Raw genomic sequence first — 72,089 nt, 5'->3', positions numbered from 1 at the left:
TGTGGGTGTCATTTTATTCAAATGTTGTTTCAAACACCAATAGTGCATGCACCTTTCATGGTGGTTGTTTGCTTTGCATACCTATTTCAAACTATCCTAACACAAAACAACTTGATGTTGTCACATTTCATGCAAGTATGTTATGGACCCTGAAAATAGTAGACTTCCAGATGTTGTTTGTCATTGAAAACTCTAGTTTCAGAAGTTTGTTTTCATTGATATTTTGAAACCCTAGGGTCGATATCACTTTTGTATTAAATGAAATTATGAAATTCAATAATTTTACTTGTGGTTGTTTGATCCAATGGCTCATCGGGACAATAGATGGTTCAACTGTCTTAGCTTTACCAAGATGGGTTAAATTCTAGTGTAATGTCGCTTCTCCTTTTTCACAAGAGTCACTATCTTTCCTTTTGCAAGCATTCTAACAAAGAGTCCACATAAGGTCTGCATATACTTGACCCGAATGTTGTAAGATGGGCATTTCTATGATAAAGTGTTCTTGTAGTTTAAGGGGTCCAGTCTGAAAGAGATATTCAAAGAGGCAAAAATTCACAAGACCGCTGGCTTATTGATCAAAATCCACAACAAAAGGGCTGACAGGGAAAAGAATTTGAAAACTGCTAATACTGCTACTCTAGGTCTTGTGTGTGTGAAAGGTGGATTGTATTTGTATCTAGAATACACAACACTTCAATAAGTCATTAGATGCTTGGTTAGTAACTCAATCAACAATGAACAATAAACCATCACAAAGCGACCTATTGCCTTCTAGTAGATGTGAGTTTAGTCTTGCTCTTAGATTTTTATATGCAATACCAGTGACTAAAGAACACCTAAACGAAGGATTTAATCTATATGAGTACGAAATTGAGCTAAATGAATGCAAGATTAAGCTAGATAAATGCAAGATATGTAAGATTAATGAATATTAGGCTAACATGATTAAGCTATGAATAAATATTAAGCTAAATGATATAACAAAGATGCAATAACTAATATGCAAATATTCTCAATACAAAATCTTAATGAACCTAGAGAAAAAACAACATAATAACAATATATTGTCCAAGATTCTTGATTAGGAGATGAGAGCCTGAATTTATAGAAAATTTAGAAAGAAACCGATGGTCGAGATCAAATGATGATGAGCGCTCAACATTTTCCAAGGAGAAGTACAATCTAAGTGACTTGATGTGATTGGCTACTTTTCTCAATTTTAAAGGAAATTGAACTAAAATTAAGATAAAATCAGAAAAAGCTGATTTATTCTCTATTTTATCCAATTTTGAGATTTAATTGTTTTAATTGCTTTTTTGAGATTTTTTCAATTTTTGATTTGATTTTCAAGATTATCTCCATTTGATTTCTTTTCTCAAATTTTAATTCTTTTTTTCCAATTAATTCCTTTTTCGATGATTTAATGGCAAATTGATTTATTTAATTAAATATACTAGGATATTTAATAAAATAAATAGGATGTTTGTTTAAAAATGATTTACTTGAAATGATTTAATTATTTAATTAATTCAAAGTGATTAATTTGCCATGTGACATTGATGATTTAAGAAATTAATTGTGTGCTCAAGATTAATTCTAATTGCATTTGGTTAGGACCTTAGTGATATTGTCGAGATTAGGTGCCCATGGTTTAGATGACCATTTCTAGGGTATTACATTTGCCCCTCTTTGAATTAATGTGTGAGCAACATGTTGGTTCAAAGAATAGTTGATGTTAAATAGAAATCAGTTCTGAACTTGATGGATCAAAAACCGATGAAGAGCGAGATGTTCAGCTTGATTTGAAGCGATGAAAGTGAATAGATTGATTAAAGTGATACCGATCCTAAACTTGATTGAACAAGAATCGACAAAGAGCGAGATATCGTTCTTGAAGTTGATTGATCAAGAAACGAGCATTGATCTAGAACTTGATTGAACTAGATTGAGCAAGAGACGCAACCGATTCTGAACAAGAACCGACTGAGTGAAGTGAGATAAAACTGATTTTGAACTTGATTGAACAAGAACCGATTAGCAAGAGAAAATTTCCAACTTGATTTGATGTGATTAAAATTGAACATCGATTGGAAGATTGATTCAGATAAGGACAAAGATTGATATGCCCCTAGAGATTGCTCTATTCGACATCGAACAATCTCAACTTGATATGACGTGATTTAGTTAAGATGCCCCTAGTAACAAGGTTTAATTAATTTTTTTTGTTTGAAAATATTTTTGCTTGACTTTAGATGAAGATTTGAAAAATTTCTCGACTTTTGATGATGATAATTACTGAAAAGATGATGAGGTCTTGAGTATGCCCCCTCGAGAGCGAAATCGAAAGATAGCAAGGGTACAATGGTTTTAAGCAATTTTTGGCGATGATAATTATTTGAGCATGAAGATTGATGTTGAAGAATCAAAATCAGAGTTGATTTGAGAATGAAATTGAGATTTAGAATTGAATTGAGTGCAAAATGATTGGAAAATTGACTTAAGGATGAAAGTGCTAAGTGGTCAACATTGTGAAATATTGACTAGAGAAGTGATGTCATATTTTGATTTTGATCCCGAAAATGGACTCATGACAATTGATTTAGCTTAGGATATAAGTTTTACGTCCATCGGAGCAAGTTTAAAAATTAGGGTTTGGGCTATATAAGGGGTTCAATGTATCATTGTCAATTTTATACGATTCTTGCTCCGATGAGACATTGTATTTGACAGTTGATATCATTTGTACTCTTGGACACTGAGACTATGATGAGATTTACAAGCTCTTGATTTGATTTCATCGTACTTGTGTTGATTGATTATGAGATGTCTTTCTGTATGATTTATTCTATATGTATGCATATCTTTTCAATATGGATGTATGCAATGGAGATGTGTATGGATGCTTTTTTTTTATTTCTTTTCATATGCAAATAAATGATGAAAATGAGTAACTAGTAATGCAAATGTTTATTTTTCTTCATGCAATAATATGAATGCAAATAAGTAATAATGAAATGTATGGATCTATATTAGATGCTTATGCATGTAGCTAACATCTCAATACACAAGTACTCGATCGAAGAAATGATGATGAAAAAGAGACCACTTAGCTGAGAAATCATGATGCTTCAAACTCTCATTCAGAAGATAAAGAGATCATTGGTATCATGCTAAAATCACTCGAAATGCATAAAATTTAGAATGAATGCAACCTAAGCCTAGTCACTAGATTTGGAATGCTTAATTTTCATCACTGAACGTTTACAAACATATCAGGAAAAATAGAGTTCCTTCCTTTCATATGCACTATTAATTATATTGTCCGCAATGACCCTTTTATCATTCATATCCTTGGAAAAATTACACATGCATCTAGATTGCACATTAAATAAACTCCCTCAAAGAGGCAAAGAAATAACTCCAACCTCCTTGTTGCATACAAATGAGTGGAGTCAAGGTATGTGTGGTGATTTCACCTTGATGTGAAGGCACTTATCATAGACACCCAATTGATTAGATGTTTCCAGATCATCAAATCATTCCTACAAGTAGAAAACAAAGAAAAATATTATACCCTCAATCCTTGCTCCTCTTAGTCAAGATAGACTTACTCAAGTTACTCAGAGGGAATAATAATCGAAAACCAATTTCAAAGACAACACACACAGAAAATTTCAATCATATCTCAAACTGTTTAGTGATTGTTTTCAGTAATCTTGTTTTGCTTGTATACTCAGTGATAAAATTCTTCAGTAGTTTGGAGACATATGACTAAATTAGATTGGATGACCTAGTACTACCAACAAAAAGATGACTTGGTTGATACTTCTTAGGACATGCAAATTGATCAGTAGATTACCCTAAGACTAGGACATTTATTGGTTTCAAGCCATTAGAGTTCCAAAAGAACAAGATATCACAAAAGCGACTAAAAGATATGTACAAGAGAAAGCAAAGATGCAGTAAAGTGGGAATGAATAGGAAATGCAAAATTTGTGTTGATAGATAGAGCGCTTGAGTACAGAGGCACTTGTTTACCAGGTTTTCACCTGCTTGGCAAAGATCCCTTCTCTTTTTTTTTTTTTCTTTTTTTTAAAAACTTTTTTTGTTTCTAAGGACTTTTTCAGGACATTTTATGATTTTTAGGAGTTTGTTCAGGACATTTTATGTTGTACAGGTTGTTGGAACAGATAATATTAAGTGAAGAATTTCTTCAACTGGATGGTCTTGATTGGTTCACGAAGCCGTTCTCCTTCTGTTGTTAAGAGTTGATAGGCACCGGAGCCAAAGACTGCAGTAATGATGTAGGGACCCAACCAATTGGGTTCAAAATTCCCTTTGTTGTCTCAAAATTGTTGATTTTTAGGATTTTCTCTCAAAACAAGTTCACCAACCTGAAAGTCTCTTTGTCAAACTTTCTTGTTATAACCTCTAGACATTCTCTTTTGGTGTGCTCTTAGATGATCAAACGCCACTTGTCGACATTCATCTAGAAACTCAAGTTCTTGCAATCTAGATATTTTATAGTCTTCATCAGTAACAAGACCTTGCAAAGAAACTCTCAAAGACGGTATTTCCACTGCAATAGGAAAGACTGCTTCGGACCCATACACCAAAGAAAAAGGTGTAGCCCCAGTAGGTGTTCTGATACTTGTTCTATAAGCCCATAGTGCAGGATTGAGATGCCAATCCTTTCCAGATTTGTTTACTATTCCATGTAAGATAGTTAGCAGGTTTTTGTTAGATGCTTCAGCTTGTCCATTACCTTGAGGGTAGTATATGGATGACCAGTGCTGTTTGATTTTGAATTTTTCATAGAGCTCATCTAGATCTTTGTTTCTGAACTATCCTCCCTTGTCAGTCATAATGGAAGAAGGTATCCCATATCTGCAGATGATATAGTTAAGGATGAACAGAGCTAATTATTACCGGTTGCTTTGATTAGCAAAACCGCTTCTACCCACTTAGTGAAGTACTCAGTGGCAATTATAATAAACTTGTGTCCGTTAGATGATGTAGGATAAATTTGGCCAATGAGGTCCAATGCCCATTGTTGAAAAAGCCAATGTGTGATGAAATGTATGAGATCCCTTACTAGAGCATGTATGAGGTTCCTATGTAGCTGACACTTCTCACAAGTTTTAGCAAAATTTATAGCATCTTTTTCCATATCTGGCTAGTAGTAGCCAACCTGTAGCAGTTTTCAAGCTAAAGTTAGACCGTTTGAATGAGATCCACAAATACCTTCATGGACTTCAGATAACGCGCGTTGGGACTCTTTGGTTTCTAGACACCTACAAAAAGTACTATCCAAACCTTTCCTAAATAGATCGTTAGCGATGATGACATATCATGAAGCATTTCGGATTAGGTTTCTTCTCTCATTACAGGTAAGATTAGCAGGGATAATTTGGTCACACAAGTAAGAGTAAATGTGGCTATATAGAGAGATGAATCACATCCAATAATAGAACAGACCATCTGGGACTCAGGAGAATCATAAGCAAGATAATGTAACTCTTCCACCAGGAATTCATAGCGGAAGTTAGGTTCTTGGAGCTGTGGTATAGACACCAAGGTAGCCATAGCATCTACTGCTGAAATGATACAAAGGTAAAGCATTTCTTGAGATCATCAACCATTCTCTTATAGGGCATCGGTTTCTCATGCCGAGTCTGATAGATATCATTGATTTGGTTGATAATTAGTTGAGAGTCTCCATAGATGTGTAACTCAACAACATTCCATTCGATAGCTAGATTGATCCCATTTACCAAAGCTTCATATTTTGCAATATTGTTTGTGCAAGGAAAGAGAATCTTGTAAGCCTTTGGGATTGAATATCTTTGAGGAGTGATAAAAAGTATTCCAACACCAGAACCATGTTGAGTGAAAGACCCATCAAAGAACATTTTCCAGGCTCGCTAAGTAAGGTGCATGATGGATTCATCCAGAAATCCTATGTGTAAAGGTTGATTGTCTTTAAGTAGAGCATCAACAAGTTGATCTGCAATGACTTGTCCTTTGATATCTTTACGTTCTATATATTCAATGTCAAATTTTGTAAGAACCATGACCCATTTAGCCAATCTTCTTGTAAGTGTTTCTTTACTGAGAAGGTATTTGAGTGGACCAATCTTAGTGACCAACTTGATAGCATGTGCTAGCATGTAGTGCCTTAATTTCTATGATGTAGAGACTAATGCCGAACAATATTTTTCTATGATAGAATAGTTCATCTCATAGGACACTAAGGTTTTGTTGATATACTATATAGCTCTTTCCTTTTTATTTTCATCTTATTGTGCCAAAAGTGCCCCTAGTGATGTATTTGTACCTGATATGTAGAGAATCAATGGGTTACCTTGAATTGGTGAAATCAATATAGGTGGGTTTGAAAGATAGTCCTTGATTTATTTTAGATGTTTTTCTCAATCTTCATCCCAGTTGTATTTGACTCCTTTTCATAATGCCTTTGTGAATAGTTGAGCTTTATCTGCTAGGTGAAAAATAAAGCACCTTATTGATTGGAGGCATCCTTGTAAACTTCTCATTTGATTGATATTCTTTGGAGGTGGCATTTCCATGATAGCCTTAACTTTTTTTGGATCCACTTCAATTCCTTTCACTGAAACAATATATCCTAGGAGCTTAACAGATGTAACTTCAAATGCACACTTCATAGGATTTAATATGAGTTTGAATTTTTCCATTCTATGTAATATTGGACCTAGTTCTGATAGATGTGTTGATCTTTTCATAGATTTAACTAGAGTATCATCAACCTAATCCTCCATGTTTTTGTGCATCATATCATGAAAAATTGTTGTTACAACTCTTTGATAAGTAGCGCCTGGATTCTTTAAACCAAAGGGCATTACATTCCAATAGAAGGTTCCCCATGCATAGGTGAATGCTCTTTTCTCTTGATCCTCAGGTACAATTTTGATATGATTGTACCCAGAAAAACCATCCATTAGAGAGTACATTTCATAGCCAACAGTCATGTCCATGATCATGTCTATGTTCGGTAGTGGAAAATCATCTTTTGGACAAGCTTTGATTAAATCTCTGAAATTAGTGCAAACACAGATTGATTTGTCAGGTTTAGAAACAGGTACAATATTAGATATCCATTCGGCATAATCAATTGCTCTGATGGATCCAACTTTTAGTAATTTTTCTAGCTCAGCCTTAACAAGTAATGCAACATGAGGATGCATTTTTTGGAGTTTTTTCTTAATAAGTTTGACTCTGGTAGTGATAGAAAGATGATGCATTATGAGGTTAGGATCCAGACCTGGCATATCAGCATATGTCCATGCAAAATTGATCTTCTTTTCTGTGAAGAAATCAACAAATTCTTTTAGTTCTTCGGTTGACAAGGATTGAGCTACATGTATGGTGTGCTGAGCTTCTTCTATTCTAATGTTTACTGCCTATGTAGGTTCAATTAGCACCGATGATTGCTCTTGAAAGTGATCAAACAAAATGTCAAGTATCTCACCTTCAGGTGCCTCAAAGAGGTTTTCATTGTTAGGTACGCCCTTTATTTTTACTATTTTTTATTCTGACACTGCCATAGTGTGGTTTTCGCCGTTAAAACTCTTATTTTTCTTTTTGTGATTTTTGCGACTAAGATACTTGACATTGGCTACTGTCATGTTCTCACTTTGTTCACTGGTGGAAGAGTCCATTGGTTCAACTGCAATAAGATAGCAAGCTAATGTATAGTCATTCGCAAAGGTAGGTATATTCAAAGGTTGGTATTGAAGAGTACAGTCAATTAGTTCAGGATGTACTAGGGATAAAGTTTTAACAAGTTCAAGGGAGTTCACGGTATTATCATCATAACTTCAGACCGATAAGTTGAGTTCCAAAAGACTATCTTGCGTAAGTGTCTCGAGACCAGGAAGAGTTACAACATGATTATTGAAGTGTACGTTAATATTTAGGGGACCTAACCCAATAAACCTACCACTAGCATTGTACTCTACTTCAGACTAGACTACATATCATGGTTTGACAATAATAGGGTCAGCAAGCAGAGTTTCAACATTCATGACAGAGTAGTCATAGTTTGGTGTCAAATAGGTATTGTCATAAATAGAGCTTATGTCAGAGTGATTAGAGTCATAAGATGAGGTTTTAGACTCTTCTTCAAGTGATTTAAAAAAAGTATGTATAATATCAATATCTACATCTTTGATGCTGCAAGTTCCTTCGTGATTTGGTTCGATAATCACTTGTATTTGGCATACCTGTTGACATAACCTTGATGACTTTGTTAGTCTTTGTCATCTTTTCCATTCAGCTTCCTCTGGACTAATTATCAGGTCTTGTTTTGTAGCTTCCAATTTTTCTTTTGTAGTTCCATACCTGATTGGATCTATCTCGTTAGAGGGAGATATAGTAGGTGAAGAATTTTCCTGTGTTCTTTCTTCTTTCTGCTATTGTTCATTGTCTTCTTGTGTTTTTCGTCTGATTTCCTCTATTTCCTTTTGCAGCTTCAAGTGTATTATATCTTATGCTTCATCTATGATATCACTAGATTCTTCAAGAGTTTCTATAGTAGATGTATCTGAGAGATGATCTGGACCCCATTCATACTCATTCAAGTCAGTTTCTAAATTATCTATTTTCTTTCTACCTATGTATGTGACCGTAATGTTCAGTAGTGCAAACAATTCTTTAATTATTTCTACCTCTTCTCTCATATCCTCTGAGACTTCTAATTCTTGTATTGTTATTGCTGATACAATTGGAACTTGATTACTAGATACTTCTTCTCTCTTGATTGCCAATTATTCTTGTTCATTTTCACACTCTTCCTAAGTTTGTTGAGTATTTACTTCCTATGATGTTGAAGGTAATATCTTTTTCCTCCACTTAGACTGATGATGAGAAGTATGTTTCTGATCTGATGATTCTCCTAGACTTAGTTTGTAACTAGATAGGTTCAACAATACCTTCTTGATGCTTGCCTAGAGGACCGGTACCTAAATATCCCATGCATTGAATCATTTTATAGCCTGGACCATATTGTTTAGGGGAAATCTCACAGTGTTGTACTTCTTTGTTTTCACTTTCTTCTTTGAAAAGCCATTTGAGAACATCCTCTTCCTCCATTTCATTTGCAAGGGAAGTAGAGGACTGTACAAAAATACCATCATAAATGACATTTGGAGTTAAATTTTGTGGCTTCATAGCCTCTGATGGTCTTCCAGATTGTCTTGGCAATGGAGGAAGAGACATTAGTGAAAGTACAGGTTCTATCTTGTATCCATCCATGCCAGTGTGTGTTAGATTCAATGACGGTCCCAAAAACACTGAGAGGTGGGGGGTGAATCAATGTCTAACCGGTTGAATGAATATTTAAACTTATTTATAACTTGGCAACCCAAAACAGTGTACCGATAAACAAGAATTAATGTTGTAAACACAAATAATAGAGACAACATAGAAACACACCATAACACAAGATATTTTAATGAGGAAACCCGATGTGGGAAAAATCTCGGTGGGATTTGTGACCCACAATATTTACTCACTGGCCAATGAATAAATACTACTTACAATAGGGGCTTGCACATTCAGGGAGGCCAACAGCCTAGATCTCACTGCTCAATGAATAGTCTCACTGACTACAAAATGGATAATTAAATCCAATACAATATACTACTCAAAACAACATCTCTAATGCCAGGTTTAGTACCGGTTTAAGCTCAGATAGATACCTTAACCAAAAACCTTCACTACCACTAAACAATTATCTTCTACCATACATCTCTATATTCCTCTATATCAAAATGATCTATAAGATCTCATACATATATGAGTCTTTTACAATATACCAAGTTGGTTTACAAAAGATAATTATATTACAATAAACAAAAGTTCATCCCATGTCGGCCTGAGTGTCGGTATACTTCATTTCTGGTGTAAATAGGATCCTGATGTAAGCACCTACCGGTGCATGTAGAAATCTATTTCCGGTTGGTTGCCAGTTGGTTGCCATCAATGACAACATCAACTATTCTCATATGAGTGTAGAATGCCAACACTATCCCCCTTTGGCATTGATGGCAACACTCATGAGAAAAATCAAAACTGTTATCCAAAAATTGAAATCCAAAAAGATGTACTCCCCCTGAGCAAGTGATCTCCTTTGTACATGCATTTTTCTCTCTACTACTCCCCCTTTGACATCAATGACAAAGAATGTCATAAATAATTAAAAGATTACAAAAATGCTACCTCAAGGTCTGTAACTGGTTGGTTACTATCTGAAAAATGTCTACCAAAACTAGATTCAAACTCTGCATAAATTTGTTGTTGTCAGTTAGAGTTGCCTCAGTCTGCTGGATCATATCGGTGAGATAGTGCATTTGTTGCTCCAGTGATCATTGTCCAGTAATTGTTCCCTTATTCATTTCATCTCTTTGAGTAATCAGACTATCTAACCTCAGACCAAGTTTATTCTTTAGTTCTTGGGCTTTGGACCTTATTCTTGCCTTTTTTTTCTCAAGTTTTTCCAACTTCTCAAAAACTGTCATTTCTTGCTCAAAAATTGAGATAAGTTCATATGAACCAATCATATTATCCTCTATGTCATCAATTTCTTTTTGTGTCTTTTTAATCTCCTCATCAATGTCCTCTGTCAAATTTTGAGGTTTACATGCTTCTCTATATAACTTCTTATACTCCAAAATTGTAGAATTAAGTACCAGTAAAAGTGTGTCCAAGTGATCAGTACATTTCTTTATAGTGTTCTCAAAGAATGCATTTTTCTCTTTGTCAACTCTCTCCTTAATGGTATCCTCATTCACTTTTCTAGAGTTATTAAATTATCAACAATGAATTTGGACAATGTGTCCAATTTACCTAAATAATCATTAATGTGCTCTATCTTACAATTAGGTACAATCATCTTCAGGATAGGTAAAGTGTTATCGATTGCCTTAAATGCTAAGGCATTGCAATTTGTAATCCTCTTGATGGAATCCAATAGAACCTCTGTTATGTTAGTAGGTCTAAATTCACCTGTAGATGTGCTCGGTTATGCTATGGGTTTCTTCTCAATAGATGTTTGACCAATTACCTTCACTATATCCTCTTTATTTCCATCAGATGCATCCACTTTACTTACATTTTCTTCCTATGGATCTGTCTATGTATGTGCCTCTTCCTTTGATTGTTTCTCAGTTTGATTAAGCCTAGACTCAACATGAACCTCTACCTCAGATTGGTTCTCAGTCTGTACAACTATCGGTTTCTCTGATTCTGGTTGCCTTATGTTAGTTATCTTGTCCTCTATAGGTTTTTTAGTCTTTGGTTGCTCTGCTTGAGTCAGTATCTTAGTGTTCTGAGAATCAATAGTTTGTGCCAGTATCTCAGTCTCCTGAGAGTCTACAGTGTGTGCGGGTATCTCAGAGACCTTGCTATCTTTGACATCATCTACCTTAACCTCTGCAGTTTCTTTGTCCACAACAATGTTTATATCTTGAGTATCTACACTCATGGTAAAGAGTATCTCAGACTCTGGGTTAGTATCATCATGAGTTATACCTTCAGTTTCCATATCTAGTGGATTATCTGTATGTACCGGTGATGTTGAATTTAATGGAGGGGTGTCCTGAGCCGGTGGAGGGATGTTATCGGTTACTTTTATAGAAGGTACACCACCTACTTTACCTTTTCCCTTATCTTTCTGATATACCTTGAATGTCTTTTCCACTTTCAGTTTGTTTCTTTCCTCTCGATTTTCCTTCTCAACAAAAAATATGTCCCATTTATCTACAGTCTCATCTGCAATTTCCTTAACCCTTCCAGCCATCAGGCTTACTTGCCCGTGTCCACTGACAAATACTGACCAGTTAGCTTTAGATATAATCTCATCTATCTCTTCCTTAGAATTTACCGGATGTGCAACCAAGAGTGCTTCAACTTTCAACTTCTTATCCAGTTCCATCATAGATAGCCTTTTAGCTTCTAATCTCAAGTATAAATTGTTAGGTAAATCATCAATTACTTCTATCAAAACTTTCTTGTATATATCCAAATGTAGGATAATGCTTTCTTCAATAGTTTGTTTGTCAGAATTCTTTAAAGAATTATACCATTTATTTATATTTACAAGATTACCTTACTGTGTAATCTCATTCAGTAGATCATCCAGTGTAGGGGTAACCGATGTCTGTTTCTTCTTTGGTGTAAGCTTCTTCTGTGGTTCCCTAACTGTCTGTTGCTTTTTCCTTAGTGTCCTTGTTTTCTTAGGAGGAGGAGAAGGTACCGGTGAGCTTTTCATTTTCCTTTCCACTCTCTTAAACTCAACAACCTTGCCATTGTCAGTATTAGAAGATGTTACAACCAGTGAAACATGTGCTTCTAGTTGCAGTCCTTTAAGCTCATTAGCTGATATACCACTAATGTTCATCACATTTTCCTTAATTTCACTAGCCTTCTTAGAGGCATCTCTGATAAACTTGTCTCTTTTCTTCCTTTCTTTCTACATAGATACATTACTTGCAATAGTTTCTGCATTACCAAATATTCCTTCATATGGCTCCCTAGGTGCATCAAGTAGGGATTTTGTATATGTTTCCAGAATAGGTAGTTCTACCTCATAACCCATCTCAGTAACCCAAACAGTTCTAGGGCTTACTGCTTCCATCCAAGTCTCATCTTGCTTAATGAAAAAATAGATTTGCTTGTCATACTTATCAACTATGCTCTGTCGTAATCTCTCTCTTGCTCTCATCTTAGTTTGAAATGTTTTGAAGTAATTTGCAATGTTCGTATCACAGTCAGTGCCCATACCGGTGAAAGCTTCTTGTATTTGTTTTCCTACTAAGATGTCATAACCAAAATCCTTGTGACTTATGCCAGGCATCTCTTTGGTAAAGTATTATAGCATTAAGCATACTAGTAGGTTCCCAAAATGGAAAGTACCTTTCTTATCTCCCTTAATCTTCTTCAAATTGTCAATTAGTTCATCTTTAAGCCATTCACAGACATCTATCTTAGCATTATTGTTCACCATCTCATATGCACTGTGAATACAAAGGCTAGAAACCGAATTTAGTCTATTTGCATTTGTTGCTTTATATCCAAGTTTCATACTAATATATCTCACATTTGTATCCTTGACATCATTGACTCTAAGTGACCTGCTATCAGATGTGTCTCCGGTTAACTCCATAACTCCCTTTTAAGGTATTTTCTTGGTTTTATTAGGCCTACTACCGGTTGAGGGTCAACCAGTAACTGCCTTAATTGCCTCCTTGGTTATCTTGCAAATTGACTCTAACCACATGAACTCTCCATGGACTCTGCTCAATACAAGTCTTACAACTTCCTTTGGAAATTCGAGAATGTTCAGTATGTTGGCATTCTACACTCCTAGGACAATAGTTGATGTTGTCATTGATGGCAACCATCTGGCAACCAACTGGCATTCATCTGGAAAGCCACCGATAGTTATCGGCACCGACATAGACTTCTACATACACTAGCAGACACTTCATCGACAATGGCTACAATGCATACTGGCACTCCAACTGACAGGGAATAAACTTTTGTTTATCGTAATTTATTGTAATGATCTTTTGTAAAGCCGACATGGTACATTGTAAAAGACTCATATATGTATGAGATCTTGTAAGTCATTTTGATATAAGGCATAGTGCGAAAAATGTATGTATGTAAGAAATAAGGAAAAGGAAGGATGTTGTATGCGAATACATAAGGCAAATTTTGTATAAAGTTTTGGTTATAAACTGAGCTTAAACCAGTACTGAACCTGACATAGTTGATGCTGATTTGAAGTAGTACATTGTATTGGATTTGTTAATCCATTTTTGTAGTCAGTGTGACTCTTATTGAGTAGTGAGCTATAGGCAGTTGGCCTTCCTGCATGTACAGGCCCCTCATTGTAAGTAATATTTATTCATTGGCCGGTGAGTGAATATTTTGGGTCACAAATCTCACTGAGGTTTTTCCCACACCGGGTTTCCTCATTAAATATCTTGTGTTATGGTGTGTTCTCTATGTTGTCTTTGTTATTCTTATTTGCTGCATTAATTCTTATTTACCGGTACACTATTTTGGGATGCAAAGTTCTTAATATGTTTAAATATTCCGCTAACTGGCCAGACACTGATTCACCGCCCCCCACCTCCCCCCCCTCTCCGTGTCTTTGGGACTATCATTGATTCTAACAATTGGTATCAGAGCCTAGTCCTCTATTTTCAAAATCCTAACAGCTTGAGGAAGATTTTGACATTGGTACAGATGGAGAACTTAAGAAAACAATTGGAAGGAGCTCTTGTAGATTATGATGCAGAGAAATTGAAAAATATCAAACTTGATGATGATCTAAGGACTGCATAGGAATTCATTCAAGGACTTCAGGAGAACTTTACTATAGCAAGAAATAAAAGAAAAGAACTTCATGAGAAGATGCAGAAAGATGATGATGAAAAAGAAACTCTTAATGAACTTGTAAACAAGTTGAGAATAGAGAACAATAATATGAAGAATGAAATGCAAGATATGACTATGAGGTTATGCAAAGATATTGAAGACAAGAATAAGAATGAAGAAGACTTGACTAGGAGACTTAATGATGCTGGAAATGAAAAACTAAGACCTAGTCATGAAAATGATATGCTAAAGACAGATCTGATTCACATGTAACATGATATAACTGAGCTTATGAGACAAAAGGGAATTCTAGAAAATGAGCTGGATACTGCAAATAAACACAAAGAAAAATTCAAGAAAAGTTCAGAGGAACTTGATGACATGCTGAAAAATCAGAAACCTAATAGAGATACTAATGGACTTGGATTTGAAGTTGGAGAAAGTTCTGGTACTGCAAACAATCATGATCACAATAAACCGGTAAGACAACCTAGTGCTTATAAATTTAATGGGAAATGCTTTAACTGTAACAAGTACGGTCATAGAGCAAATCAGTGTAGATTCAAAACAATCGGAATATTAATGCGCCCACCAGTCAATGTTCCAAATGCAACAAAGTTGGTCATAATTTAGAAAATTGCAGAATGAATGTACGATGCTATGTTTGTGGAAGATTTGGGCACTTATCTAATCAATGCAGAACACAAACCGGCGTAGGATATGGAAAGGCTATTCAGAAGAATAATGTAACTTGTTATGCTTGTAACAAGATTGGACATATTGCAAAATTTTGTAGAAGCAAGTCTTCAGCGGCAAACAATAAAAGATCCAGTTTGAAAGGCAAAGAAAAGGTTGATGAGGTAAAGCAAGAATTTTCAAAACAATGGATTAGAAAGAGAGATCAGAAAGTTGATGAAACTATCTCTACACCGGTAGAATAGAGTAATACTCCATTGGTAGGAGATTCTTCAGCCACCTGAGAAGTAACCCTTTTGGGGGTAGTGCAGTAAGTTGAAAATCATGCAGAGTACCCTCAGTTGATGGTGAGAAGATAGATTTCTTCCTTACCAACATATGTGTTAAGTTTTCACTTAAACAACGACCATTTAATGTGGTTGGTGAGAGAAATTTCATTATAAATCAGCTGATTTCCCTCTTTTTTGACACACCGAGCATTCAAATTATCTGAGAGCGCGAAAACTAAGTGAAGGCACTCAAGGCAAAGGTGCGAAGTGATTTCTCCAAACATTTAGAAAAATTTTCAGGCAGCTAAAAGGTATTTTTCAATGGCCTCTTCTTCTGCTCCCGAATTTATTCAAAACCCTACTATTGTGGAAAATGTGAAATGCCCTAGGCCTGTGTTTAAGATAATTCCCGAAGTTGCAAAGCAAGATGACTCTATAGGGGCATTCTCAAAATTCCTAAAGGTGTAGCATTTGCAGAAGACCCTAGGATTTATATACATTGAAACATTGATGAATTAGGTTTTGAGGAATTGATGAAAATGTTTGAAAAGGTTATTTGTGATGAACATGGTGTTGTTAAAACCGAACATAAAATTGTGGAAACTCTAGGTTTTGTTGAGATACTGAATATCCCTGAATTTTCGGAGGAAGTAGTCAAGATTGTATTGAGTAGAGCACATGGATAATTCTTATGGCTAGATTCTATCTGCAAAATTACTCGACAAGCAATTAGGGCAGTCACTGGTTTACCCTAAATCGACAAAAGACCTAATAAAACAAAGAAGAATCCCAACAACACAGTGATAAGCTTAACCAGAGCAACATCTAACAGTAGATCACTGAGAGAAAATTATATTAAGGACATCAATGTGAGATTTGTAAGTATGGTGCTAGGATACAAGACCACACATGCTAACAGACTAAATTCAATTTCTAGTCTCTATATACACAGTGCTTATGAGATGGTAAACAACAATGCAATGATTGATGTATGTGAATGGCTGAAAGATGAGCTTATTGACAATTTGAAAAAGATCAAAGGAGACAAGAAAGGTACATTTCGCTTTGGAAACCTCTTGGTATGTTTAATGTTTTACTTTGCTAAAGAGATCCCCGATATAGGACCCAAAGACTTTGGTTATGATATACCGGTAGGAAAACAACAACATAATAGATTACTTCAAAAATTTCCAAGCTAAGATGAGAGCTAGAGAAAGGCCACCACAAAGTACAGTAGACAAATATGACAAAGAGATTTGTTTTCTTATCAAAAGAGATGAGACCTGGATGGAGGTTGTACTACCTCAAACTATATGGGTCACCGAGATGGGTTATGAAGTAGATCTTAGTATTCTACAAACATATGCCAAAGCTTTACTGGATGCACCGAGAGAACCATCAGAAAAAGTTTTTGGTAGTGCTGAAACCATTGAGAGTAAAGTAAAAATATTGAAGCAAAGAAAGAAAAGAGACACTTGCATAAGAAATGCTTCTAAGAAAGTAAAGGAAATCAAAGAAAATGTCATGAACTTTACTGGCATATCGGCTAGTGAGCTTGAAGGACTTCAATTGGAGGCACATATTTCACTGATTGACACATCTTCTGGAATTGACAGTGATAAGGCAGCTGAATTTAAAAGAGTTGAAAGGAGGAAGAGAAAACCTTCACCGATACCTTCTTCTTCACCTAAGAGAACAAGGACCTTGAGGAAGAAAAAGTAAGCAATAAGGGAACCGACCAAGAAACTAACTCCTAAGAAGAAATAGAAACCGGTTACTCCTTCATTAGATGATTTGTTAAATGAAATAACTGATGATGGCAATTTGGCTAATGTGCACAAATTGTATAATACATTTAATGATTCTGAAAGGGAAACCATTGAGAACAGTATTATTTTACACTTGGACATATACAAAAAAGTGTTGATTGAAGTTGTGGATGATTTACCTAATGAACTCTATAGAAGATTGGAAGCAAAAAGGATAGCAGTGATGGAATTAGACAAGAAAATGAAAATTGAAAAACTTCTAGTTGTACATCCCTTTTAATTCAAAAGAGGAAATTGATAATTTAATTTCTGAGGCTAACAGATCCATTTTTGCCAATGGACACTGGTAAGTAAGCTTAATGGTAGGAAGAGTGAAAGAGATTGTAGATGAGACTACAAATAATTGGGATATATTTTTTTGTGAAGAAGTAAAAACAAGAGGAAATGAACCGACCTAAAAAGACATTCAAAGTGTATCAGAAGGACAAGGACAAGGGCAAAGGAAAGATTGGTGGAATTCAAAACATAAAGATTACTGACAATATACTGCCACCACCTTTGGTTACTGAACCGATACATTCAGATGATCCACCGGTTATTGACACTGAAGGTATCACACATGATGACACAAATCCTGAATCTGAGATACTTTTTACCATGAATGTGGATACTCAGGAAGTAAATATTGTTGTAGATAAGGATAATTTAGAGGTTAAGACAGATAATATTGACAGTGGCAACATGGCTGAGAAACCAGTAGAAACTATTGAAGTTGAGATTCCAACCCAAACAGAGCAACCGTCAGGAACTAAGAAACCTATTGAAGGTACAGATGCTGGCATAGGGCCACCAGAGACACAGATACCAACAATTGAAATTTTAGGAAAACCTACTGAGGAAGAGGTACATACTGAATCAGAGAAATTGACAATCACTGAGACATCAAAACAATCTGAGAAACCTTTGCAGGTTGAAATACAAACTCAGACTGATCCACCAAAGGAAAATGTAAGTAAAATGGTTGCAAATGTTGGAAGCACAAAGGTAATAAAGGTAATTGGTCAGACATCTGGCACTTCTACAAGTGAATTCAGACCTACAAATGTTATTGAGGTACTTTTGGACTCAATCAAGAAGATAACAAACTGCAATGCATTGGCCTACAAGGAAATTGATAACACCTTACCAGTTTTGAAATTGATTGCACCAAATTGTAACATAGACCATATCAAGGATTCTATAGTAAAATTGGACACATTGTCCAAATTTATTTTTGATAATGTAATAACCATGGACAAGGTGAATGAGGAAACATTCCGAGAGAAAGTTAAAAAAGAGAAGAGCAAATTCTTTGAGGACACCATAAAGAAGTGTATAGAACACTTGGATACATTATTACCAACACTTAACTCTACAATTTTGGAGTACAAGGAGCTTTACAGCGAAACATGCAAACTTCACCTTTTGACAGAGGAATTAGAAAAGGAGATCAGTAGAACACAAAAATAAATCGATGACATAGTTGATAACATAATTGGTTCATCTGGACCTATATCAGTTATTGAGTAAGAAATAGTAGGTTTTGAGGAGAAATTAGAAAAACTTGAGAAATAGAAGGCAAGGATTAAGTCAAATGCCTGGGAACTTAAAAATAAACTTGGTACTAAGTTGGACAATCTTATCTCTCTAAGAAATGAAATCTCTAAGGCATTACTTCAAGGAGAACGATCACTAGAAGAACACATGCACTATCTCACTGACACGATCCAACAGACAGAGGCAACCTTGACCGGCAACAAAAGATTCATGCAGAGTCTAAATTTGGTTTTGGCAGACATCTTTCAAATTGTAACCAACCGATTACAGACTTTGAGGTGAAATTTTTGCATTTGTTTGACTATTTTTGACAACCTTTGTCATTGATGTCAAAGGGGGAGTAGTGGAGAGAAAAATGCTTATTCAAAGTAGATCATTTGCTCAGGGGGAGCACATCTTTTTGGAAACTTTTTGGACTTCAGTTTTTAAAAGCAGTTTTTGGATTTTTCTCATGAGTGTTGCCATCAATGCCAAAGGGGGAGATTGTTGGCATTCTACACTCTTATGAGAATAGTTGATGTTGTCATTGATGGCAACCATCTAGCAACCAATTGGCATTCATCTGGCAAGCCACTGACAGTTACCAACACCGACATAGACTTCTCCATACATTGGGAGACACTTCACTGACAATGGCTACAATGCATATCGACACTCTAGCCAATAGGGAATAAACTTTTGTTTATTGTATTTTATTGTAATTATCTTTTGTAAAGTCGACATGGTACATTGTAAAAGACACATATATGTATGAGATCTTGTAAGTCATTTTGATATAAGGCATAGTGCGAAAAATGTATGTATGTAAGAAATAAGGAAAAGGAAGGATGTTGTATGTGAATACATAAGGCGAATTTTGTATAAGGTTTTGGTTATAAACTAAGCTTAAACTGGTACTGAACCTGGCATAGTTGATGCTGATTTGAAGCAATACATTGTATTGGATTTGTTAATCTACTTTTGTAGTCAGTGTGACTCTTATTGAGCAGTGAGCTCTAGGAAGTTGGCCTTCCTGCATGTGTAGGCCCCTCATTGTAAGTCATATTTATTCATTGGCCAGTGAGTGAATATTGTGGGTCAAAAATCCACCGAGGTTTTTCCCACACCGGGTTTCCTCATTAAATATCTTGTGTTATGGTGTGTTCTCTATGGTGTCTCTATTATTATTATTTGTTGCATTAATTCTTATTTACCAGTACACTATTTTGGGATGCAAAGTTCTTAATAAGTTTAAATATTCTGCTAACCGGTCAGACACTGATTCACCCCCCCTCTTAGTGTCTTTGGGACTGCCATTGATTCTAAGTATTTCTACAAAACCTAAGTCTTTCGCAATCCTATGTTCAGGTTTAATCAAGCCTTTTTCATCGGTAATAACCTCGTTAAACATTTTCTTCAAATCCTCAGTCCCTAGGTTTTCTATGTTGCAATGTATGTAGATTCTAGGGTCTTTTGCAAATGCTACACCCTTTGGAATTTTTGAAAAAGCTCTGACAAAATCATCCTGCTTTGCAATTTTGGGGATAATCTTAAACATGGGTCTAGGGCATTTGATGTTTTCAACAATGATAGGTTTTGCAATAAACTCGAGAACAAAAGATGAGGTTGCCATTTTGATAAATACCTCTTAACTAAAGTTCTCTAAATGCCTGAAAATCACTTCGCAACTTCGTCTTAGGATGCCCTTGCTCAGTTTCATGCTCTCTGATTGTTTGAATTCTTCGTGAGTCGAAATGAGGGTTTTCCAGTGCTTTATAGCCAAAAAGGTTCTTCAAAAACCACATTAAATGCTCACCGGTTAAGTGAAAACTTAACACATCTACCGGTAAAGAAGAAATGTATCTTCTCACCATCAATCGAGGGTAGAATGAATGATTTTCAATTTGCTGCAATACCCCCTAAGGATTATTCCTTAGTTAGATGAAGAATCTCCTACTGGTGGAGGGTTACTCTATTCTGCCAGTGTAGAGATAGATTCATAAACTTTCAGATCTGCCTTCTTAATCCATTGTTTTGAAAAATCTTGCTTTATTTCATTTACCTTTTCTTTTTCCTTCACACTAGATCCTTTATTGTTCGCCAGTATAGTCTTGCTTCTACAAATTTTTGCAATATGTCCAATCTTGTTACATGCATAACAAGTTACATTATTCCTCTGAATAGCCTTTCCATATCCTTGACCGGTTTGTGATCTGCATTGATTAAATAAATGCCCAAATCTACCACAAACATAGCATTTCACATTCATTCTGCAATTTTTTGAATTATGACCAACTTTGTTGCATTTGGAACATTGACCGTTGGGTGGGTTTGTATTTTGATTATTTCTAAATCTACACTCATTTTCTCTATGACCATATTTGTTGCAATTGAAACATTTCCCATTAAATTTATAAGCATTAGGTTGTCTTACCAATTTGTTATAATCTTGATTATTTGCAGTACTAGAACTTTCTCCAATTTTAAATCAAAGTCCAATTGTATCTCCATCAGGTTTCTGTCTTTTTAGCATGTCATCAAGGCTTTTTGAACTTTTCTTGAATTTGTCTTTGTGTTCATTTTCTATGATCAACTCATTTTCCAGAATTCCAACTTGTCTCACAAGCTCATCTTTATCATGTTGCATGTGAATCAGATTTGTCTTTAGCATATCAATTTCATGACCGAGTCTCAAATTTTTGTTTCCTGCATCATTAAGTCTCCTAGTCAAGTCTTCTTCATTCTTCTTCCTATCTTCAATATCCTTACATAACCTCATAGTCATATCTTGCATTTCATTCTTCACATTACTGTTTTCTTATCTTAACTTATTCATAATGTCTCTAAGAGTTTCCTTTTCATCATCATCATTTTGCATTTTCTCATGAAGTTCCTTTCTCTTATTTTGTGTTATAACCAGGTTCTCCTGAAGTCCTTTATTGAATCCCTTAGCAGTCCTTAGATCATCTTCAAGTTTGATATTCTTCAATTCTTTTGCATCAAAATCTTCAAAATCTCCTTCCAACTATTTTCTTAAGTTATCCATCTGTACCGGTTTCAGAATCTTCCTCAACCTGTTAGGATTTTGCAAATAGAGAACCAGGCTCTAATACCAATTGTTAGATTCAATGATAGTCCCAAAGACACTGAGAGGGGGGGTGAGTCAGTGTCTCACCAGTGGAATGAATATTTAAACTCATTTATAACTTTGCAACACAAAACACTGTACCGGTAAACAAGAATTAATGTAGTAAACATAAATAATAGAGATAACATAGAAACACACCATAACACAAGATATTTTAATGAGGAAACCCAGTGTGGGAAAAACCTCGATGGGATTTGTGACCCACAATATTTACTCATTGGCCAATGAATAAATACTACTTACAATAGGGGCTTGCACATTCAGGGAGGCCAACAGCCTAGATCTCACTGCTCAATGAAGAGTCTCACTGACTACAAAATGGATAATTAAATCCAATACAATGTATTGCTCAAAACAACATCTCTAATGCCAAGTTCAGTACAGGTTTAAGCTCAGATAGATACCTTAACCAAAAACCTTCGCTGCCACTAAATAATTATCTTCTACCATACATCTCTATATTCCTCTATATCAAAATGATCTATAAGATCTCATACATATATGAGACTTTTACAATATACCAAGTCGGCTTACAAAAGATAATTATATTACAATAAACAAAAGTTCATCCCATGTCGGCCTGAGTGCCGATATACTTCATTTTCGGTGTAAAATGGATGCTGATGTAAGTGCCTGCCGGTGCCGGTGTTTGCTAGTGCATGTAGAAACCTAATGCTAGTTGGTTTCCAGTTGGTTGCCATCAATGACAACATCAACTATTCTCATATGAGTGTAGAATGCCAATAGTGTGTGATTTTCAATTTCTTTTCTAAATCTTTCATCAAAGTTTCTAAACTTTCAGCTGTAGAGGCTACTTTGTTATGAGGAACAAAGGTATCAGTGCACTGTTTTAATGCATTACAGTTGTAACTTGTATCAACAGGAATACTGACTTCAACTCCATTATAAGGAAATTTCAAGCATTGATGATAGGTAGATGGTACTGCTCGCATTTCATGAATTCATGGCCTGCCCAACAAGATGTTGTATGAAAGAGGGAGGTCAAGCACTTGGAAAATAACATCTCTCTCCAAAGGTCCTACCCTGATTGGTAATAGTATAGGACCTTTAGAGGTTCTTTCTTCTTCATCATAAGCTTTGATTGTTATTTTCTTTGTTGGATCAATGACATTTTTAGAAAATCCTAGCCGCGTCAGTAGATTGTAGGTACAAATATTCAACTGAGCACCTCTATCTATAAAAACATGTTTGAATTGGTGTTTAGGGATCATAGCTTCGATGTGTAATGGTTGGTTATGCAGGCGATTCAGTGAGTTGTCATCTTCTTCAGAGAAGGTAAGGTAATGAGGCGAAGTCAGATGACCCACCATATATTGAAACTGATCTACATTTAAATATTTTGGGACATTAGTAGTGAGAAAATCTTTGTCCAGGATCTCTCTATGAGCAGAAGAGATCTTAAGTAGTTCAAAAATGGAGATTTGAGCGGTAGTACGTTTCAATTGTTCAACAATGCTATAACCAGGAGAAGATGATGAAACCAATTGTTTAGATTTAGCCATGATCGTATCTGGTCATCTGTTTGAAGAAGTTGACATGTTTGATGTTGTTTGATTAGGAGTTGAGGAACTAGCTCCTTGGAGAGTAACCTTGTTTTGAGCGCAGGTCACAACATTTGCAGTTTGTGCTTTATTTTGTTTATCTTTGATTATGGTCACGTTGCAATACTCAGATTGGAAATATTCAATCATGTTGATCATATTGTCATTGTTAGCGTAGGTGTAATTGACTTTGGCACCTCCCTTGGATTTTGAGGAATCACCTTGTTCATAAGCAGGTAAGGGATCTTTAAAAGCTTTGTGATCAACATTAGTCGTGTGATTTCCAACAACAATTTTTCCAGCTTCGATGAGGTCTTGAATCTCATTTTTGAGCTTCATGCAGTTGTTTGTTGTATGACCCTTGTTTTGATGATATTCATAGTATTCATTTTCCCTCCACCATTTGGGTTTAACTTCTAGATCATACGGTCTAGAGTTGTCTGACAATATTATTAGATCATTTGCCAATAAAGTCTTAAGAGCTGATTCATACGATTCCTCTAAAGGAGTGAAATCACGTTTAGGCTTTGAAAGCCAAGGTTTCTCTTTAAACCACTCTTTTGATTTCTTCGAAGGGTTTTCTACCGCAGTTTCAATTGCTTTGAGTGCTTGTGTGCCACTAGCCAGATTAAATATTGTGGGTTTTGATTTTGTTTTAACAGTGTCTACCACTCCATCATTAACAATGTTTCTGTTGTTATCTTTGTCATTTTTCTAGTATTTATTCTTTTCTTTGGAACTAGAATGTTGTTGTGTTTCTTTCCAAAGTGATATATCTCCTTTCTTTATAAGCACATCTTCCATTCAGAGGGCACTATCTACCATTTTGTTGAATGAAGTGTATACTTGCATTTGGATATTGTATTTCAATTCAGGGATCAAGTTATTGACAAAGATATCCATCTTCTCAGAATCTGGAATAGGTTGTGAACATCTAAAGAACATCTTTCTCCAACATTAAAGAAAAGTGAGAAAAGGCTCTCCTATTTTCTGTTTGGTATTGCAAAGCTCAATCATAGTGACTGGATGACAAATGTTATAGGAGTATTGTTGGAGAAATGATTCAAATAATTCCTCAAAAGTTTTAATTCCCATAGGTAGGCTTGAAAACCATTCCATAGCTTGTCCTCCTAAACTCCTCAGGAAAAGGCACATGAGATAACATTTGTTCGTACATTAACTTGATACATAAAGCACAAAATTCTTTGACATGGTCTCGAGTATCTGTATTACCATCATATTTGTCAAACTTAGGGATCTCCACTCTTGAAGGTGTATACACCTAAAAATGGTCTGAAGATAATTAATTGAATAAGCAATTATCTCAATTAATCTCCCTCCCCAATTTAATTGAATTCATCAACAATTTAATTAAATCCCCCTTTTTCATCTACTTATTAATAAATCTAAGGATTTATTAAATAGGTTCATCTCAATAATCCTCCTTGATTAATTAATTCAAATTAATTAATTTCCACCCATCAAAATCATTTCTTCTAAATCCAATAATTAATTAAAACAAATCAAATCAATGAGTTGTTGAAATTAGTTAGCCATTTTCCTATTAAATGAATTTCTAAATTCAAATTCTCCTAACTTTAACCACCTAACCTAACCATTCCTAAACCTAACCCATTCTACCTACCCTCATGTTCCCCTTCATCTAACATCTTCTAGAACCAATTTGTGACACTTGTCACTAACTGTTCCCTTTCATCTAACCTCTTCTAGAAGCCTTTTGACACTTGTCACCATAGAGATGACAGATGTTCCCTTTAATCCAACCCCCTTTGCCAATCTCCTCCAATTTAACCATTGATATCTTCAGATCAATCTTGACTGTTGAATCCACCACATCACCCCTGACCTTGGAAAATCCTATAAATAGACCCCATTTTGGAGTTCAAAGGGTCCCAGTTCTGATAATTGGTCCCAAATTTGATTCATCTTATGCATTGTTATTATAGGCATCTAGCTTATAGTTTATCATTCTTAGCAATGTTATCATGCTCAAATTTAGCTTAAATCTTAGTTTATTTTCTAGATCAATCATGAATTCATATAGCTTAATCATGCTATCATGCTAGATCATGCATCTTCATCATTTAAATCCTCCATTTAAGTGTAGTCAAGTCACTAGAGTTTGCATACCAAGATCTGAGAGAAAAATTCAAACTCGCATTTACTAGGAGGTGATAGATCGCTTAGCATTGGTTTTATCTTTCATTGCTGTAATCCACTAACCATGCTTATAATGATTTATTGAGTGCATTGTGTTTGCAGGTACAGGTACACTTCACAGAGCACGATAGAAGGAAATGGAGGCATGTAAAGGTTTTTGTCAAATGGAAATGGGCATATTGTGTCCAGAGAATATTGCTTTGATGATTTATCCTTGTTTTTCATTTTAGTCATTTCAATATGTAACGCTCGTAATTGTTTGTTTACCAGCACTAAGGGTGTCTCTTCCTCTTTAGTGATAGGGGTTTCAATGTTATAATCAGTAGGAAGTTTAGCGCCTTGCTTTGCTAGCTCTAGAAAATAATCTTCTTTTTCTCTAGTCATGATAATCTTCATCATTTTTCGGAAATCTTTATCCTTTTGATGGCTATTTATAATAGCTTCTGTAGGTTTAGAGGCTTCAGAATTGCTAGATGAGGAATCACTATCATTAGCATGGGTGCTGAGATTGTCATAAGTATTGTGTTTAGTAGCTTGTCTTTCTTGCCTTTCTCTAGACATGGTGGGAGATATTGGTTGATAAAATTTCTGGTAAATTTGACGATGAAGGTTTATTAGAGACGGGGTATTCTACAAAGAATGGATAATCTGAAAAGGATGGTCCTTTACCTTTGTCATCTTTCTTGCGATAACTTCTAGTTTGAGTAGGCATTTATAACTAATATGACTAAGAGATAGATACAATGCAGAAGTCAAGATCAAATGAAAGCTAGTTGTTTGTTTAACGTAGTGATTGAGAGAAGTAACTAAGATTCAGTCTGGTTTCAGGAAAGATCTATCTTGTATAAGACATGATCTAAGTAACTTAGTTTGATTTGAGAGAAGTGACTAAGACTCAGTCTGGTTTCAGGAACGATCTATCCTGTATAAGATGTGATCTAAGTGACTTAATTTTGATAAGTAGTTAATTGAACTAGCTGAAAGATTATTGACAAAATTGTGCAACACAACGCCAGGGGTACACTATCGAGATTATTTTATGCTTAGTATTATGATGACCAGATTTATGTTTGTTGTAGACTGATTAGGCAAGTGTGACTGTTCTGGACTGACAAAATCCAAAATTCGTACGACAGATTTTTATGACCCAGATGACAATTTAATATCTCCCAGACAATAGAGACAATTTTTCATACGAGTTGCTGCCTAAACTCACACGATAATTTAGCACTCTCCAAACAACAATATGATGAGGAATATGATTATTCATATGATAGTATGTTAACGGCCATACGACAATTTTGTATACTCGCATGACAATTCTGACAAGGCCAGACGACAAACTGACAAGACCAATGAAGACCCGTACAACAATAGGTATGTAGCCAGATGACAATTCAACAAGCTCATACAATAGAGGACTGGACAAAGATGAGATTCTAACATAGATAGAGTTTTGATGACTGACAAAGACCAATTTTTGATAAGGACTGAGTTTTTGATGACTTACAAAGAATAGTTTTTTGACAAAGACAGAGTTTTGATCACTGAGATGTTGATTTGTTTTCTCCTGTTTCAGTATTTCAGTTTCAATTTTAGGGGTGAAATCATAGTAAACACGCAAGATGTATAATGACTTTCAAGCACAGGACGCTAACCCTATGTAAGTTGGCTTAGAGAAGAAATTTTTTGCTTGCAGACTTAGGTACACACCCAATAGATAATTAGAATACGGTCATTGAGTCTCACACAATGGATTATCAATGCCATATTAGCCGACTCCAAATGCTAAAGGGGGAACGATATGGCAAGTATCTTGGGAGAGTTACTATCTCTCTTGCACAAAGATTATCCCCCTTTCGAAGGTGAATCAGGTAGCCTCTATCTTATAGTTCTTAGTTAGGAATTTCGTTTGAAATTACCCCTTGAAGTCACGCAAGCATGATTGAGTCCTATAGCTCGACAAGGTACCAAAATAAGTTGTAGTCACATAAACGTGATTGAGACCATGAGGCCCTACAAAATGCTCGATATGAGAGATCTCAAAGAGAAAACTAAAATAATCTCGTCCTCTGAGACTTTAATCACTAGAGGCCTATTTATTATAGTGAGTTGGAATGCTCAGGTCTAGCTATACTCACTTGGGTCATTCTCATAGGGTGATTACTTTTTCCCATTGTGACAGGCCCGCTAAAGGTACACAAATCTCAAATTTAGAAAAAGCCTCAAGGGTCTGGATTTATGATTGTCTGTAAAGACAAGAGCATACTCTCCTACCTCTTAGATTTTTATTCAAACACAAAAGATAGATTTGTTCATTAACCAAATAGCAATTTAAGTGCCTAAGAAAATACTAAATGAATACACAATGTTTAGTTGATTCTCCTTAGGCAACCTACAAGAACAACACATTAGTAGTCATTTTGCTTTTGATTCTTTGACAGACGTATGTTTGATTGATAAAATTTTTGACAAACATTCTGCAAACATTAAAAGCCCAAAATTAGTTGCCAAAATAACAAAAAAAATTATCAAAAGAAAATTCTAGTAGGCAAACTGTAAATTAAACTAATCTAACAAGAATTTCCATTCGTTATGACTATCCTAGTTATGACAGTTTTGATAGTACTGCACTCTGTCATTTATAACTTTCAAACCAGACGCAGTTAAGAAAATCACTTCGGTGAAAATATATAAATCTTCGTTTGAAACAACATATCAAACATTTGTTTAGATCCAACGGTTCAATAAAAATTTATACACTCCGAACAGAGACCATTTTTTACTGTCATAGAAGAACAAGTAAAATGATAGTACTTCACTTTGTCATTCACAACTTTCAACCCAAACCCTATTAGGAAAAGCTCTTCGGTGAAAATACATAAAACATGTTTTTAAACAACATATCAAAAATTTGTTTAAATCCAACAGTTCAATAAAAATTTATGCCCTCCAAACAAAGACCATTTTTTACTATCAAAGAAGAATAAGCAAAAAAATGATTTTTATTTGCAAATTTAACACATGTTTATTAGTTATAAAAACCAAACATTAAATCTATTCAAGCAACATTAAAAATATTGTATTCATGGGTTCAAGCCCCACGGTGGGCGCCAAAATGTGTGTATGAAAAGTGGATCGTATTTGTATCTAGAATACACAACACTTCAATAAGTCATTAGATGTTTGGTTAGTAAATCAATCAACAATGAACAATAAACCATCACAAAGTGACCTATTGCCTTCTAGTAGATGCGAGTTTAGTCTTTCTCTCAAATTTTTATATGCAATACCAATTACTAGACAACACCTAAATGAAGGATTTAATCTTTATGAGTACAAAATTGAGCTACATGAATGCAAGATTAAGCTAGATAAATGCAAGATATGCAAGATTAATGAATATTAGGCTAACATGATTAAGCTATGAATAAATATTAAGCTAAATGATTTAACAAAGATGCAATAACTAATATGCAAATATTCTCAATACAAAATCTTAATGAACCAAGAGAAAAAACAACATAATAACAATACATTCTCCAGGATCCTTGATTAGGAGATGAGAGCCTGAATTTATAGAAAATTTAGAAAGAAACTGACGACCGAGATCAAATGATGATGAGCGGTCAAGATTTTCCAAGAAGAAGCACAATCCAAGTGAATTGATGTGATTGGCCGATTTTCTCAGTTTTAAAGGAAATTGAACTAAAATTAAGATGAAATAAAAAAAAAACTGATTTATTCTCTATTTTATTCAATTTTGAGATTTAATTGTTTTAATCAATTGCTTTTCTGAGATTTTTTCAATTTTTAATTTGATTTTCAAGATTATCTCCATTTGATTTCTTTTCTCAATTTTTAATTTTTTTTCCAATTAATTCCTTTTTTTATGATTTAATGGCAAATTGATTTATTTAATTAAATATACTAGGATATTTAATAAAATAAACAGGATATTTGTTTACAAATGATTTACTTGAAATGACTTAATTAATTAAATAAATATTTAATTAATTCAGAGTGATTAATTTGCCATGTGACATTGATGATTTAAGAAATTAGTTGTGTGCTCAAGAATAATTTTAATTGCCTTTTGGTTAGGACCTTGGTGAAGTTGTCAAGATTAGGGGCCCATGGTTTAGATGACCATTTTTGGGGTATTACAGGTCACATAGACTAGTGGTCTCGTGGACGTCATTAAAACTCATTTATTCATTCATTCTTCTCTTTCTAGTTTCTTCCTTAGATGTTGTTCGTATACCTTTCTTGCATGCAATTCTTTGTGAACTAGTCCTTATTTGTGCTATAATTATCTTCTGACTATTTAATTTTCTGTTTTGGGTACTTCTCTCATTATGTTCATAAGTGGAGTCACTTGCAGAAACTAGCATGTTAGTTGCTTAGTGTTATTGGTGTTGAAGGAATTTTTATCAGCTATTATGTTGCTTCTATTTGCTTGTGGACATCCATTTTCAGTTTCATCTTCACCATCCCAAGTGTTGAAATTAATAGCCAGATTGGATTAGTTAATATAAATTTTAAATGACAATTAAAATTTAAAGCATATTTTAATATCTTAAAGCATGGTCCTATAAGCTATATGTAATTTGCTATGAGGGGGGAAAATATAACTTGTAATTCACATGATAGGTCAAGACCTATTTCATTAAACTTGTAAATGTAACATGCTTAAGGTTATTGTATTTTGGCGCCAACTTGTATCTTGACTCCTAACCGACATGGAGAAAGAAATGGTTAGAGTCTCCTATAAAGGCAATATGAACTTCATTGTGAATACACATATTCATTTTCACAGCTATTATTCAATCTGGTTTAGCAATTTAGCTGGTGTGAATCTGGTCATGCGAACTAGCTTGGAGATTGAGCGAAATTATTATGTATTATGAGCATCCAAATTTGCCACTCAGACCTGTAATTTGTGTGTCATTTCTAGGCAAGTTCAGACAACATATTGTGCTTAGTTGATGTGCTAGTTTAGTTAATCTGTTGGTAAATCTTATCTGAATCTATTAGGCGAATTTGTAGTTTGTCTTGACTGCGATCTCTCTCTCCTAGTGGCACTGAAATATTAGACGACAAATCAGGTTTATACATCAACATATCATAGTGACTTGAACTAGGTAGAGTTCTGCCCTAGATTGGTGATTAATCAGATAAGTAATCCAATCTTCATTGTACTTATAATTTTCTCATGATAAGGATTTTGATCTAGATCTTTGATGGAAGGTCCTAGGTTCGAGTCCTAGCTGGTCCACCCTTCAATGTCTGAAGTTGTGCAATCATTGGTGCGATTGATGCAATGGGCTAGTCTTAACAAGAGAATGATGGGAGACAGCCTCAGAGGTTCTCATAGGGATCCTTTGGATTCTTAGATGCAAAGATGCTGCATGTTTGTACTTGAAAAGACTTTAAACATTTGTTATGAACAACTGAAAAAAGGGTGGACTAAAGGCTTTATAGGGCTTTAAGGAAGATTTGCCATTCAACCAAGCCGTAAGAGTTGTTAGCATCCCTTTTTAATGTTATCCTAATTATGGTATGTATTTTATTCATATATTATACTAAATAAGTTTTGCCATACCGAATATATCAATCAAAATGTGGTAACATTCTAATATGTACAAGTCCATGCCATTTAGTTGCAAATGTTATGTTCATCTTCACAAAAACATTTTTTTGTATTTTCATTGGATTTGAAATTTGTTGAAAATAGCTAGGTCGGATTCCTAGCATATTAAATTTTAATGTGGCCCTTGGCCATTAAAATTTATTTGTATATTGTGATGACTTATATGGTCACTTAATGTAATTGGGGCTGGGCCCAAAATTGTAACTTGTAATATTAAAAGGGCAGGTCCTATTTGGGCGCATAAACAAAAATGTAAAGGGTAACTTGTTAGAGGGAAGGACTCAAGTGGATGTAACTTGTAATTGTAAATTCAAATTACATCTTGGCGCCAAACACCTTGTGGCCGACCAAGACTACTAGATCATTTGTAACTCATATATATGTAAGGCAAGATAAAGCCTTAGAATACATTCACTCATCCAGTGAAATCTACTTTTGTTGAGCGAATATCTTCTGCCATATGAATTCTGATCTACTAGCATTCAAGACCAGCGAATTCACTTTGGAGAATAGTGAATCTAATTCCTTGCATAGCGAAATTGTTTGGGAGGTCTCCTTGTCATGCGAATCATCTCAAAGGTGGTGGCTTCCCTTCATGTTGTGCATGCATCTTTAGGCTAAAGAAATCTGATTCTACTCTGCCCTAGGTTCTTCTCACTATCACATTAGAATTCAACTAAGTTCAAATCTGAGTTTAACATTCAAATAAGTTTGCTCCTATCTAGCCCTAGCTGGGCGAATTTGTAATTGTTTATTTGTTTCCTAATACAATAAGATATGAGACCTTTTGATGCTGGGTTTTTCCTCCAAGAGGGAGGTTTTCCCAGGGTATTTGTGTGTTCTTCATTGCATTTTGATTTTGTATTATTTATTGATTAATGATCCTTTTTGCAGATAGCAACTCACTACTTCTTGATATTGTATGCTTTTGATAATATATCATATAAGAAACTTAAATATTTGCATTTTGATTAGTTGTAGGATGGGTGTGGAGAATTATCATATTGTAGAGTTAGTTGGTGAAGGTTCATTTGGAAAGGTGTATAAAGGAAGACAAAAGTACACGGGGCAAGTTAGTTACTAGTATATACAATGTATTATATTCTTCAACTCCAAATTTATTTTATGTTATCCAAATTATTCTATTTTTAACATTCAAAGAAAACAAGGATTTAGTATCTGAAGTAACTAATGGTTTCCTATTTTAAGACTATTACAATGAAGTTTATTCTGAAACATGGTAAGAGTGAAAAAGACATTGATAATTTGAGGCAAGAAATTGAGGTAATGCAAGTGGTATTTTAGTTTAAATAAATAGATATTATGGTTTGTTGCGTCCTATTTTATGTATGTCATTTTAATTTGACCTTCTCACTTGCTTGAAATGTATACAAGCTCAAATACATGCCTACATTGCTTTAAATCAGATTCATACCCTTATATGCCACCACCAATGTGTGATTCTTCCCTCTTCACAAATTCAATAGTGTATCATTTTTACCTCTAGTCATGGTAAGCCAAGAACTATGCTTGAAATCAACTCAACATATGATTGTAATGTGTTGCTCAAGTGCTAAAATTGAAATCAGCATGAAGGAAAGGAAATCTTTATAGATTCGTTGTTTTGGTTTTTGAGTCTTCCATTGTTACTTTAGATTTACTTTTTTAAGGTTTTCTATGTGGACGGATGCTTTATGAAATCCTTTCAGGATTTTTTTCATGATATACACTCTTCCTTTCTTCTTGGCTCCAAGTAGCACCTTAGCAATTGAAAACACCCAAAATTCCTGTGTATTTGATCATGTTCCATATCTTTACTAGACTGCAACCAAAAGATTTTTAGAATCATATTTTCATTTTATTATTTAAGATTGTAATATGTGTCATCTCTTCTCATTCCATACTTTGAAGGTAGGTATTGCCAAAATAAATTTATGTTTTCAAACCTTGAGACACCTACCTCTTTTTATCACTAAGCGGGTCAATAAACAAACAATCATGGGTTGGTCGACTGGGCAAGAGTACTCGCAATATAGAACCATCTAGGAGAAAAAGCTTTCTCAATAATTCAAAGTTGTGATTCCCAGGCTTGTTTCTACAAGATCAGCAAAAAAAATTGTATTTTGGCATTTGCATTTTCAATTTCTTGTGGCTCCTTGTATATTTTGATCATGGCAAATCACTGTTCATGTAGACCAAATGCTTTGGTATCTCATTGTGACCAATCCCTGTACAAAATGATTGATACAACCAAAATAGTGCAGCACAAGAACAATAGTGAGAAAGCCTTATATTGCAAGGTAGTTAAATCAATTTCTATGTGATGGCTTAGTGACAAAGATAATTCAATAAAAAGAACAGTCTTTTATGCAACTTTTTATGGACCTTTTGACAGTCTTTTATGGCTATGACTGTGTTGGTAACAGTCATGAATGGTTATTTCATTATGGAGAAGATTTTCAATTGCAAATACTGTCATAGTTGCCTTTTGACATTACTGGTCATGAGTTTGTCTATAGTATTCTAGGGCTTGAACCTTTAACTGATTCATATGTCATCTACAGTTATATCTACTACCTTCTGCAAGAGTTGATGGTGTTCAATAGACCCGAGTTTCCATATCCCTGTTCACGACTATATATCCCTCATTATTACAGCTCTACCACTACCTTGACAAAGATTTATGCATGTTGTCTTTGTTTCATGCATGAGGGCACTGATATGTCTTTGAGTTTAAAAATGTTTGTAATTTGTTACTGTCAAATACAATAACACATGGGCTCTTCTTTACTATATATTGCGAATGGTACTTTGAATGTATCTTCGAATGCCTTTAACTATCCTATGAAGACATCAATGATGATAACTTGTTGAAGGTTTTTTACTATACCACAATGAGTAAGGCCATTTAAGATACTGTATAAATGGCCTTGTATTTCTTAAAGCTAGGTGATTGTAAAAAAGAAGGCATTTTGTTTTAAAAGAAAATCTAGGAGTCATGCACTTATTTCATTCAAAGTGGTATCTCTAAGTTGGAATTCCAAGATTAAAGGAATTAATTTCATATTACATGAGAGTAGAATTCCAATAAAAGAATTGTCCATGTATCAAGGAAATAAGGAAATCTTGTCTTAATGATAAGATGGAAATTTCAAGCTTGAGCTGAGTAAGATGGCATGTAGTTTGAAAATAAAGAAATTTGCCTCACTAGGGTTTTCTTGAATAAATGTGTTGACATTACTTTTTCATGAAAGATATTAGGCTTTGGAGGCTTAACATGAGATTATCATGCAAGTATCATGCAAGTTACGGTTTTACCTTTGAAAGATAGTTGCATAAAAATCAAATACTTGATTTTGTATTTTTTAGAAATGTATGTTTATAGGCTAACATAAGATACATGGTATAATTATTCTTTAAAGGCTGCTAGCTCAAATGGAAGAGCACTTGCTTTACAAGTAGGAAGATGGTGGTTCGATTCGAGCATGCCCTAATATGACTAAATATATGACCAGTTGATGGCAAAATAATGATTAAAATGACTAAATATACTACCAATTGACAACAATTAATGACTCAATAAATGACCAATTAACAACAATCAATGACTAAATTAATGACTAAATCAATGACCAAATCAATGACTAAATTAATGACTAAATAAATGACTTGTCAACAACAATCAATGACTAAATATGTGACTAAATTAGTGACTATCATGACTAAATAAATGACTAGATAACAAAAATTAATGACTAAATTAGTGACTAAATATATGACTAAATTAGTGATTAAATATAGACTAAATCAATGACTAAATTGATGACCACATCGATGACCAAATTGATCAATCAAAACAACTAGTGGTCATGTGATCAAATGGATTTATGACTGGCAATAAACTACTAGTGGTCATGTGATCAAATTTAGTCATTTATCTACATTTTTTGGTAGTTTATTTAGTCATATATTGTTGTTTTTGTACTAGAATGGCTACCAATGGGATTCAAATTTTCTTTAACTCGGAGAATCTTTAACACTTAAGCTCTCTAAGATTCAATTGAATCTTCACCGAGTACACACAATATCCCTTGGTTTCAAATTCATTGTTCCCTTATTTCCCTCCTCAAAAACTTGTTGAAAGACTTTGGGGAGTCTCAATGAGTCCCGAGTATTCTCTAGCTATCTTCTCTTTCCCTTCCCAGAAACTTGTTGAAGGAGACATGAGATCTCAATGCGTCCTAATTTGACACGGTGGGCCCTTTTATCTGCAGATAGAACGCTTTCCAATCACTCATCGGTAACTTGTTGAGGAGAGGAAAAACATCTTAATTAGTCTTGGCTTACCCCACACACCACCTTGTTCTGGCCTTCCCCTGATGTTCACAAAGGCCAAGGAAAGACTTGAGCCAGATCTGAGTACATTATCCCCCATTCTTTCCAATAGAACTTAGGACTCAACACGAGCTAGGAAATAGCTCAATGAGTACCTGAGTAACAATTGTTGGTACTTCACGAAGGAACACATTACTTGAAGCTCAATGAAATATTTTAAAAGGTTTCATTGATTCCAAAGTCACCCCTTTGAAATATCATTTAATTTCGACCTCAAATGGTACTTAGAAGCTTGTCAAGGCATGCAAGAGAATTCAATAATTTCCAAGGGTCATTTAAACTAAGGCCCACTTAAGAAAAACTTGGAGCATGTGCACATAAGTTATTCCCTTAGGACATAATGGGGAAGGGGTTGGACACTAGGCACAATATTTTAAAACAATAAAAAGGGTGCAAAAAACTTAGGATTAAAATGGGTCATAGCAATCAGCTAAAATAAGAGCGCTGGAACCCGAGGCTAGTTGCAAATGATGAAAATATCCATGAAAAAAGAACTTAAGTCACATTCAACTAGAAAAGTAGGTCACTAACCAAAAATAAGACCCGCCAAAGGCAATTTAAAACATACTTTATAACCAAGGCAAAACATAAAATATAACCCTGCGACACTTGGAGAATACAACTCTAACATACCCCTCATATATAACAAACCCCGCCACGTTGAAGATATTGTACATAAGAACAAAATCAAGTGACTCCTTATAGATGGTGGATCTAGGTTAAATCTATTTACATACAAGTTGATTAAATAGTTAGGATTCTGTGAAGATCTAATTGATCCTTCCAACAAAATTTCAATCAAGGCATATGACGATGCTAAGAGAGTCTCCAAATGCACAATCACACTTTTACTTCAAGTCGAGCCAACAATAGTTGAAACTCCATCTCATGTTTTGGACCTTGATCTCCCATATAACATCCTCCTTGGATATCCATAGATCCATTCCATTCAATCTGTCCCCTCCACCTATCAATATTTAAAATTTTCATATGATGGTAGATAAATCACCATCCCTGTTGATCCGCAACCGTTCCGATATTTAAAACTTCTTGAAGACAAGCACCCCTACTATTTTCCTCTAAATACACCCACTTCACCCCCAAAAATTGACACTTCTACCCAACCCAAGATCAAGGCCAAAATGATTGACAATGGTTGTGGAGAATGTAGCCTTTAGAAGGCATTCTATGTGGGACATCTTCCTCTCTCTCTTAAGTCCTATGGCAAGCCCAAGAAAATTGAAATTAAGAAAAATCCTACCATACCAATGTAGGAGCATCTTGGTTCTTGACAATCTTGCATCAACTAAAAACATTTCTTTTCAGTATATTTCCTGTTTTCCAGCCCTAGCATTTATTTTTGCATATTCGTGCATTTTCTCACCGGATCTTACAAAGCTGGATTTTGTTTGTGAACATGATTATCTTCCTTATTCCTGAACCATGAAATGTTTAGATCTTTTTCCAGCAAGTTATCGATTCTGGATTCCGAGACAGTTTTCTAGCTTAGAACTTTGAAACTACCTGGACCTATCCTGCTATTGGTGAACCTTGCGGATCCTTTTCATAGCTTGAGAAACTTCAATTTGTTGTTTCCAATGTTCCTTGGCATGTGGCTGACCTTTCCTTTGGTCCGCACTTCATCCTTTGGATTTTTCAAAGGATTCTCTTAGCGGAGACCAACTAGTGGTTTTACACGTTTCATCTCGTTCATTGATATTTGATTCTTCATGGGATGACACAGATCCCTCTAGACTATATAAATCAATGTAATTTAGCTTGTAGTAACCAATTTTTGGAATTGGGAAGATATAAATTGAAATTAAGTGGTCTGGTATTGACCGAGACTATAATTAAGCATGTTTGTATTAGGCCAGTGAGCTAAATCTTGCAACCTGCATGTTGTTGACAGATTGTAAATAGTTTTCATGATATAATCAATCAGTTTTACATTTCCTCGATCATATTGTCTTGCATTCATTGTGTATTACTCTTGTTGCATAGTCCAGATAGATCTCATTGAAGTCCCTCTTAACCATGTCTGCACCACATACAATGCAAGAAGATAACATTCTAGCAATCATGGGGGCTTCACTTAGTGAACCTGGGTTATAGCATGTGCATCCATGGCATACTAAATAATCCCCCTATTTTAAAAAATATTACCCTAAAATCCTTTTTTGTCACCCCCTCCCAATACACAACCCAAATAAAAAACCCCCTATTTTGACCACATTTTATTTTTCATAGCCTGAATTATAAAACCCCCTATTTTCACCAAATAGGCAATATATTGCACTTATTTTCTAAGATATTAAACCCCCCAATATGAATGTACATGATATAATATATTCCAGCCAATGAATCCACCATGATAGCAATTGGGCCCACTTGATGAGGAAAATCTTGAGACTGATGTCACTTCATGTCTCTATTGAGAAGAAAATGAAGAACTTGCAAACATCCCAAAATATATGTTTCTAAAAGAATTTGCTATTGTGGAAAAAATAATTTATCAAGGACATGGTCTAAGACCTAAAGAGAAAGGAAGGAAAGCACCCATTGCACCCATTTCATACAAGCATGATAGAGGCCTGGGTTAGTCTCTTGTACCTAAGGTTACCATTTTTCGTGTTCAAATAGACCCTTCTTTTGATGTTGATGACTCTAACAAAGAGGAATTCTATGAAGTGCCTTTCAATAACCTCATGACCTCTTTAATGAATTCTATGCATACACTATCACTCCCTCAACTTCACTTGATCTTCCACTTGTGTACCCCAAGATTTTTTATTGGGACCAACAAGGACCACCAACTCTTGACATTTGTGTTGATGATAATACCCTCTTGGAACTTTTAAATATTTATAACGTTGAAGATCACACGAAAGTACATGACATTCAACTTAATAGGGAGGCATACTTTGGTAGCCAAGTCAGCTCCCTTAATCACAAAGATGATAATAAAAATCAACAACCCCCTAATGAAAACCTCAATAAAGTGCCATCGGACATTAAAAAAAGTAAAAAAGAAAGTGCGTGTCCACTAGTGAAACCCTAGCTTAAGCACTAGAGGATGAGGGAATCGACTTGCCTACCATGGTTCCCCCATTACAAGAAAGGTCCTCATTGTTGATTGAAGAAAATGATACAATCAATATGGGAATAAAAGAAAATCCAAATATTTTATTCATAACCAAATCTCTTATTGATTAAAAAAAATAGGTATTGTATTTTTTCTCAAAGATACACAAGTCAACTTCGCATGGTCATATGTTAACATGCTAGGATTGGATCCTGATTTGGTGGTGATCACCTTCCAGTACACCCTAATGTGAAATTTCTTAAGAAAATTTTGAGAAAGATCCAGCCTCAAGTTTCTCTTTTAGTCAAGATAGAGCTACAAAAGATGTTAGATGTGGGATTCATTCGACCTATTAACTATCCAGAATGGGTTTCAAACAATACCTATTGGCAAACCTACTGGGGGCATACATATTTGTACCAACTTCAGAGATCTCAATAAGGCATGCCCTAAGTATGACTTGCCTTTTCCTAACATTGACATCATATTGGAGCTAACAGATGGAAATGAGGCACCTTTCCTTAATTGACGGTTTCTTTGGATATAATCAAATCAAAATTATTGGTGAAGATCAACACAAGCAACTTTTACTACTCCATGGGGAACTTTTTTCTACCAAGTTATGCCCTTTGGGTTGAAGAATGTAGGAGTAACTTATCAATGAGCTCTGACCACCATATTTCATGATTTGGTTCATGACATTAGGGAAGAATATGTGGATAATCTTTTACCTAAATCAAAGACCTGAGAGGGACACAACACCATACTAGCTAAGATATTTGAAAAACTAGAGAAGTATAAATTGAGGCTAAATCCTAAGAAATGTGTCTTTGGGGTTACTTTTGGAAAACTCTTTGGTTTTATTATATCACATAGAGGAATTGAAATTCATCCAACCAAGGTGAAGGCTATCATGGACATGCTACCACTAAAGAATCTCAAGCAACTTCACAACCTTCAAGGAAAGCTCCAATCTATTCACAAATATAGTTCCCATTTTGTAAATAAGTGTCACTCCTTTGCTCATCTACTTCAAAAAGATACCAAATTTCAATGGCACTGTTTGTGTCAAAAGCAATTTGATAAAATCAAGGACTATTTAACATCTCCACTTGTCTTTATGCCTCCTATCTTTGGAGAACCCCTTCTCTTGTATATCTTTGCTACACTAGTGGCCTTTGGTGCATTACTAGCACAAGTTGATGAGAAAGCTAAAGAGTAGCCTTACTAGCATTACTAGTGGCTTTTGGGGCATTACTAAAAAAAATCCACCATTACATGCTTAATCATAAGACCAAGCTCATTGTGAAAATTGATCCCCTCAAGTACCTTCTTTCTAATGTTGCTCTTACAACATGAACTACTAAATGGGCCAGGATCCTAAGTGTGTTTGATATTGAGTATATGGATCACAAAGATATTAAAGGATAGGTTAGTGCAGATCAATTATTTGATACCCCTCTACAAGGAGAATACCCCTTGATTGCAAAGTTCCCAAATGACACTATCATTACCATCACACAATCTACTAAGTGGTATTTATATTTTGATGGTTCTTGCACACAACATGGATCAAGGGTAGGAATTATTTCAGTAACTCCTCAAAGAAACCACATTCCTATGTCATATAAGATATCCTTCTCATGTAAAAACAACATTGTTGAGTATGAAGCTCTCATGATAGGTCTCCGCCTTGCTATCCAATGGAAAATCACTTATCTTCATGTGTATGGTGATTCACAACTTGTCATTAAACAGGTCAATGATGAATACCAAACTAAAGATGATAAGTTGATCCCTTATTATTGAATGGTGGAAGACTTTAAAAAATATTTCTCTTCTATTTAGTTTGAGCAGATCCCCTAAGAAAACAATAAAGATGTTGATGCTATAGCCACCATTGGCTCTCTCCTACAGATGCCTGATAATAGTCATAAGTGTGAATTCTTGGTTGAGCATCTCCTTATTCCAACATATGATGTAGTTGAGTCTGAAATGGTCTATGCACTTGTTTTCCTTTGTATTAAGACACCTATGCTTACCTTAACAACAAAACCTTCCCACCCCATCTCACCAAAACCCAACAACAAATTACCAATCTACCTTCTACACCATCCTTGGAGACACTCTATTTCAAAGGCACTTTAGTGGAACCATCTTACACTGTTTAGATAAAGAAGAAGTTGAACGCGCATAATGAGAGGCACACAAATGTATCTATGGAGTACACTCAAGTGGTCTCACGTTGGCTAAGAAGCTCCTTGAAATGGGTTATTATTGGGTTACCATGGAACAAAGTGCTTATCACTATGTGTGATGTGTTAATTAATGGTTGTATGATTCTTCATGAATTTATTTTATATGTTGTTTATAATGACTAGTATCCCAAGATCCTAAATTCTAACATGAATCAGAGTAGGTTAGGCTATACTAATCATTTTTATAGGCTATACTAAAAGATTTGACAAACTTGATAAGAAACCTCTTTGTGCTCAATCAACACATGTAAGACCACTCTGCAATATTTTTGGTGTATTTTTTTCATTATTTAAAATTTAAAATTTCATTTTTTCCTTTAGTTTATTGATAAACATTGGTTTATAATCATGCTACATAACCCGATTTCTCTTAGGTAAAATCATATGCTTGACTACATTTTTTAGCTTATTTAGGTTGTATTAATATTTTATGTGTTTTTAAAAAAACTACCAATAGTCATCAAATTGATATGAGTAGTATATTTCCTACCTAGAGTTAACAAGACTTACTTAAAATAAGGCAATTATCTCCACATAACCTTACATTTTTTATCAAGTTAAATTGACCTTCAAAATATTCTTATTAATATTACCGCTCACATTTATTGAATGACATAAGAAAATATAATAATATTGTATTTCATACTACATTACTCTCTATTTATCTAAAAATGAATATCTATAATTCACAATATACAAAACATAAACTTGTTAAACTTGACACTCAAAATAAATAATTTTTGAATATTCAACATCATATATAAAAATTAAGAGACTTATGAGAAAATTACAACCCTTAAACATTTTCTCTCTAGATATTGTTCAACTACTCAATGATCTTTTGACTTAGGCTTGTTCTCTTAACACCATTGGAATTGCTCTATTTTGAGATGAGTGGCCTCTAACCTATGTGTTATATACAAAAGTTTCATGAGAATTAATGGTTTATTATTGCACCCAAATCTGCAAGAGGTATGTCAATATAGTACTTTGTGTAGTTCACAACAACGATGTTAAAGTCCTCTTTATTATACAATAGAAAATTGAAAGAAAAAAAACCAATGAACATGTCTATTTAGATAATCTAATGGTCATATCTCTTAGCATGCGACTTATTCAACCTATGCATTAAAATTGACAATTGTATTTTCCATGCTACGCGATGGAACGCCAAGTCATTGAGGTATAGGTGTTAGCGCAACATAAATTTATGTCTCTATGATTTATGGCTAAGACTGTTGTTTATGTTTAAGCTAACTAGGGAGTTCATTCTTGTTTTTAACTCGTTCTTTTCTACCCGATCTATTTTGATAGTTCATGCAAATAGTTGTTGATCTCTAGAAATTTCATGCATTTCATGCATAATTTATGCTCCTGTGATCTATATATCATTTGTAATTCATACAGATTCGTAATGAAGATAATTGAATTGCATTAATTCAGTTTTGATTTTCTTCTCTATTTTGCTTTCAAGTTTTGCTTCTTTCTTTTCTTCTAGATCTTGCTGCAAAATTCTACATGGTATCAAATCTTGGGAGAGAGGAAGAAGAAGCTAAACACAAATTATTTGCAAGCATATTTATGAAAAATGGAAGTTGACATAAACCTTCTTTTATAGGTGCATGCATATTCTTCCCCTAATTTTTGTATGCTCCTTCCTTTCTTCCTATGTTGATTCTTTAGAAATTGTGAGTGATTTGCAAGCACTGAATGATAAAGATCTAGAAATTTGGATCTTTGTAAAAATTGAACTTTTATAAAGTTTACATGGAGTTTTTTGCTTAATGCATTTAGTATAGGTTTCTTTTAATAAGTTTCCTGAATAAAAAATAGAAGATTAAAGTTGCTATGCACTCTTCCTCTAATTGACAACCAAAAGTATTCTTTTGTTCTAAATTCCCTTCTACATGAGATTCCAATGTTGCAACTTTGTTTACTCCTAGAGATTCTTTCTAGCAAGGTTCCTGACTACATGAGATTCCAGAGTTGCATCCTCGAGTGCTTCTAGAGTTTCTTTCTAGTGGGACATTATTGAGCATTGGATAAACAATGGTATCATGTCGACTAGAGGACATCCTTGCAGTTCTTCACCTTGGAGCACATTTCTACAGATTTATATATTCTCGTCTTCAGATGATCAGTTTCTGTATTCAGAGACCGTGTACCTATCTGTTCATCCATTTGAGCAATGTAGAATATGTATAGCTGCATTTTCAAAGTATGCCAAAGGTACTCATGCAATGGTTTCTATGACTGATACAATCCTTTTGTAGTGTGGATTCATTTGCAGTTTGCAGCTTTCTTATTCAATTTGAATGAATGGTAAGGAGTTTCTCTCAATTTGGTTTTCTCCTTTCTTCTTTGTAATTGGGTTCCTCATCAAGATTTGTTGCTAAGAATCATATCTCTCCTTAGTTAGACCTAAGGGGGGGTGTTAGTGCAACATAACTTTCTGTCTCCGTGATTTACGACAGAGACTCTTGCTTATGTTTAAGATAACTAGGGAGTTCATTCTTGTTTTTATCTCCTCCTTTTCTACCCGATCTACTTTGATAGTTCATGCAAATAGTTTTTTATCTCCAAAAATTTCATGCATAATTTATGCTCTTGTGATCTATATATCATTTTTAATTCATATAGATTTGTAATGAAGATGATTGAATTGCATTAATTCAGTTTCAATTTTCTTCTCTATTTTGCTTGCAAGTTTTTCTTCTTTCTTTTCTTCTAGATCTTGTTGCAAAATTATACAATTGGAAGCTTGAATGCTATAGTTAGTGTAGATGGAGGAAATGGATTGAATACAAGATTCAATCTTCTAGCATCCAACAATGAAGTTTTTCCTGCAAAACACACACATGCAAATTGAAATCTAAACTAGAAACAAACACACATGTTATCAAACTCTACTCCATTGCACTCCTATTCCTCAAGATTTCACATTTAATCTATATTTGCTCTCAGAAGCACTTATGCAAAAACCTATGAGGAAATGGAGATTTGAGAATGCAAAGATAGCAGATAAGATGTCAAGATAATGGAATGCAAAATGGCATAAGTTTGACGCATAAAGATGAGATGCCCAAATAAGAGAGAGGGGCTTGTTTAAATAGAATTTCTCTGGGCGAGTTCATGTTGTGGGATGAATGTGGGATAATGCAAGATGAGTGGTAAATGTTGGCAAATGCACTCCAATGAGACATTGTAGGTGATTGAAGGTTTTGTCATTGATGGCAACCTTACAATCCTATGACACCAGCAAGGCAATCCACCGGGACTAGCAAAGTCAGATTCTACACCAGTACACAGATCACTGGCACCAATAGTGAAAGGAAGCATACAGGCACAAAAGCCGATAGGAATTTTGTTGATAATATATTTTATTTATTATTGTAAAATCATTAGAAGCCGACTTGGCAAGTTGTAAAATGACTCTTATGTTGGTATTTTGGTATGGTTTTGTCATTGATGTCAACACCTGCTAAATACACCTACTTTCGAGATCTAGCAACATTCACCGGCAATCAGTAAACTATTCAAACAATCACCAGTATATGGTTAACTGATAGGATATAATGTTCACCGATACCTGCAATGACATGGAAGACACTTGGTAATGTCGAAGACATCATGTGGACACTTTTCCTTGAAGTAATATCATTGGTATATTCTTATTTGCATATTTGCTTTTATCGGCAAATAGGTCTAGGTTATCTAGGGTTACACCAGTAGGTTTATCTTTTCCAGATCAGCATGGCACGCTATGGAGATAATTTAATATTGTTATAAAAGCATTAAGCCGACATGTTCAATCGGTTATTGCATCGAATATTGTATTATTTGTAAAATGTTTTTATTGTAATATCTTGTAGAGTCGACCTACTAAAATTGGTCTTAGGGTATGGTATAAATGTAAGATCTTATTTGTAAAATCAAGTGTGGAATGCGAAAAAGATTTAAGGAAGGATATATGTGAGATCAAGTAGAGATATACACGAAGACATCATTTGAAGGTGAAGTTAGGTTTTTGTAGAAGCATATCAGCATTGCACCGGTACTGAATCCAGCATATGAAGATGCTATTTTGTGTAGTACATTCTCATTGGATTTAACCATCCAACTGTAGTCAGTGTGACTCCCATTTGTGTTTGAGTAGTGAGCTCTAGGCTGTTGGCCTTTCTGCATGTGCAGACCCCTCTTTGAACACTTACTATCTGCAGTAGTATCATTTGATTGTGGGTAAGGTTTCCCACAGTGGTTTTTCCCCTTACAGGGTTTCCACGTACAAATATTTGTGTCATGTGTTGTGGTTGACTTTGTGCTTATATTTCATGCATTAATTCTTACCGGTACAACATTTCCTGTTAACACTGTTTACCGGCACAATTAACTGTCTTACCGGTATTAAGCAATAAGTTGGTTAATAAGATTTTGGTTTGAATTTATTAGACAACTGATTCACCCCCCCCTCTCAGTTGTCCCCGGGACCTACAATTGGTATCAGAGCCTAGTCCTCTTTTTGTGGAAGTTTAACAACTTGAGGAGATCCAATGTCTACTAATTATTTCAGAAAGGATAGTCCTAAACTTGGTGGAGCCAACTATGGAATATGGAAAATCAGAATGGAGACACATTTGAATTGCATTGGTAAAGACATCTGGGAAGTTATTAAGAATGGTTATATTGCTGCTATAGTTGGTCGGCTTGCTCCTATTACTTTAGCTAAAGATGAAGAAAATGATTGCAAACCAAGAGAAACACTTTTGAGCGCATTATCAGATCAACAAATCATGGGATTATCAGATAGATCTACTGCAAAAGCTATTTGGGATCATTTGGAAACACTGAATGAAGGGGATTCCACAGTCAAAATTGCAAAACTTGAAAGCTTCCGAGTCAGGTATGAACATCTGAAAATGGAAGAAGATGAAAGAATTTATGCTTTTATGGAAAGAGTAAATGAAATTGTTTTAGGTATCAAATGTTGTGGAGGAACCTTGAGTGAAGATGAGATTGTTTCAAAAATCTTAAGAGGTTTGCGACCGGCATATAAAATAAAGGTTACTGCTATTAATGAGTTGAGAACAATGCCTAATGCATCAGTAACTAGGGATACATTGATTGGAAAACTTTCAGCTTTTGAAATTGAGGAATTTGGTCCTATTGCTACTATAAAAACTGATTTGGCCTTCAAAGCATCAACATCATCTGCTCCATTTTTTGACAAATCAGACTGGAGAGCCTTTTATGCAAGAGAACTTGAAGAAACCAGGAAGGAGAATGAAGAGCTTGAAGAACTTGAAGCACTATTTGCAAGAAAAATGCCAAAAGGTCCAATTGGAAGTAAGTATGAAGGTAAAGCACCCTTTAAATGTTTCAACTGCAATAAGATTGGTCATATGGCTTCAAGATGCCCTGATAGACATGCTAGACTAAGAGAAGAAGCTAGAAGGACATACAAACCTAATCGTGAATATCAGAGATACAGATTTAAGAAAAACAAAGATAAATCTTGTTACATTGCTGATGAAGGTGTGACTAATTATTCTGATGAGGATCCAATAGACAATGGATGGGTCTTTGTTGCTATAACAAAAGATCAACCGGTACCTATTGCTCCACCGGTAGAACAAGCCCTAGCAGGTAAAGTTGAATCAAAGGATGAATGGATTATTGACTTAGGATGCTCACATCACATGACAAAGCCTATTCAATCAAAGGTAAGGGTTCAATATCTCTTGATGGTAAACATAACACCGACAATGTTTACTATGTTGAAGGATTAAAAAATAATCTTTTAAGTGTTGGTCAATTAGTTGAGAAAGGTTTTCAGTTACAATTTAAAAATGGAAAATGCAAAATCATGAATAGAACTGGTTTGGAAATTGCAACCGATAATCAGACTAGAGGTAATATCTTTCATTTGAATAACAGTGAAAAGGCATGCTTAATTGCACATATAGATGAAAGTTGGCTATGGCATAAAAGACTATGTCATGTAAATTTTGATTGCATGGTTAAAATCAGTACTTCTAAGGCAGTTAGAGATCTACCTAAAATTATGAAACCTCATAATACAATTTGCAAGGAATGTCAATTTGGAAAACAAGCTAGAACTAGTTTCAAAAGTATTCTAGAAAAATCCAATAATGCTCTTGATTTAATTCACACTGATTTATGTGGTCTGGCTAGAACTAAAAGCTTACAAGGTGATAGATATTTCATGCTAATTATTGATGATTATTCTAGAATGTGTTGGGTTACTTTTCTCAAGAAAAAATCAGAAGCACTTGGGAAGTTCAAACTATTCAAAGAAATGGTTGAAAATGAAACCGGTAAGAAAATTAAATGTTTAAGATCAGATCAAGGAGGAGAATTCACATCTAAAGATTTTAATACATTCTGTGAAGTAAATGGAATCAAAAGATAGTTATCAGCACCTCGGACACCACAACAGAATGGAGTTGTTGAAAGGAAAAATAGAACTATTTTGGATGCAACAAGAAGTATGTTATCAGAAGAAAATCTACCACATGTACTGGAGAGAGGCAGTAAGCACTGCTGTCTATACATTCAACAAAGTTCACATCAAAGGTGAAACTGATAAGACCCCTCATGAACTATGGTTTGGTAATACTCCTACTCTTAAGTATTTCAGAATTTTTGGAAGTAAATGTTATATTAGAAGAGATGAGTATATTGGCAAGTTTGATCCTAGAAGTGATGAAAGAATATTTCTTGGTTATTCATCTAAGAGTAAAGCTTATAGATGCTTTAATAAAAGATTACAGAAAATTGTTGAGAGTACAAATGTAAAGATTGATGAACAATTTAGAGGAACTTCAAGGTATATAGACTCTGAACCGGTAACAGAAATTATGACAAATGAACCAACAGTAAATCCACCGGTACAGAATGATGATCCAGTTACTTTGGTATCATCAGAGGATACCATAGTAATTGAAGAACAACAACAGACTAAGACACCCCGGTATGTAAGACCGAATCATTCTGAAGATCAGATAATTGGAAGCAAATTTAAAGGAGTCATGACAAGAGGAAGATTGGCAAATGAAGAAGTATGTCTTATTTCTCAAATTGAACCATTATCTATCAATGAGGCATGTGAAGATAAATTTTGGATTAAAGCTATGGAAGAAGAATTAGGACAAATTGAGAAAAATAATACTTGGACATTAGTTCCCTGGCCTGAAAATAAAAATGTAATTGGAATCAAATGGGTATTTAGAAACAAACTCAATGAAGATGGTAAGGTTGTTAGGAATAAAGCAAGACTAGTGTGTAAGGGATATTCTCAGAAAGAAGGAGTTGATTACAATGAAACCTTTGCACCGGTAGCCAGAATTGAGGTAGTTAGATTATTCTTGGCCTTTGTAGCTCACAAGGATTACAAAGTTTATCAAATGGATATTAAATGTGCATTTTTTAATGGAGATCTTGAAGAAGAAGTTTATATTGAACAACTTGATGGATTTTCTTTGACAGATAACAATGACATGGTTTGCAAATTAAGAAAAGCTCTGTATGGACTAAAACAAGCTCCAAGAGCCTGGTATGCAAGATTGGATAAATATCTTTTAAAAATTGGTTTTACTAAAGGAAATGCAGATAGCAATTTATATTACAAAGTAACTAATGATGACATTTTGATTATGGAAGTATTTGTTGATGATATAATCTTTGGAGGAGAAGATGGATTATGCAAAGAATTTTCTCTTAAAATGCAACATGAATTTGAAATGTCTATGATTGGAGAAATAAAATTCTTTTTAGGATTGCAGATTTTACAGACTGATAAAGGCATATTTTTGAGTCAATCTAAGTACTTGAAAGAACTACTCAAGAAATTTGGGATGGAGAACTCTAAACCGGTAAGCACACCTATGACTACAAATGACAAATTATCTCAAAGGGATGAATCTACACCTGTTAATCCAACTAGATACAAATCTATGATAGGAGGTTTACTGTATTTGACACAAACCAGACCTGATATTATGAATGCAGTATGTATAGTTTCTAGATTTTAGAGTAATCCCAAGGAAAATCATGAATCAACAGTAAAAAGGATTTTCTGGTACTTACAAGGCACAACAAATCTTGGATTATGGTATCCTAAAGATGAAAATTTTGATCTATATGCATACACAGATGCAAATTGGGCAGGAGATGTGGATGATAGAAAGAGCACCACTGGAGGAGCATTCTTTCTTGGAAAGAGATTAGTTTCTTGGTTAAGTAAGAAACAGAGTTGTACATCTTTATCAACAACAGAATCAGAATATGTTGCAGCAGCAACAAACTGTACACAGGTACTTTGGCTTAAGCAAATGTTGAAAGACATAAAGGTAAAATGCAAGGAACCTATTACTATATATTGTGATAATACTGTAGCAATTGATATATCTAAGAATCCAATATTACATTCTAAAACAAAACATGTTTCTATCAAACTGAATTTTCTAAGGGAAAAAGTTGAAGAAAAGGAAATAAAACTAGTTTATGTGAATACTAAAGAATAGGTTGCAGATATTTTTACAAAATCTTTGCCTAAGGAAACTTTTGAGTATCTCAGAGATCAGCTCAGAGTCTTACCTCCACCAGTAGAGAATTAGACAGTTGATGATTGTCATCAACCGACAGAATTAAATGGACAAATCTTTTATTCCGATATTTGATGAGGAAGCTACTTCTCAGGGGGAGTAGTTGGTATATTGAATTGGTTGGTATTTTGTATGAACTTGACCTTTTTGTGACTTTGGCATTTGATGTCAAAAGGGGAGAGATATATGGAAAAATATTAAGGAAAAATATATGGAAAAATGCATTATCTTTTTGAGGAGAGATTGGTATTGTAAATAAATCTTTGTATAAACACATATTACTCCCAGGGGGAGAATTGGTTTTTTTTGGCATTTCTATTTTGACACTTTGATGGATTTTCCATCTTGTGTTGCCATCAATGCCAAAGGGGGAGATTGTTGGTATTTTGGTATGGTTTTGTCATTGATGTCAACATCTGCTAAATACACCTACTTTGGAGATCCAGCAACATTCACCAACAATCAATAAACTGTTCAAACAATCACTGATATATGGTTAACCGACAGGATATGATGTTCACCGGTACCTGCAATGACATGGAAGACACTTGGTAATGTTGAAGGCATCATGTGGACACTTTTCCTTGAAGTAATATCATTGGTATATTCTTACTTGCATATTTGCTTTTACCGGCAAATAGGTCTAGGTTATCTAGGGTTACACCGGCAGGTTTATCTTTTCCAGATCAGCATGGCACGCTATGGAGATGATTTATTATTGTTATAAAATCATTAAGCCGACATGTTCAATCGGTTATTGCATCGAATATTGTATTATTTGTAAAATGTTTTTATTGTAATATCTTGTAGAGCCGACCTACTAAAATTGGTCTTAGGGTATGGTATAAATGTAAGATCTTATTTGTAAAATCAAGTGTGGAATGTGAAAAAGATTTAAGGAAGGATATATCTGAGATCAAGCAGAGATGTACACAAAGACATCATTTGAAGGTGAAGTTAGGTTTTTGTAGAAGCATATCAGCATTGCATCGGTACTGAATCCAGCATATGAAGATGCTATTTTGTGCAGTACATTCTCATTGGATTTAACCATCCAACTGTAGTCAGTGTGACTCCCATTTGTGTTTGAGCAGTGAGCTCTAGGCTGTTGGCCTTTTTGCATGTGCAGACCCCTCTTTGTACACTTACTATCTGCAGTAGTATCATCTGATTGTGGGTAAGGTTTCCCACCATGGTTTTTCCCATTACAGGGTTTCCACATACAAATATTTGTGTCATGTGTTGTGGTTGACTTTGTGCTTATGTTTCATGCATTAATTCTTACCGGTACAACATTTCCTATTAACACTGTTTACCAACACAATAAACTGTCTTACCTATATTAAGCAATAAGTTGGTTAATAAGATTTTGGTTTGAATTTATTAGACAACTGATTCACCCCCTGCCCCCCCCCCCCCGGCTCTCAGTTGTCCCCGGGACCTACATCTTATATATAGGAGAGATTACTATAGAACAATTAGGTAAGCATGGAGGGATGAAAATAGGTGAAATAAGGAAGGCCTATTATTCAAATTATAGGTTAAGGGTTTATGTAAGAAGCAGAGCAGAAACCGGTACTGGATCTGGCATAATAGATGCTATTTTGAAGCAGTACAAGACACTGGATTTATATAATCCATTTTGTAAGTCAGTGAGACTTCTCATTTTGTATTTGAGTAGTGAGCTCTAGGCACTTGGCCTTCCTGCATGTGCAGGCCCCTATTGTAGTAGTAATATTCTCTTATTGGCCAGTAAGTGAATATTGTGGGTCACAAATCCCACTGAGGTTTTTCCCACACTGGGTTTCCTCGTTAAAATATTGTGTTATGGTGTGCTTTTCATTTGGTTGTTGTTATCTTTGTTTATTGCATTACTTTATGTTTACCGATATACAATATTAATATGTTCTGCATGTTTTAAGTTAAGAAATTGTACTAACTGGTACAATACTGATTCACCCCCCCTCTTAGTATTGTGGGAATCCTAACAATTGGTATCAGAGCGTGGTCCTCTATTTTCAAAAGCCTAACAACTCGAGGAAGATCTTGATAGTGGTAGAGATGGAAAACTTGACGAAGCAATTAGAAGCAGCTCTCTTATTAGATTATGATACAGAAAAATTGAAAAATATAAAACTTGAAGATGATCTAAAGGCTGCACAGGATATTATTCAAGCACTTCAAGAAAATCTTACCATTGCAAGAAACAAGAGAAGAGAACTTTGTGAAAAGATGTAGAATGAGAATGGTGAAAAAGAAACTCTTAGTGATCTTATAGGCAAGCTGAAACAAGAAAACATGGCAACAAAGAATGAGATGTAGGATATGACTATGAGATTTTGTAAAGAAATTGAAGATAGGAAGAAGAATGAAGAAGAATTGACTAGAAGACTGAATGATGTTGAAAACACAAATACAAGACTTAGTTATGAAAATGATTTGTTGAAAATAGATATGATGCATGCACAAAATGACTCAAATGAACTCATGAGACAGAAAGAAATCTTGGAAAGAGAATTGGCTGCTGTAAATCAACACAAGGAGAAATTAAAGAAAAGCTTAGAAGAACTTAGTGAAATGCTGAAGAATCAGAAACCAAATGGTGACAGTAATGGCCTTGGCTTTGAAGTTGGTGAAAGCTTCGGTACTACAAACACACAAGATCATAGCAAACCGGTAAGACAACCAAATGCTTATAAATTTAATGGAAAATGCTTCAACTGTAACAAGTATGGTCATAGAGAAAATCAGTGTAGATCTAGAAATTATCAGAGTACAAATACACCCACCGGTCAATGTTCCAAATGCAACAAAATTGGTCATAATTCTGAGAATTGCAGAATGAATGTAAGATGTTATATTTGTGGAAGATTTGGACATCTATCTAATCAATGTAGAACACAAACTGACATAGGATATGGGAAGGCTATTCAGAAAAACAATGTAACTTGTTATGCTTGTAACAAGATTGGACATATTGCAAAATTTTGTAAAAGGCACCACCGGCAAGTAATAACAGTACTAGCTTGAAGGGTAAAGAAAAGGTTGAAGAGGTAAAACAAGAGTTCTCAAGACAATGGATTAGAAAGTCAGACCTAAATAGTGTTGGGAATACTCCTCCACTGGTAGAACCTAGTAACACTCCACCGGCAGAATAGAGTAGCACTCCACCAGCAGGAGACTCTTCATCTAACTGAAGAAAATTCTTTTGAGGGTTTGGCAATCAAATGTAAAACATGCTATTATTCCCTCAGTTGATGGTATGAAGTTGAAATTACTTCTATACCGGCAGATAAGTTAAGTTTTCACTTAACCGGCAAGCATTAAATGTGGTGGTTGGCAGAATCAACATTATAAAATAGTGTTTTTGGCTCTATTTTCATTTCACCAAGCATTCAAATCTTTGAAGAACACGAAAACTCCTGAGCAAAGGCATTTAGAGCTAAGAAGCAAAGCAACTCATCAAGCAATCATTCCTAAGGCAAAGAAAGGTATTTGTAATCATGGCATCTTCATCTGTTCCTAAATTCATAGCAAACCCTACTGTTGTCGAAGTGATTAACAGCCCTAGACCCGTATTTCAGTTAGTTCCTGAGATAGCCAAAAAGGATGATAATGTTGGTGCATTTTCTCAAATTCCCAAATGAGTAGTTTTTGCAGAAGACCCTAGAATGTACATTCATTGTCACATTGAAGAATTAGGTGATGAAGAAATTAAGAACATGTATAAGACTATAATTTGTGATGATTCCAGAAATGTGAAACCTGAACACAAAATAGTTGAAACCCTAGGATTCATTGAAATTCTTAGCATTCTGGATTTCCCTAAGGAATTTATAAGGATAGTTCTAAGCAGGGTACATGGTGCATTCTTCTAGTTAGACTCAGTTCATAAAATTACTAAAGAGGTAGTAAAAGCTGTAATAGGGTTACCCTCCACCGGTAACAGACCAGATAAAACAAAGTAGGTCTCAAATGACCTAGTAATTAACCTAACTAGTGCAACATTTGACAAGAGATCCTTAAGGGTAAATGATGTAACCGACATCAATGTTAGATTCATTAGCATGATTTTAGGCTATAAAACTACACATGCAAATAGGTTAAACTTAGTTTCTAGTTTATGCATAAAGAGTGCTTATGATATGATCAAGGATAATGCAAAAATAGATGTGTGTGAATGGTTGAAGGATGAACTGATTGATAATCTTGGAAAGATCAAGAAAGACAAAAAGGGGACATTTAGATTTGGAAACCTACTTGTCTGTTTAATGCTACACATAACAAAATAGGTGCCTAGTATTGGCAACAAAAATCTAGGTCTTTGATATACCAGTAGGCAAACAACTGTTTGACCTCCTAAATAACATGGGTGAAAATAGAGAAAAGAATGTAAATGAGTACTTTCAGGTATTGAAGGCCTGGATGAAGACAAGAGTAAGACTATCACAAGCTATTGTGAATAAGTATAAGAAGGAAATTTATTTTGTTATTAAAAAGGATGAGATTTGGATGGAGGCAGTCATCCCAAGAACAATTTGGGTTACTGAAATGGGATATGAAACTGATGACCGCATAATAGAAACATATGCAAAAGCCCTCCTAGAAGCACTTGAGGAACCTAAAGAAGAGGTATTTGGAAATGCTAAAACAAAAGAGAGTCAAATTCAATTGAAGAAAAATCTTAAGAAGGTTGAAGCAACTGTGAGAAGAGGTACCTGACAGGCAAACACATTAAAAGATGATGTGTTAAAACAAACTGGCATAAGTGAAAGTGAGTTAGAAACTCCTCAACTGGAAACACACCTTTCACCGGTTGGTACTTCCTCAGAAAGTGATATACCAGTGGGATTCAAAAGAGTTGAAAGAAAAGGGAAACCTTCACCGGTATCTACACCTTCTCCTAGACAAACCAGACAGAAATAACAGGCAGTAAGGCCCCCATCTAAGAAAATAACTCCAAAGAAGAAGACTCAACAAACCATTGCTTCTATTAATGAACTTCTGAATGAAATCACAGAGGATGGAATATTGAAAAACATCAACAAATTATATGATACATTATCTGTTGATGACAAAGATAAAGTTGAAAATAGTGTAATTCTACACTTGGATATCTATAAGAAATTTTTGATGCAAGTTGTGGATGAATTACCGACGAAATTGTTTAGAAGACTTGAAGCTAGAAGGCAAGCTGTTGTAGAGCTTGACAAGAAAATAAAAATTGAAAAACTACTTGCTGTTTATCCTGTTAACTCACCAAAGGAGATAGATGATCTGATTGCAGAGGCTAACCGGTTAGTATTATCAACTACACACCGACATATAGCACTTATGGTTGGTAGAGTAAATGAGGTTGTAGTGAAAATGCATGGGATATATTCCTTGTAGAGAAGGAAAAGAAAGAAGAGTAGAGAAATCCCAAACCTATCAAAGTATATTAGAAAGATAAGGATAAAGGAAAAAGAAAGGTTGGTGGACCACTCAGCATAAAAATAACAGATAATCTAACCCCACCGCCTCTAGATACTCCATCGGTAGCTACCACTGAAGATCAACTGGCTAATGAGAGTATGGATATACCACAAGAGGACACCAATCCCAATTCTGAGGTATTATACACAGTTGACATTGATACTCAGAAAGTTAACATTGTGGTAGATATGGACACAACTAGAAAGATAGATATGGCTAGTGAGCCACCAGTAACAGATAAAGGTAAACCGGTAGATGGTAACACAAAGCAACAGGCTGATCAACATACATAACAACAAGCAGAGCAATAGGCTCCATCACAGCAACAGGTTAATACAGAGTTAGTGCCACCAGCAACAACTGAGCAAGACAAACCTTTGCTTAAAGAAATGGAAACACAAACTGACCTACCAGAGGTCACCACAAGCAAGGATGTTGCTCCCACCAATGAGATACAGAGTGTTGGCCCTTCAACTATAGGATTCAAATCAACTAATGTAACAGAAGTTCTTTTGGACTCCATAAAGAAAATAACAGATTGTAGCTCGCAAGCATACAAGGCTATAGATGATACCATTCCAATTTTGAAAATGATAGCTCCAAAATGTAATGTAGATAATAAAGATTCTTTGAGTCAACTTGACACTTTGTCTAAGTATATTACTGAAAACACTGTGACAGTTGAACAAATAAAAGAGGAAGCATTCAAGGAGAGATTAGAAAAAGAAAAACACAAATTCTTTGAGGAAGAAATAAAGAAGTGTACAAGGCAGTTTGACGCACTTCTACCGGAACTACGTAGAACATTGAAAGAATTCAAGACTTTGTACAAAGTCACATGCAAAACTAACTTTTTGAAAGTTGATATAGACAAAAAGATCAACAAGATACAAGAAGAAATTAATCAACTAGCTGACAATTTCATTAATTCATCTGATTCATTATCAATTTTTCAGCAGAAGATAACAGGTTTTGAGGAAGAACTATTAAAGTTGGAAAGAGAAAAGGAAAGGATAAAAAGTAAGGCACAAGATCTTAAATGGAGACTTAGTCCAAAACTGGACTAGCTCACCTCCTTAAGGAAGGAAATATTAGATGCTTTGGTTCAAGGACAGAAAACACTGGCAGAGCAAATGCAACACCTCACTGGTACAGTTTAGAGGACAGAGGCTGCAATAAAAGATAGCAAAAAATTCCTTGAGAGCCTGAATCTACTTTTGGCGGATCTTTTTCAGATTGTAACCAACCAGTTACAAGGGTAAAGCAGTAAACTACACTCTATTGACACTTTGACAACCTTTGTCATTGATGCCAAAGGGGGAGTAGTAGTGGTATGAGAAAAGTCCAATAACTTAGGGATTATCTGCTCAGGGGGAGCACACATTTTTGGTAACATTTTTGGACTTCAATTGTTGGTTACACTTTTGAATTTTTCTCATGAGTGTTGCCATCAATGCCGAAGGGGGAGATTGTTGGCAAATGCACTCCAATGAGACATTGTAGGTGATTGAAGGTTTTGTCATTGATGGCAACCTTACAATCCTATGACACCAGCAAGGCAATCTACTGGCACTAGCAAAGTCAGATTCTACACCAACACACAGACCATTGACACCAATAGTGAAAGGAAGCATACCGACACAAAAGCCGACAAGAATTTTGTTGATAATATATTTTTATTATTGTAAAATCATTGTAAGCCAACTTGGAAAGTTATAAAATGACTCTTATATATAGGAGAGATCATTATAGAACAATTAGGTAAGCATGGAGTAATGAAAATAGGCAAAATAAGGTAGACCTATTATGCGAATTATAGGTTAAGGGTTTATGTAAGAAGCAGAGCAGAAACCGGTACTGGATCTGGCATAATAGATGCTATTTTGAAGCAGTACAAGACACTAGATTTATATAATCCATTTTGTAAGTCAGTGAGACTTCCCATTTTGTATTTGAGCAGTGAGCTCTAGGCACTTGGCCTTCCTACATGTGCAGGCCCCTATTGTAGCAGTAATATTCTCTTATTGGCCAGTAAGTGAATATTGTGGGTCACAAATCCCACCGAGGTTTTTCCCACACCAAGTTTCCTCGTTAAAATATTGTGTTATGGTGTGCTTTTCATGTGGTTGCTGTTATCTCTATTTATTGCATTACTTTCAGTTTACCGGTATACAATATTAATATGTTCTGCATGTTTTAAGTTAAGAAATTGTACTAATCGGTACAATACTGATTCAGCGCCCCCCCCCCCCCCCCCCCCTCCCTCTCAGTATTGTGGGAATCCTAATAGTAAATAGGAAATGGTAAGTTGTAGGAGGGGATATTAAAGGGTTTTATTAAATAAATAGAGAAATGCATATAAGGTGAATTCATGAAGGCCTAGAAATGAATATGATATAATGTTTTATTTAATAAATTTAATAGATAAATGATGAGATATTAATAATAATATAATGAAAAATGGAAATTATGAATAATGAATTATGGAAATAATAGTGTAATAATAGGGACTCACCTGATGTTCGAAGAAATTTGAAATTAAATGAGGACAAATTAATGGAAATTTTTATGTGTCTACATTTTGCCCCTCTTTGAGACAATGCAGCTTGTCACGTTGTTTCAAAGAAAATGATCAACTGTATATGCCCTAGAGGTGTCCTGGTAAGGATGATGATTGATTGGTTATCCCCCCTCGAGAGATTGATCGAACAGAATGATGGAGATTGATCTCTCGATAGATCATGGGAGAGAATATTGGACGATTGATATTGCGCAAGTGATTAGGTTGAGATGTACATTTTATAGAAATGCACAGTCTATGAGGTGTAACTGAACAATTGATGGAAATGAAAAGTATAGCTGAATTGATAAGCTGATTAAGCTAATAGGGATTGATGCTAGCACAAGATAAGGTGATCCAATGATTGATTGATTGACCCAGGGCATTGAGATTGCAAGAAGCAAGGTGGTTGATAAAGAGATTAAATGTTAAAAGACATGCATCAGTTGGATAAAGTGTTTGATCGATCTCACTGCAATAAGAAGAATGAAGAAGATGATGAAAGAAATGATGAAAAATATAGATGAAAAGGAGGATGAGAAAAGAAAAGTGATGAGAAAAAAAGAATGAGTGATGAGAAAGAGGATATGAAAGGTGATGAGAATTCTTGTGCTTTTTTTTAAGTGCTTATATCATCATCGAGCTTACTATAGCAAAAAGGAAAAAATCATTTGGATATGAATTAGATCCAAATGAATTGGTCACACCAATTGTGAGAAAGAAAATATATCAGACAGTAAAGTAATGCCTCAGTGTGTATTAGACCAATATGTCCTCGATGATCTTAAGTGATCATGTCCTAAGACATGTCATCATATTCCTAAGGAACATCCCATAAGCAGCAAACAAGTGAACATGCCCCATCCTCACCTTTCTAGTCAATGACATCCTCAAGATAAAATCTCTAGTCAGAGACATCTTGGAAAAGATAAAAGACATGTCATCAAAAAGGAAAATAAAAAACAATCAAGAGAAAATAAGCAAATGATATGTTTCATGTCAAATGATTTTTTTGTTCACAGTTGATGGGTTCGGGTGTATAAGTTGTTCATATGTTGTCTTGTTTGCTCAATTTAAGTCTCGTCCTATCATGAGTCCATTGAAGTTCCAAAGCTGCATTCTTGTCCAAAGTGTTTGTGTCATCGCAATGTTTATTACATGTTTTTGGATTTTTATGATTTTTAGGGTTTTTTTCCGGATATTTTATGATTTTTATGATTTTTTCACGACATTTTAGGATTTTTATGATTTTTTCCGGATATTTTACGATTTTTATGATTTTTTTGAATATTTGCCCCTAGTGTCTAGCAAGGCATAAGGGATTTTGAGTGGATGAATGAATGAACGGGACATGAATGGATAAGTGAATGATGGAGAAAGCTTATGTGATTGTCAAGGACTATCTCAAAATAGAGTAACATGTTAATCCAAGCTCAAGGACCAGATATAGAAAAATAAAACAAGGGTATGGTGTAACTAATTTCATATGGTCCAAAGAAATGACCATGTCAAGAGGTTTGTTATATTTTATGTCCTTAATTTTGATCAAGATCAAGAGATGGGTTTGGATATAGTTAGAAAGATCAAAGGGTGGTAATGAAGGATATGAGCTGAAGGGTGTGGATCAGATGCAATAGATAGGACACATGAATCCTACAAAGATCCTTAACCTTGTCAAGATCAAAGGTGGAAAAGGGATACACATGTAGGTTGAGTAAATGAGGGATAATGGAGGATGAAGGAAAATAGAGGCTGAAGGATAATAGATGGATGTGGTGGATAAGATAACATGGATGGAACTTGCCCCCAGTGAATAGTGCAAGAAGATAATGGATTACGTATGATGTTTGTTTGTCAGGTTTTCATCATGGTACTTGCCCAAGGCGCCTGTTTGCTAGGTTTTCACCAATGGACAAATTTTTTTTTTTCTCTTTATTATTTTTCTTTTTCACTTTTTTCTTTTCATTTTTTTTCTCTCTTTTTTTTTTTTTGGAAGATAATGGATACATGATAGGAGATATGACTCAGGAATTAAGTTGTTCTCTAGAGAGTACCCCTAAAAGATGTTCTATAATGATCCATGGCTATTGAAGGTATGCTCAAAGATGTCAATAGGGTGATGGTAAAGGGAGATAAAATGGATGATAAGACAAAAAGGTTATGAGGATTTATGCAAAGGAGTGGATAAGAGGGATGGAAGGATAGAACATAGGTGTTGGATAATGGATGGGATGTTGGAAGAATTGTGCATGGCTGGATGAGGTTATGAGGATTTATGCAAAGGATTGGATAAGAGGGGTGGAAGGATAGAACATAGGTGTTGTATAATGGATGGGATGTTTGAAGAATTGTGCATGGCTGGATGGAAATGCTGGCAAGATCAACATTGGCACACACCTTGAGGGGCGGTGGACTGATGGAGGAATAGTGGATTTCAGAGTTTGTGATTTTGATGGAAAGGTTGATGTAGATTTTAGGACACAAGGATGAAAAATGGATGAAGGAGGTGAAATAGGTTTTGAAATAGTGGATGTGGGAGAAACTGGCATAGCACACTTGAATACCAATTTTGATTTTTCTTTAGTGTGCAAGTCCTGTACGAGCAACTTGGGAATCCATATGGTTCTTGATTTTTCATTTTTTTGTGATACTTTAGAATGCATTGTCTTGATGTAAGACTTGGGAAGCCATACACATTTTGACTTTTCTTCTTTCTTTGTGGGCCTTTGTGGCCTTTTGGAAATTTCTTTCTTTTGTAGTCCCTTGGAATGCATTGCTTCTACAAGCACCTTAGGAACCCATATGGTTTTTGAAATTTCTTTCTTTTTCTCAATGGGCCTTTGTGGCCTTTTGTATATCTCTTTTTCTTTTTGCATCACATTTTTCTTTGTTTTTACATGTCGATCAAATGGGACATTGGTGCAGGAGCACCTTCACAATTTTGGCTTGTTTGATCCTGATGGGATCATGAATTGAATAAAGGACTATTGTAAGAGTCCAAGTGTGTGTTTTAGGTTTCATTATGGTTTAGGTTTATCTTATGGTTGTTTCGATAATTTTTCTCAAGTTTTCTTTCCAGTTTTGGCCCATAGTGCCTTGTAAGCCAAAAATGGCATTATAGTGACAATGTGTTAAAAACCTTGTAACATGCCTAGAAAGGAATTGGAGTAGGTGTATTTATTTATTTGACACCATCTCAAATGGTTAGGTGGAAGATATTTGTCTTGTAAGCCAAAAATGCACTAAGAGTCAAAAATTGCTAATGTTGTCAAGCAACATTTTGAGAAAAAGTGAAAAAAGTTGTAAAATCACTCTACAAGGTAGTTATGGATGCCATAATGGTTGGAATGGTTTGAGTGTGCCTATATAAGGACACTTCAAACATTCTAAATGGGTTGGCTTGGTATTAGCAAGAGGAAGTTAATGAAATATGACTATTTTTCATGCTTTTTAAGCTTAATCTGTTGTAACAGTCCGTACAGAGCACTATTTCCATACTATACTTTCATTGGAGTTTGTGTCAAGGTTTTATGAAGGTTTTTCATTTTTTGTGTCAGGATTTTTATTATGTTTTGGTTTATCAAATAAAATCTTTTAGTTTTGCCAGTTCATTGCCTTGAACTAGGTTTTGACAAAAATGGGTCGAAACACTTGGTCTCCATGGGTAAACAAGAAAAAATGAACCTTGGAGACCAAGTTAGACCTTTGTACATATTGTATTTTAAGTTTTTGCTGTCAGTCATGGTGGAAAAGATGAATGGGACCAAGCTCTAGGCAAGTGCATAGTGGAAACTCGGTTAGAAGCAAGCGAGTTAATGGTCTCAGTCAATTTCTAATGAGTTTTAATTGTCAATCTTCCTAGTTGAAGGTTTGTTATGTTGTTATGAAGTTGTTTTGCATTGTGAATGGAGAAAACCACATTACATTTCCTTCAATGAGCAGAATTAACAGTGTTGCAGCAGTAAACAGTGAATTTGTTGTCAAAAATTGCTTTCTTGGTGTTTGTTTGCCAAGTATTTGTTGAAATGTTTGCAGGACAGAGATAGGGGAGAGTTATGATTAGTGTGGAAGAGCTGCATTGACATTTTGGAAGCTTGATACAAGATAGAGAAGTGATTTATAATGCATTATGGTTCAAAACCCTCCAAAACCCTACCTTTATGGCTATAAATGTGGACAGTCACTATTCAACCATCCCAAGGCTTAAAACTTGAAAAATTTGTGAGCTAGGACCTCAAATAGACTATCCCAATCAAGATCCATGGTGAATTTTTCAATCGTCGCATTGTGTGAACAAATTTCACCTAAATTAGGCCTACTCGGCTAGTAGCCTTTTTAGCCTTGTTTTCTAAAAAGTGTGAACCCAATTTGTGCAAGGTTGAATGGTCTTGAAGAACCATTGGAATCCATTTGAAAACATTAAAGAAAACCTCCTAACACCTTAGTATGAGCAAGGTTACTATATTTGGGGTTTAGACCTATAGAAATGGTTTGAGTAAGTGTTGAGCAAGTTAGCTTGAACTAGGTCTTTGAGAACAAAACCAAGAGCAAGTTTTTAACTCCTTGTCTAAAACTTTTGAAGAAGCTAAATGCTACTAAGGAACAGTATAAAAAATGTGTGGTGAGCAGGGGTATTAGGGTTTTGAAGTTGATGGGTTGAGGAATGAGAGCATGGTAGTTTGAGTGAGCAAGTGTATGAACAAATGATGGGAAGAGCTCAAGGAGGAAGTTTTGGGTTTGAGTGAAGCTTGTTAACATTGAAAGTGGGTCTTAATAGAAAACCAAAACCTTTCCTCTCTCATTTGAAGGAGTCTCTTAACAAGTAAGAATAAACTTAGCTTTAATTGGTCCTCCTATGGTCTCCTCCCTATCAAATTGGTATCAGAGCAAGGAAGTAGATCCTTGCAGTTAGTTGTGAGTTGTGAGAGTTGAAGAAAGAAGTTCCTAACAACATGGAGAGTAGATATGATCCAAGACAAGCCATTTTCAGAACCAAGTGAAAATGCAAGGGTAAAGTATGTAAGGTTGTAGTTGACAGTGGTTCTCTTGACAACCTTAGAAATGGTGGAAAAGTTGAATCTACCAAGGATCCCTCATGAGACACCTTACAGAGCATTTGGTTTGAGTGATGATCATTGGGTTGATGTCTTAGAGAAGTCTATTGTTTGTTTCAATATTGGTTCTTACTACGAGATGGTGGAATGTGATATTATGCCCTTGAGAGATTGCCATTTGATCTTGGGAAGAGCATGGCAATATGACAATTGCACTATGTATGATGCTTATAGGAATGTTTATCAATTTTCTAAGGATGACATAAATTTTACCTTGAACTCTATGAGGGAAGAAGATGATCCTACATGACGTATGACAAGAGTTCTAGGGTTGGTTGAGAGAACAGTTTTCCCTGAGCATAAGAATCACTAGGAGGAAGATGTTGAAGAAGTAGATGGTGAAGCAATACACAATGGAGGTTTAGAGGAAGAAGTGACCCCAAGTACCATAGAAGGTGAAGTTGAAGAGGTAGATAGTCTATTCAGTGACTTTGAGCAGCAAATGCATGCTGAAGTGAAGAGTGAGCAGCAAAGAGTTGAAGAGGAACCTTATATGGGAACGGTTCTTGAGGATGAGCAAGGGTTAGAGACCAATGTGGTTGAAGCACATAGTCTTTATCCTGATGATGGATCTGTTGAACAGATTGGACAAGAAGAAGACATGGTACAAGGGTCACATGCACTTGAGAAGCCTATTGACAGGCAGGATACAGAGATAGTTGTTACTGATCAATTTGTTGCTATAGAGGTCTACATGCATGAACACTATCAGATTTGTATTTGTCTTTATGAAGGTGTCATGACCTTTATGGGAGCACTACTCTATCCTAGGTTACTAATGCATGCCACCAAGCACCTATATTGGTCCCCACAAATGAGCACGTCTCCTCATTTTGAGATGAAGTTCATTGAGATTTCTCATATCTATTCATGGAGTTGTTCTTGGACTGAGAGTTTACTGGCATGGCAATTGATGGTGTCATTTACACCTTATGAGCAACCGCATCTATGGTGGATGTTGATTTTTGCAGCAAGGCCTCGAGTGAAGATGAAGGAAGGAGCTTTTCATTTGGCCATGCATGATGAAGCCGAAGAAAAGTACATGCCAAAGGTCAAGATGAAGCCTATATGTTTTGTAGGTATCATTTCCAAGGTGACTTGAAACTTTTTCAATTTTGGGGAGTATGGTGCCAGGAGCACCTTCACAATTTTGGCTTGTTTGATCCTGATGGGATCGTGAATTGAATAAAGGACTATTGTAAGAGTCCAAGTGTGTGTTTTAGGTTTCATTATGGTTTAGGTTTATCTTAGAGTTGTTTAGATATTTTTTCTCAAGTTTTCTTTCGAGTTTTGGCCCATAGTGCCTTATAAGCCAAAAATGGCATTATAGTGAAAATGTGTTAAAAACCTTGTAACAAGCATAGAAAGGAATTGGAGTAGGTGTATTTATTGATTTGACACCATCTCAAATGGTTAGGTGGAAGATATTTGTCTTGTAGTCCAAAAATGCACTAAGAGTCAAAAATTGCTAATGTTGTCAAGCAACATTTTGACAAAAAGAGAAAAGTTATAAAATCACTCTACAAGGTAGTTATGAACACCATAATGGTTGGAATGGTTTGAGTGTGCCTATATAAGGACACTTCAAACATTCTAAATGGGTTGGCTTGGTATTAGCAAGAGGAAGTTAATGAAATATGACTATTTTTCACTCTTTTTAAGCTTAATCTGTTGTAATAGTCCGTACAGAGTACTATTTCCGTACTGTACTTTCATTGGATTTTGTGTCAAGGTTGTATGAAGGTTTTTCATTATTTGTGTTAGGATTTTAATTATGTTTTGGTTTATCAAATAAAATCTTTTAGTTTTGCCAGTTCACTGCCCTGAACTGGGTTTTGACAAAAATGGGTTGAAACACTTGGTCTCCATGGGTAACCAAGCAAAAATGAACCTTGGAGACCAAGTTAGAACTTTGTACATATTGTATTTTAAGTTTTTCTGTCAGTCATGGTGGAAAAGATGAATGGGACCAAGCTCTAGGTGAGTGCATGGTGGAAACTCGGTTAGAAGCAAGCAAGTTAATGGTCTCAGTCAATTTCTAATGAGTTTTAATTGTCAATCTTCCTAGTTGAAGGTTTGTTATATTGTTATGAAGTTTTTTTGCACTGTGAAGGAAGAAAACCAGGTTACATTTCCTTCAATGAGCAGAATTAATAGTGTTGCAGCAATAAACAGTGAATTTGCTGTCAAAAATTGCTTTCTTGGTGTTTGTTTGCCAAGTATTTGTTGAAATGTTTGCAAGACAAAGATAGGGGAGAGTTATGATTAGTGTGGCAGAGCTACATTAAGAGTTTGGAAGCTTGATACAAGATAGAGAAGTGATTTATAATGCATTATGGTTCAAAACCCTCCAAAACCCTACCTTTATGGCTATAAATGTGGACAGTCACTATTCGACCATCGCAAGGCTTAAAACTTAAAAATTTGTGAGCTAGGACCTGAAATAGACTATCCCAATCAAGATCCATGGTGACTTTTTCCATCGTAGCATTGTGTGAACAAATTTCACCTAAATTAGGCCTACTCGGCTAGTAGCCTTTTTAGCCTTGTTTTCTAAAAAGTGTGAACCCGATTTGTGCAAGGTTGAATGGTCTTGAAGAACCATTGGAATCCATTTGAAAACATTCAAGAAAACCTCCTAACACCTCAGTATGAGTAGGGTTACTATATTTGGGGTTTAATCCTAAGTGCAAGCAATGTTTTTTTGGTTTTTTTTTTTTTTGGATTTTTTTTTTTGTTTTTTTTTTGGATTTTGATATGCAAATAATAATGAAATACTAGGACCAATGATGAAATGACCTAAGACACTTATGCAAGGTTTAAGGTTATGTCCTAAAGGAATTACGGAAGGCTATGCAAAGATTATGGGTATGATCTAAGGGGATTATGCAAGGGTACAACCTAATGGTGGTATGCAAAGGTTTGATCTAAGGGTGGTATGCAAAGGACTAGGTATAATTAAATGAGATATGCAAGGATGAAAGGTGAAACTAGGTGAAGACTATGGAAGGACCTAAAAGGTATGGGAAGCTAGAATGACGTGACTATGCGAGGACCTAAAAGATTAGAACTCCAAAAGTGATGTCTCAAGAGATTTGAAATGATTGTTTTGAGAACACAAGTTCAACGTTTCAAGGACAATGTTGTTTCACAATGTTTTTATTTTACAATAGACCAAATTCATTGTCCAACAAGTGGCAAATACAGTGAGTAAGGAGTGACAGGGAGAAAAGAGGATAGGGGGGAGATGTAGGTGTAAGGAGAATGGATAGAAAGTAGAGCGTAGGATAGAAAGATGGGAATGCAACCTCGACAATTTGTAAATGAACTATCAACACTTCGAATACAAGCTGCAAAATATCAAAACCTCAAACAACCTGCAGGAAAACAAGTCAAGAATATCAAAGCTCAATCAAGCGAAAATAAAACAAGGGACTGCAAAACACACACATGCAAATTGAAATCTAAACTAGAAACAAACATGCATGTTATCAAACTCTACTCCATTGCACTCCTATTCCTCAAGATTTCACATTTAATCTATATTTTCTCTCAGAAGCACTTATGCAAAAAGCTATGAGGAAATGGAGATTTGAGAATGCAAAGATAGCAGATAAGATGTCAAGATAATGGAATGCAAACTGACATAAGATCGACGCATAAAGATGAGATGCCCAAATAAGAGAGAGGGGCTTGTTTAAATAGAATTTCTCCGGGCGAGTTCATGTTGTGGGATGAATGTGGGATAATGCAAGATGAGTGGTAAATAGGAAATGGTAAGTGGTAGGAGGGGATATTAAAGGGTTTTATTAAATAAATAGAGAAATGCATATAAGGTGAATGCATGAAGGCCTAGAAATGAATATGATATAATGTTTTATTTAATAAATTTAATAGATAAATGATGAGATATTAATAATAATATAATGAAAGATGGAAATTATGAATAATGAATTATGGAAATAATAATGTAATAATAAGGACTCGCCCGATGTTCAGAGAAATTTGAAATTAAATGAGGACAAATTATTGGAAATTTTTATGTGTCTATAGTTAGGTCTTGAAGGGCCGTTACAATAAGGATCAGAACGAACATTGAATCGATGGTTCAATGGTCACGACTCATTTGTCATAATAGCAATCTATGAGTAAAAGTTTTCTATATTCAAATGCAACGTCATAAATTATTTTCAGCGCTAATGTTGGTTGAAGAAATTTAACATTTATCTATGTTTTATAGTAGGTTTTGAGTTATCAACCATATTAATGAAAAAATTGGATTGCAATAAGTCTCTACCAACTTATCTTACATTTAATGATTTGACCCTGAAAGTCTTGCCTAATATTAGTCGACAAGGATCAAATGCAATAAAATATCGCAAGTACACATTTATTCTCATATAGATTATGAATCAAAATACTGTATCCAACTATTTCTTCAAAGCTGACGCTCTTTCTTAATAAATATCAAACTATTTTTTTATAGCTGATGTTCTTTCTAAATAGTTATTTCCAGCAACTGGGATTCTTTGGCATCCCATTAAGCTAGCCCTTCTTCTATCTACAACCATCATTATTGAAGGTATAAAAACTTTATTCCAAATATATTTGTCATAGATCACACACTAGAGTCATATCTTGAGGGACCAATTATTCCAATGATTTTGTGGATATGAATGACCTTTTACTTGTAGTGTCCCTTCTAGACTCACATTTTGATTTATTTTTTGATAGATTCATTTAAACTCATGGTTGATATTTTGGTGATGTTTGATTGACACTTATGATCTCATTTAGACTCTATATAATTATTGATTATGATGGATATTTGATTTGACTTATGGTGATTGGATGATTTATATGATTGATGATACATTCTGGATTATTGATGGATGGATCTACATTGGATGGATTATATACACTTGATATCTCTATGTAGACTATATGATTTATGATGTCATGATGGTTCTAACCCCTATTTTGTGATTATGATTTCATGTTTTCGATTGATGTTGTTATTGTGTGCTTGTTTTTCGTGATAGGGATGATGCCTTATCACTCATTACAAGCATGACATGGTGGTGTGGTTCTCCTTTCACTTGTTTGTTTATCATGATGTGTATATGTTGTATATGTATCATATTGTGTTTAGTGGTGTTTGCAGGTTTGCAGGTACCGGACATCGACTCCACCTGGTCTCACAGGTATGAGCGTGTCCTATCCCAATGGCAAGTTGTAAGAGATGGAATGTGTTTCCCTCCAATACTCTAGGCTTAGATGTTCACCTAGTCAGTTGTGTTGTGGCATAAGTGAAGGTTAGAGTCTTGTGTCGATGTCGACCCCTTTTGTCGGGTTTCTTGTGGTGACATGCATTTTTTAATTAATTAAATAATTAGATTAAAGTAATTTATTAATGTTTAAATTAATTTATTCTGGTGTGGCCATTATTTATTTATTTGTCTAATTGGGTTTGAAAATTCATTGAATCTTTGGATTGAAGATTGCTTGTTGGATTTGGATTGAACATCATCAAATTCTTCATTGTGCGATTTCCAGGTTGGAGTTGAAAACTCTCTTTCTGCATTTTTGTATTCCAAAAAAATTTTCTTCTCTATGATTGATGAAAGGTTGTTTGTGGGATAGAATTCAACATTTAAAGGATTTAATTTGGTTTTGGGGAGATTATAGATTGGATTGAATTTATAATTGACTGAGTTACAAAATTTGGAAAAATGCTTTGTTAGAAGTATGTTCTCTATGTATTTTTCCTGTTCAAAGATTGTTTTTGATTCTTTGTGATTAATTTGTCTTTTGTATTGCTTGGGGTTGAAATTTTACCTCCTTAATGTCTCCTTGTATAATCTCTTGATCTGTGAGCATTGTAGTTGATTTTCCCTTTTTCTAGTAGCTTGCCAACAGTGGATATGATTGTTCTAGGAGGATGTTTTGGTTACAAACCTTTTTTGTTGATGGTTATTGTCTGATTGGGGTCTTAGATAGTTATTTGAATTATAATTTTGGTATACTTTGAGTTGTATTGTATTCCTATAAGTAATGTGAAGCTCTGTGCCTTCCTAAGCAAGTATATGATGGGATTTTGATTGATTACCTTGCAAATCATCCATGTTATGTCCATAGTGTGTTTCCTTCATGCTTTCACATCTTCCTGCACCTCCTGGGTGTGTTAATTGTTCACTTGTTTTCCCATATGCAAGTCTAGGCAAGTCTGATATGAAATTTTATTCGTTTTCATTAGTTTTCTACACTTTTACCAAAAATGCCATTTCTAAGACCAGAAGCATTATTTCTAGGACCAAGAGCACTGAAAGACAATCCAAGAGCACTAATTTGGCTCCTATAAGTACTAACCTGGGTTATGAGAGTGCTAATCTACTCTTAGGATGCTGGATTTGTCATTTTTTCTCATGATGATTAGTTTTTCAATTTTCGTGCATTTTCTAGAGGCATTTTGGATTGTGAAGTGTTTCTCAAAATTGATTATGATGTCATAGTATCTTTCCATGATGATTTTGTGCTCTGGTAAGTGGTTTTTAGTCTTATCGTTAGGTTTTTGGCTTGTATGCTCTAGCATAAGGAATCCCCATTGTTCAGAAGTGAATATGAAAGCTCTAGTGAGTTGAGTTTGCCTCACTATTGAGGATTGGATTATGCTTTTGGATTGGCCTTGATGCCATGTTTATGCTTGTTTTATTGGCTCCATTACTTTGGTGATGGCTCAAAATGCCTTGTATGAGGCTTTATGTGTTTCCTTATTTATCTATATGTTGGCAATTGACACTCAATTGGTTGGTTTCAATATATTATCATTGATGGAAACATGGCAACATATTCCAACTTCATATTTTAGTTCAGTTATATATTGACAGACACTTCACAGACACTTCATCGACAGGTTGGATAGATTTCTTTGGTTACCGGCAATGTAGGTCGACATGGTTTAGAATCAAGTTATCGGTATTGGAGGATGACATCTTTTGGATCTAGCATCGACAATTTTTTTTTATATTCATGTATTTATGTTATCTAGCCGACATGTATATTCATATTGTGATTATCTTTGTAATCCGACATAAGGCATGATGAATTGTAAAGGGTATATAGGTCAGTTGATTAGATCATTTTGATATATGATATGGATGTGAACATGGATGGATAGAAGAATATGATAATGTTATGTAATGAAAAATATATGAGAGCGATCATGTATGTGAGGATATTTATGTAAAGGGGTGTTTCGATAAGGGTTTTAGGGTTTCAGATTGGAATAGATAGAGCTTAACTGGAACCTTATCTAGGCATAAAAGATGCTATCTTTGCAGTTCAATCATTTCTTCGGATTGTAGTTTGGATTTGTATGTATTCAGTGAGGCTCCTTTTGTGATTGAGCAATGTGCTCTAGGCTTTAAGCCTTCCTGCAAGTGTAGGACCCTATATTTTGTAATATCTCTTCATATGGCCAGTGGATTGATATTGTGGGTCACAAATCCCACCGTGGTTTTTCCTCTTTGAGGTTTTCCATGTATAATTCTGTGTGTTATTGTATTCATTGATGTGATTGGCTTATTGTTTGCTTTACTTCTTTTAATTCTATATGTATTGGTATACCAGTTGGTGTATGCATGTTTTAATAAGGTTAAAATTGATCATTCTGGTAGAACACTGATTCACCCCCCCCCCCCCTCTCAGTGTTCTTCGATTCCAACACTATATGTTCTTAGTGATGTTGTGACTATTTTTATATCAAATGCTAGCCTTCATGTTGTTATTTTGTTATATGTTTCACCCTAAGGTCTTGTCGTAAGGTTAGGGGGAGTGGGCTTTCAAGTGATGAACAAGGTCATGTGAGATAATAATTGGTTTGAGGTCATTGAGATGGAAAGCTAATCTCCCTTTTTCTCACATAGGTTGAGATGGCTCCACATGTCTATTAGGGGATTGATATTACCCTTCTTTGTGAGGGTAGCATGTATGTCTATCAGTAGTATTGTTTTTCTCTTCTTTGTGAGGGTAGCATACATGACTACTAGGGGTATGGATTGACCTTCTTCATAAGAATAGAACATAGCAGTGTTTCTATCAGGGCTTGACTTTTTTCCCTTCTTCGTGAGGATAGCATGTGATGACACTTCACTCATACCTATGACCATGGTCCTTATGCTCGATTTCTGGTTCATGCATTTGGGAGTTTGTTGTTGTTTTACTTTAGCCTTGTGGTGTAATTTATTTTGATTATTGATGTTTTCTTGTGGTTGTTATGTTAGTTCCCTTGGTCATTAGGTGTTAACCTAGGTCTTGAATGTGAGTTGGAACCCCATGTCATCTCCTAGCACAAGAGTGGTTCCTATTTGGTTCCACATGGTTGGGTGGTTTGATGCCTTCTTTCATTTGGATATTCTTCATTGGTGTTAGCATGAGTGGCTTTGGACTCTATGATTCACCATAATGTGAAAGGACTTGTAGTTGATTTCTATATATAAAGATTATGTAATGCATTCATGATGGCATTGTGATGTAATAAGACTATGTACTTATATCATGGTCTCTTGTAATAGGATTTGTTGATGTAAGACTATGAACTAGTAATGAAATAGGATGGTATACTATCATATGGATCATATTATAGAAATGTGTATTATGTATAGGATTGGGATCTTAAGATGAATTAGAGAATTGAATTTTGAGAACTAGTGTAATCATGTTATGTCATATGATTCATAATGAGTATTGTTGTGAAGGCTTATTTGGAAAATAGAATAGTATTTTCTGCATATTCATGCATATATAAATGGAATGATATGGTATAAGGAACATTTTAATTGGTGCTTAAAATTAAGTTAGAGCATTGGGTTTTTAGAGATATGCATTGATAGATCATAATCTCATGTATAAGAAGTAATCAGTAGATCTTAAATGAAATGTATGTTATTTCTTTCATGATATGGATATGTTGCTAAGATGTTGCTAGTAAGTAGTGATGTTAAGGTACCCTAGGGAATGAATGCATGAAGGAAAAGTATAATAATAGGTTAAATGTTATGTTAGCATTAAATTCCGCTTGCATTATATGTTGCTATGGTTATGTTCATGATGATTTATGCATTGTCGTAGATAGTAAATGATGCATTTGATAAGTATATGGTAATTGATCTTAGTTGCACATGTTGTATTAGTAGATGATAATAAAAAATTATCTCTATTTGTAGTTAGATTATGTGTATTTATCTAGGGTATTTTGGTAGGCATTACATTACAAGTTGCATAGATTTGGACAAAAGTTATG

Source organism: Cryptomeria japonica, chromosome 2 (assembly GCF_030272615.1).
Source record: "Cryptomeria japonica chromosome 2, Sugi_1.0, whole genome shotgun sequence".
In the NCBI taxonomy this organism is placed as follows: domain Eukaryota; kingdom Viridiplantae; phylum Streptophyta; class Pinopsida; order Cupressales; family Cupressaceae; genus Cryptomeria; species Cryptomeria japonica.
Note: the sequence above shows the minus strand (reverse complement) of the source record.